Genomic DNA, 72,089 nt, shown 5'->3' with positions numbered 1-72,089 from the left:
TGCACCAATCTTCAACACGCCGAAGACATTGCTGAAGTCGAAGGCAGTCCTCACTAGAGCGAACAGTTCTAAAAATCTTCAAGTCGTCTGCGAACAGGAGACAGTTGCAGTCAAGTACATCCACAACATCATTGACGAACAGGGAGAATAGAAGCGGTCCAAGATGAGAGCCCTGTGGCACTCCAGAGAGAGCAACAAAAGGATCGGACAATGCATACTTGAATTTAACTTTGAGGGATCTACCACTCAAATAGGAGCTGAACCAACTGAGTAGACTGCCGCAGATCCCATACCCCTCCAACTTTGCAATAAGATGTTCATGACTGACAATATCAAATGCCTTTGAGAAGTCTAAGTATATACAATCAACCTGGCTACCTGAGGCTAAGGCAGAGGTGACTAAATGTTGGAGAAGAGCTAGATTGGTGAGAGACGATCTTCCCGCTATAAATCCATGCTGTTCAGGGATAATCAGAGCTTGTAAGTGGAACATAAGTTTGTCGATGAGAAGGCACTCAAATACTTTGCCCAGAGCAGGTTGAATAACAATTGGCCGATAATTTGTGACTTCTCCCTTGGATGAAGATTTATGAATTGGCACGACGTAGCCTTCTTTGAGTGCATCAGGAAAGATCCCGGCTTGAAGACTCTTGTTGAAAAGTACAGTAAGTTGAGGGGCAAGTAAGTTTGAGCAGTGTTTCAAGACAGATGCAGGTATGTCGTCAGGGCCAGTTCCCTTGAATTGGTTGAGTTCAGAAAGCTTCTTCTCAACATCTGATGATTCAAGCACGATTGAGGACAGGTTCATTTGATTTCCGAAGTTATAACGAGAAGTCGAAGAGGAAGGAAGCTTGTAGACTGATGAGAAGAATTCAGCAAACAAGTTACATATTTCGGAAGGTGACTGTGATGAATAACCATTGTATGTAAGTGATGGTTCATTGGCGGAGGATGACGTCATGCTCTTAATAAAACCCCAGAAAGATTTTGGGTTTGAGGTGATGGCTGAGTTCACATGATTGATATAGTTATCATAACATTGTTTTGTAAGAATCTTACACTGGGAACGAGCCATAGAGAACTTGACATAATCCGAGGTGCGAAGAGTGGACTTGTATTGGGAATGGAGTATTTTCTTCCTGATGACCAGTCGCCTCAACTCAGGGGTAAACCAGGGTGGAAAGTGAGTTGAATTGATTTTCTTGAGGGGAGTATTCTCCAGAACAACGTGACGCACCAAATGCAGGAACTGGTCGAAGTGTTCATTGACGTCCTCGGGTATATAGTACACCGTACCAAGTAATTGACTGAGATGCGTAAAAACCATCGAGCAGTCGATTCTATTAAAGTCTCTAACAAAGAGTGGTTCTTCATGAGTGGTGTTATGGGGCACACAAACCTCCAGGGCAAGAGCGGGATGATGATCCTCAGCAGGCAGAAGGAGATCCAGGGCATTCCTCACGGAATAATATGAAGAAGAAATTATTAAATCAAGTGTAACACCTCGGACATTGGTAACAGTGTTAATTTGTTGAAGTTGATACAAGTTCATCATATCAATGACCAGACCAGATGACTTGCACTTGGGAGTAGGCTGGTCACAGGACCAATTCGTACTCGGCAGATTAAAGTCACCCAGAAGCAGTATGGAAGAGGACCCCGAGTCTTGGGAGAGAAGCTCATCAACACCGCTGCACAAGTCAGCATATACATGAAACGGCTGCTGAGGGGGTATATAACAGGCACCAAGTATTAAAGGTTTATGTGCACCATATTGAAGAGAGAGAACAATATTTTCAGAGTTGGGTGACAGAGTAGGTAAAACTTTTCTAGGGATCAGTGAGCCAAGCGCAACAAGAACACCACCTCCACAGGATTTGCTACTGGTAGCGGGACAACGGTCGAATCTGTGGACATTATAATTGGACAGACCAAGCTCAGAGTCTGTGATGTCCGGTGTAAGATTTGTTTCTACCAGAACGATAACGTCATAGACGCATGTTGAGACAGCTTTTTTCAAGTCATCCAGTTTGGTTCGTAGGCCATTGACATTCTGGTAGTAAACGTGTAACTTGCTGCGACTAGGCCTATCTAGTTTTTTGCTGATACAATTTTAGGGATTCCGTTCCGGTATTTGATTGTCAGCCCAGCCTCTCCAGCCTTAGTCCGAGCCTCCAGATTCTCCCGCAAGTGGCTGAGCTGTTTCCTTTCACGCTTAGTTCGGTCTCTTGTGATAGACACATTGGCGAGGGATTGGTCAAGATTCTTTAAAATTTCGACGTCTAGATTTTTCATGAAGTCCATGACGATAGCTTGATCTTTGAAGATAACTTTTAAAGGTCTAGGACCTTTGTTAGAGGCTTTCCCAATCCTATAAGTCTTGAAGCCCAAGTCTTGATTTGGCTGACAGAATTTATTTACCAGTAGGGTTACGGTGGTGTTATCATGATTGACTCTCGACTCAACAACGGAGCTATCAGATTCAACGATCCCATATACTATGATATTGCGTGAGCAAATGTTACGCTCGGCAATTTCTTCGAGGATGGTATCACAATTTACAGTTTCTGGAGTCGCTATTTTCAGGTCACTGAGCTCTTTCTCAAGGGAGTCAAGCCGCTTTTCTGCCCCTATAATCCTGGGTTCCAAAGAAGCAAGTGTTTGGTTTACCCCTACAAGTTCACTTTTCATAGCAGCAATGTCTTCAGGTACTCCAGCTAACTTATTCATCATATCCAACATTTTATCAATCTTGCCAGAAAAAACATCAAAACGGGCCTTCAATGTGTTTGAGGGGTGAGTTTCAGGATCAACACAGTCGACACGGTGGCAATACCATTTTTTCTTGTTGTTTGAGGATAAAGCTGCGTACTCAGTGTCAGAGATATTGACGCACGAGGAATGGAACCATCGACAACACTTTTTCTCACATTTAATACCTTTTTCGGAGTCGAGAACCTTGTGCATACACACCACGCAAACCTCCTGACCAGGAACCAAATCCATGATTTGTGTTGAAAATGATAATCGATCAAATGCCGAAATAAACAAGGGTCTATTATGATGAAAAGTTACTAAGCAAGAGAAGTCTATTGCGATGGAGACTGACTGTACTGTACATATTGATTGTACTCTTTTTAATCTATATTTTACTTGCCTTACATTTTATAACTCGCTTAAAGAACACAAGTACTCAATACAAAAAGGTTTTACAAAAGAGGTAAACTAAGACTATAAAACTATAACTTAAAACAAACTCGTTGTATTATGTTGTTATATTAACACGTTTTAGCTAATTGTAGTTTTATCTTAGTAAGAGCCAACCATTTTAAGCGATAAACTAAGGTAAAAACACACTTCCTGGTCTAAATTCAAAACCGTATGCATGAGAATAACCTCTTTATACTAAAAAGTGGTAACCCTCGATAAAAGAGCCTATTACTTAAAGAAAATGAGATCCTTTGACATTCAGAAAGCGTGAGAAAACGCTACCACACCACAACGCCACAAGCAAAGATTAAAAGTCAATGATTTTGGAGGGATGATTTAGTTTTATATTTAGTGTTTTTAAATATATTTATATCGATTAAAAAAAAACAGTTAACAATCTTTGTATGTTTTTTTCCAGTAGAGTATTGTATATTTATTCTGGAATTAGAATATTACTAGCCTAGTACAATTATTTGAGAACTAATTCCTTAAACACATCTTTTACTTAAAAATACTTTTTTTTAGGATAATACATTATTGCTAAGTCAACAACTTTGTTAGTTATGCAATTCCCAAAACTTAGTACATTTAATCGTTTTCACTGTCAACAAAAAATGCGCATTTTGCTCCAGCCTAAACATCAGCAGAGATGAAGCTGCTGCTACAGGCTCAGACTCTGAAGTCCTATTCTCCTATTATATATCGGGTCACGAGTACTTTTGAATATACTTTCATCGGATGCTTAAATATAAAATAGGCATTATAACTGAAAACGTGTAATAAAATTGGGGAAAAATGCAGCAGCTACCATTATAGGGAGACACATCGAAACTAGAGCCACTATAGCTAAACGTCTATTGAACGCTCCTTCGTACCTTTTACGAATATCCCTACTTAACAAAATACATTTACATATTTAAAGGTTTAAAACAGCTTAATCTTTGATGACGACTTTATTTCGTACGTGATTCTGACGGCCTTTTCACCGCCGTGTCACCCGATTGCATCTACTACCAGGGCGCTCCCGCCCCGACTACGCGGGACATCTTTCGCTGTCAGCATTGGGAAAGGCCCCGCCTGGAGACTTAACAGTGTGTATGACTGTTGAAGGTAGACATGGTAATTCCGCTAATAACAGAGGGTGAGTATAATTGGTCATGTGTGTCGCATTTCATTCAGGGCATTTTCTCCGCGCCAAGAAGCTCGACCTTGACAGGGGTGAGTTGTAGGTCATAAACAATGTGAATGCCAGAAACGGTACTAGTCCTAAACATCGCTGATAGCTTAAGTCATATGTGGACTTGCCCTTAGAAATGTGACCGATAGTGCAGAGGGTGAATGTTAGTGATTAGTTTTGATGAGTTTCAAACTACAGACTGGCCACACGTGTGCGTAAAAGCATATTTTCTCATCTCCCTAAAACTTTAACTTTTCAAATTGTAAGGAATTGCCTATTGTTGAGTTATCACTGAAAGATCACACCTATTCGAAGTTCATTAGAATGTCGAACGTCTTGGCAAATAAAATGTAATACTTAAAAAGGCCTGATCAAATTTCGGTCAAACGTAAATTCTAACTAAAGGTACAATCAAAGCTGCTAGCCCAATGCCTAATAAAAATAAGGTATATATATATATATATTTTTTTTATTTATTATATCAAGAGTTGTGTTTAACAAGTAAATTTTAGATAAATTTGTTTTAACATTGCCTCGTGATTCGCAACTGCTCGCTCACGAGCCCTCATACACATCAGGCAATCAGTTAAATGAGAAGTGTACATATGATACTCCTTTAATTGGCTTTAATTTGCACAAAAATAGGCGAAAATTAGGCTTAGGCTTTTATCCCATTATTGAATAACACTAGTTTTTAAAGAACCAAAAACCAGCACTCTTGGCTTTGATAACATAAACTGTGGCACAAAGTAAGTTCTTGAATACAATCTTAAATTGTACACCTTATTATGTCAAAAACATCCTTATTCGTGTAGATTTTATCAATTCGACAATCTAAAATACATTTTAATAATTAACCATGGATTTTCTATAACGTTCACAACGTTAAAATTATATATAACATATTAAATTAATGTAATAAATTTTACCGTATCATGCTGTTTTAAATAATATTCTCGTATATTTATATTTTAAGTGATTTTGTTACGTATATCACCGTATTTTGGCTTTCCTAGATTCAGTGTGAATAAGCGGTAACATAACTGGAACATAATAACCGTCAGCATATTTGTTATAATCTAGTGAAACAAGTTGGAAAGTTTGAAGACTTATTGTTATACTGGCGCCTAGCAGCTATTACCCCTGTTATGGGGTTGCTTGAGACTGTGTAGGTTCAGAACTTGTGATTTTATTTTGGTGTTTCAATTTTTTCTTATATTTTCCTTGGCATTGAAACCAGTAAAGTACCAGTAAAGTTGTTTTAGCTTCATTATATTAAACTGATGCTCGATGTATAGTTTACCACTGTAAATCCAATGGTAACTGCACACAGAAATAAGAACATTATTATCTATTAACCCTTTTAATAAATACATTTCCAAATAATTTATTGCAATTTTCAAATATAAACGCTAATGCTAGAAAATTCTATTATATTCTATTCTAAAAGTTTTGTGGTTATTTCTTACTAAAGCCAAGCTTTCACAAATGAAACAAATGGTAAAATGTATTTTATTGATTTACTATTTTAAAAAGAATTGCCAATGATGTATAAAACCATATTTTATTCCCTTTTTTCCATTGATCTATAAGGTACAGAATGCTACTAAATCAAGCTCCAAAATGTTATATTACGACAATAAATTATACCATTAATAACACTATCATTTTTGAAATAACGAGTTTACCTTTTAATTATGAAATAATTTACTTACAATAATTTTTAAACGTATCGAATTACGTGCGTATGTTCCTAAACGTTATTATTTGTGTAAATATACTATACAGGTTATGGTATACAAGGATAAAAAGAAACATTATAATACGTTCATAGATTTCCCAAGGTAAAGATTGTATGAGGAAAACCGTGTCTCCCAGAGGACTATAGACTCTTATGTTATAGAGCTTAGAGATATTGTTGATATTGCGAGATGGTTTTTTGATAATAAATGTTTCATACATTTTACATTGTGTTGTTTTAATATTTATCAACAACTATAGTGAAATGTATTAGCAATTATTCTGTTATAGATATTGGTTTTAATTTCTTCAAATCAAACTCAGTTTACTGTACAAATAGCATTCAGTCAGTTATTACCATAAACTACAAGAAATGCGGAATAATTTTTAACCTGCTTTGTAATAAAACAATTAATTTAATAAAAGTCAAAATGTTAAACTGTTGATCACGAAAGCCTGCTGGGTTTAGATTGATTTCAAATTATATATTTTAGAAAAACTACATTTAACAGCCCTTTAAATATTGATAACACCTAATGGGGTTTTTTTACACCAATGCGTTGTATTATATAGAGATCTATGATTCTATGTTATAGTATGTATTTGATCTAAGCATGGGTTTTTGCTTATTTCACCGATATTATTCAAGATTGTAGAAGACTTAAATAAACTAGATATCAAGAGAGCGAGGATGTGTTGTTTCGTATGATCAATAATTATTTGTGATTATAACTACGGTTGCCATTGTGAAAGTAATAAACACAACCAACACTTAAGATCATGTTATTTTTGTATTATTTTACAGGTGAAAGTTACTTATATTGAATACTCCTGGCTAAAATAGAAAATTGTTCATGACTGGGGAGTAGGTTTTTATAGAACATTATGATAGCACTGCCACGTAACGAATTTCATGGTAGTACCGTACCTTCCCATGTGAGTTGCGTTCGATGCTGTTCACCAAACTACCACGAGAAAATGTACATGATAGGTAAACTACTACCTATATGTATGGTTATAACATTGTTTGGTAAAAATTTAACAAAATAACTCCTTAATCAGCATAATACGTGTTATTAATTTCACGGAGCCAATAAGTAGGGACGCCATTTAAGATTCTTGTAATTCGCCTATTGGGTCTGATGATCATTGGAGTGTCCAATCGAAATCGATCACCATTGTCATCTTTTATATATATTCACCGTCCTGTTTGAAACCGTATAAGTGTAAATATATGGTTCAAGTGTGTTATTAGACGTATTTTTACTTTCCCACCATACACTTAAAACAACATGTTCATTTAATTTTCAACTCTTTTATAATGACATTTGTAAGAAATCATGATGTATTCCAATATTTCCAATCACATTGTAGGGTACAATTCGACTTTTAAAATATTAAATTTAAACATAGTTTTGTTTAAGCTTGATGTGAACTGGAGATACTCGCATTATGCCTTCTTGAAAAAGTGTAGATCGTTTACAAGCTGTTTGATTTTGAGAGGCTAGCTGATTACACCCTTCCCATTGTATAGATACACTAGATATCTCTTTGTGTAAAATGAGTATATACAATATTTTCTTAATTAGCTATTAAAAAAATACCTTTGTGTGAAATAAGATTTTAAATAGTTTAATTCGAATTTGTATTGTTTACTAGTAGTATATGATAAATGAACTCAAAATAAGGAAAGTAGCATATTTAATCATACTAGTCACTTAGAGTTGTTTATACAGTTAGTCTCTTCATAAATAGTGTAATTCACTGACGCAATGATTACGAACAATGAATGCTCAGTAATGTCCAACAATACCACCGAAGGCAGTTCAACGTCACCAAAGTTTTCACATTAGTCCAAATGTGGTGATTTTGGAACTTTGATAATAGAAGTAATTACTTGAAACTATCCTTTAAGGCATACGATTCTGTCGTCATATGACCCGTAGCCAACATGTGGAGTGGCATGAGTACATGTTTATGGCACGTGTAAAATGCCATTGGCAATTGTATATTTTACTTGTTAAAAAATTATAACATACCAAATCAGTGCTATATTTAGTAAATAAATGAATGACTTTAATGTGCTATAGTTAAAATATTTTACGATACATTTATAACATATTTTTTCCTACATTTGTCATACAAAATGGCACTTTGGTCACTCGATGAAAAAATATAATTGCATCAACCTCTGAAGCAGTGAAAGTTGAGGCAATGTTGTACAAAGTTGCCCATCTGGCCCCAAGGTAACTTTTCTAATGAATATTTTGTCAACTTTACTTTTTGTAGGGTACAGGTACAGTGCTGTACCCTGTTATATGCACAAGTTGTAATTATGTATTACTACAAAACAAATCTTGATTTTTTCTACTACCTTCTTCTTGCTTGTTAAGAAAATCGAGGTTTCAGAAGAAACATATTTCAAATTAGAAGAAAATTTCGGTAAGCATTTAAATTTCCACTGCCTACTTTCACAAAAAAATCTATTTAAACATACTAGAAACCAATTTTGGACCACCAATACTTGAACCACTTTCATCCTTGATGTTGTTGAGAATATCAGAACATGGTTTCCTCAAATTTTTTATTTTCATTTATAATGCTTGGTTTACCATACACTGTGCTTTGTTGAAATTGAAAATGTTAACATAATAAAACTATTAATACAGCTTTAAACAAAGAGATAAATCATTTAAAATTTTTTTTTTTATTGGTTGGTCATAACATTTTAAGACAAGAAAACATTATTTTCCGTTGTATTGTTGACACAATCAGGGAGCATTTTCGTCTCAGACAGGATAAAGTTCGTTAACATATCATGTAGGGTTCAGCTATCGTCTCATGTAGGGTTCATCTATCGTCTCTGGTAGGGTTCTGCTATCGTCTCATGTAGGGTTCAGCTGTCATCTCATGTAGGGTTCTGCTATCGTCTCATGTAGGGTTCTGCAATCATCTCATGTAGGGTTCAGCTATCGTCTCTGGTAGGGTTTTGCTATCATCTCATGTAGGGTTCAGCTATCGTCTCTAGTAGGGGTCTGCTATCGTCTCATGTAGGGTTCAGCTATTGTCTCATGTAGGGTTCAGCAATCGTCTCATGTAGGGTTCAACTATCGTCTCTGGTAGGGTTTAGCTATCGTCTCGGGTAGGGTTCAGCTATCGTCTCTAGTAGGGTTCAAATATCGTTTTTGGTAGGGTTCAGCTATCGTCTCTGGTAGTGTTCAGCTATCGTCTCTGGTAGGGTTTAACTATCGTCTCTGGTAGGGTTTATCTATCGTCTCTGGTAGGGTTCAGCCATCGTCTCTGGTAGGGTTCAGCTATCATCTTTAGTAGGGTTCAGCTATCGTCTCTGGTAGGGTTCAGCTATTGTCTCTGGTAGGGTTTAACTATCGTCTCTGGTAGAGTTCAACTATCGTCTCTGGTAGGGTTTAACTATCGTCTCTGGTAGGGTTCAGCTATCGTCTCTTGTAGGGATTAACTATCGTCTCTGGTAGGGTTCAGCTATCGTCTCTGGTAGGGTTTAACTATCGTCTCTGGTAGAGTTCAGCTATCGTCTCTGGTAGGGTTTAACTATCGTCTCTGGTAGGGTTCAGCTATCGTCTCTTGTAGGGTTTAACTATCGTCTCTGGTAGGGTTCAGCTATCGTCTCTGGTAGGGTTTAACTATCGTCTCTGGTAGAGTTCAGCTATCATCTTTTGTAGGGTTCAGCTATCGTCTCCGGTAGGGTTCAGCTATCGTCTCTGGTGGGGTTTAACTATCGTCTCTGGTTGGGTTTAACTATCGTCTCTAGTAGGGTTCAGCTATCATCTTCAGTTGGGTTCAGCTATCGTCTTAGTAGGGTTAGGGTAGGTTCAAAACTGAACTTAAAATTACTCTTCAGTCGTGTCCTCTGCCAATGAAATGGACATTAGTAAGGAAAATCAAACATATTAAATATTAAATATATGAAAATGGAAAATAGTTAATGATAAGCCTGCTGACTAAGCGAATTTCAACTTGTCAGATTACATTCAAGCGATTATTAGAGAATAAGCTATTACCGTAGGTCTCATGGTAAGATCTGGACCTGGGGCCGATTTACTTTTTCGGTTTGAGGTCCCCAGAGGCCAAAAACACAGTCCGTTCAAATTCACATATATATATAAATATCTCCTAGACCAATGAAGGATAAATCCATGTATTTTACAGACGTTCAACCTGACCGTTGACTAATAGTGGCTTACCGCTTGGAAATGGATCCAATTTCCTACAGATATTGGGTCACATTGTACGTAAACGAGATAATTTAGCAAGTGTTAGAATCCAAACATTGTTTTGCATCCGATGCAATCAAAAGTATCATACAGTAATCCATTAGTAAGAACTGATTGATATTACATTGTTATTTACTAATATGGGTTTTGACGGAAAACAATTTTAGATTTCGATATATTTAGCATATTGCATGTAATGCTACGATGAGGAATTAACAAAGATTTTCACGTCTAATTCGATAGGCGAATGTGCAGTAGGATTATATTTACTTAGAAATAAAATAATTTACTGTATAATGATTAACAATATACTTTTCTCACGATATAAGGTATACAAACAATTCCAACCTTTACACTTTATAAACCCCAAATTATGAATATTCTTGTTTTTACACACACAAGAAATACTCATGCCACGTAAATGTTATTCCGAGTAGTTTTTGCAGGGTAAGAGTAGCCGTGGAGACATGTCTAGACCACCTGACCACGTGCATGACAAATGGGACAATTTTTCAAACACCTGCGCTTATGGTTTATTTATTTCCACTCTCATTTTTCTACCTACATGAGCTCAATATTATTAAAATATTTCATTAAGATAACGTAATTGAGGTTTTAATGTTATGAATGGTTTTATATTACATGTAGCGTTATTCAAGCGTATAAGAATCAACTCTAAGGTATTATCATACAATCACACTTTGTTAGTGTATTTAATATTGTTTTTAATTTGTATTTTCCGCACTACTTGTATCCAAATAACAGTAAGATTTACAAAGAATACCGCTGCTTGATATACTACTGTGTCACACAAAACAAATTGGATATAGTAGGGTATGAAGTGAATAAAATAAATGTCCCTGGGCGGTGATATAAAAAGCAGTGCGGATATCCGTAGTGGGTCTGAGAAGCAATAATAAGTGTACTGTATCATTAATACTGCTTGCTTCGGGCGAGGTAAACAACGTAGTGATCGATACAGGTTTATTGAACCTCATGGGATCCAATCAAAATATATATTCTTTTTTAGGGTAAAGTTAGTAAAATATACTAACATTGTACGCAAATACATGAATTTTCATCACAAAGTATTTGAAAATAGCTCATTTCCAGACATCTGAGATCTTTCAAAATCGTCAATTTCCATACACCAAAAACAAATAGTGATCACCTGACTTTTCTTGACATAAACATTACTTTCGCTACACAAACAATAATTTTCCTGACATCAACAAAGTTACAACTGAATGAAATTGAATGGATTACGAAATAATCAGATAATTTTGTTTAGTTTGATGAAGTAGTTTTTTCATTGTGATAAAAAAATCGATCAATACTCGTCACGAGAGTCCCATTTCGGAGCGAGAGAGTGTTTTAAGGATTTTTGTCTATTTATAGGAATCACTATCGAGCCCCGAAATGGGTCACTTTCGTGACTAGTAGGCTAGTAGTAAAATATACTATTTCGGTACTGACAATACCCTAGTGTTAAATTTGAAAGAAAGTTTAGTTGTTTGACAGCTATTAACGATATCAAATGTTTTTAGAGTGCAATATTACAACAACATATATACAAACGACTAAAACGACTAATACAAAATAAAAAGGAGTAAACAGCAAACGTGCTTGAAAAACTAAAGAAAATACTATAGTTATACAGCATATCAGTGCAATACGTTCTTTCAGGTGTTTAAAATAAATATTTATTCCGTTTTCATGTTAATCAAATTTTTCATTGTATTTGTAACTTTAGTATATTATAAATGGAAATGGGTCGCAATCTACGGGGTACACCAACAACAGTTTCACTAGGTATTGGTCTTAAGGCTCCCAAGTGGAAAACTAAAATATGTGTATCGTAGTCAGTAGACACCGCAGTGTAGATGAGTGTACTGTACAGGGCTGCGAATTAGATTCCACTAATGAGGTTGTTGACTCTGCAAGGTCAACATTGCAAACGCGCTGGAATAAGATGTTGCTGAAAAAAATAAAGTCATGCAAAAGTTTGTGAACAGTCAAATATTTAAAGTCTCTGTGAACAAACTACAGCAGCTAGGGTATACATACATTAAATTACAAATTTGTAATGTTTTAGATTCACCAACACAGTATTTAAATCGTTAAAGTAAACTCTGTATTAGTGATATTAAAATTTACAAAAGTATGTAAGTTCATTACATAAAAAATCCTCATATTTTACAAATATTTTAGAAAACTTATTCCACCACGTCCAAACGTGAGCTCAAAAATTACTGTAGAGTTTTACTTATGAGGGCATTTGGTCTGTTCGATTCATTAACTATAGTAATTTTATAATAACCTTTTGACTACCTTCAGTAGTTATCAGAAAACGTTCAAATTTTCTTACATATATTCTTGCATAAAAAATGCATAAATATTTACGTTGGGATTTTCATTAATGAAATAACGTTTTATACAGCATAAACAGAGTGCCTGCCTAAATAATGCCAAACGTATGTTGGACTATACGTCCCACTTATTTACACTCTATTGGATTACTACTTGGTCACGTGATACAAATGTTGACCATCCAGGGGGCCGTTACGTCATCAGCTTAACTTGGTTACATTCTGGTTCTGGACAATCCAATAGACGTAAATGTTTGGAACTACTACAGAAATATACTGTGGTTAACTTTCTCGTCTTCCGCAAACAACTTCACTGTACTAAATACTAATATGCTTACATAATACGTAATAGTAGGTGAACTCATTTTGGTCTACAGAACCTTTTAAAAGAACAAGTGAGATATAGTTCATGGAAATGTAGAGGAACTTCTTGTAATGGAATTGTAAGTTAAATATTGTCACTAAAGTTTAATTTGTTAATAAACACTGTTCTCAAGACGTTTTAAAAGTAATAGTAGGTTGGTAAACGTTTGATCGTGCAATTTGGGGACGATTAAAGAAGAAGAGCCAAAAGGAGGTAGATCATATAACAATTTTGATAGTGTCATAATAAGGTATATCATAAAAAAATTTTGTTAACGATGATTAGAGATATATCCAAGTATATTAAATAGTCAAATAAATACTATATACATTTTTATAAACATGTATATAAACGTAACACTGATGTCAGCTATTAAGCTCATTTTGTATACATTTCGCTCAAACATGTCATGTAGGTATACTGTCAAAAAAGAAACTTTTCCTATACGTACAGTATTTACAGTTTTGTTAGGTATTATTTACCGTCTGTTAGAACACACTATATCTTACAATAGGAGTTAAGATGTCCTAGAAACAGAAGATTATAAATATAACGCTTTGTATCAGTATTGTTTGTTTAGCTGGAAACCACAAAACAGTTATGTAACCGACTTAAATCAATAACTACTTTCAAATTTAGTGCTCAGCAAAAATGTACAGAATAGCTTTTAAATTATTGTAATCAATTTATCATTTATATTAACGAGTAATTATTATTTTTACAAAGCTTAGATACGGTCATATACAAATTAAAGGCACGGCCGTGGCTATCGTAAAGTTGGCCAGATATCACGTTGTGATGACCACAAAGGCTTTTGTCACGCTCTTGACCAGTTGTGGCTCACAGGATACGTGTCTTTTGCAAACCCCGCCACTGATATAGTACCTGACATTATGACCACAGTTGTTCGATACCACTTGTCTAGCCTAATATCGGATATCTTGCTGAGTAACATTCGAAGTGTGCATTAGTCTAGTTACTAACTATTAACTAGTATAGTATCTTGGAATGATGAGATAATCACAATTTCGAACGATGTGTGCATTTAATTATGTCACGTGACTTGTCATGATGAAAAATACAGACAAAAAGAATTAAATATAGACCGTCAGCTGTGCTGCGGTTACCATAGGTTCTGGTGCACACCACTGGGAGTGCCATATTAATACAGCGTACGGGCTACGTAACTACACGGCACTCCCAGCGGTGTGCGCCAGAACCTATGGTAACCATAGTAACCACAGCACGGCTGACAGTCTATATTTAATTATCTTCGTCTATGTTGAAAAACAACTAATCCAGAATAATACAACCTATAAAATTATGTACGCGACATGGGATTTTAACTACTCATTTTCTAGGTTAATTGTTATACATTTATTACTTCTATCATTAAAGTTTATGATTTTTGCAAGCCCTATTCGTACACAACCAATCATTTGTAATAGTTCCGACGTGTAAAAGCCTGTATATGATTCATATAGTGTTGCATAACCACTTAATAAGCATACCGTAAACCTATATTCAGATATTTCTTTTAGTTTATTTCTCTAGCATTTTAAAAAGAGTTTTACCTACGACCGTTTTTTAAGTAGCCATTCAGTCCAGCATTGTTCTCTTACATATCGGCATAGTTTTACTTATCACCCGGGTAATAGACCAATGAGGTTCATGGATTAAGAGCGAAGTAAAACTGTTACGCTTCGAACTTCAACTAATCAGCTGTTTACCAATTTAATTGTTGACGATTGTCGAAATAAGTAATTAGTAAATGAGCGGTTACATCAGTCAATGTCAATGAGAGGTTATACACGTAAAAATAACCTCTCTTAGAAGTTTTGAGTAGTTATTATTAAGAATTAAAAACCAGTCGTAGTTAAAGTAGTGTACGCAACTCTCTCGTAAATGGTGTTAACGACACTCGTTGAAGTTTCTAAGAAACCTGCCAAGGCTCGTACCTTGAATTTTCCACTCGTGTCGTTAACACTATCTTTACCCAATCATTGTGTAAACTACTATTAAAATTTAGTGCGCTAAGTTGGAAAGGATATCAAGTGGTTTACGTGATTCCATAGCTTTTTTACGTTAATTCTATTTCCACAGAAATTATATAATTTGGAAAGAAACGAATATTTGAAAAAAAAGAAACAACAGGAGAAGAAGGTTTAAATAAGTTCCTTAAAAAAATAAATCTATAGTGGCAAATTTTTAGCACCGACAAATTACATCTGAGTTTCTTTTTTTATATGACCAAAAGAATCAAAATATATGTATTGCGTTTTAATTAATTAATAGCTAGACCAATCTGTATTAACTTTTACTTACATGGTAATACTGTATTATATGGCAATAAAAATACCTTTGAATTACACGTACAACTGTTTTCGTAATAATTTGCCATGTAAAAGAGAGTAGTTTTATACATTTAACTACTAAATGTTAGCAAAACCTATTACACAACCAATGGCTTTGTGCAAATCTACATAGTTATAACTTATAAAATACAAAAAAATATCGGCAAGGAAATCTAGTCTACATTACAGCTCATTTTCACTATCCAGTATCATTCTCTATTATAAGCACATTAGCTTTTTGATAACTTAGCCAAAGATAAGTTCTGGGGGCAAGAGCTCCAGTCAATCATGAGACTGGTTGTGGGACTCGCGATTTTCTTCGCATCAACCTTAGCTTATCCTGCTGGTAAATAGATTTACTTTACTTTTATAATTCAGCATTTTATTTAATTTATTTAATAACATCACAAAGATGCAGTGAGAGTTATATTTTGATAAGCTAACCATTATAGGTCTTAATGCTTTTAATTGCAAAATGTATATCAGTGTTGTATTATTTATTTCTATGTAGGATACACAATCATAAAACGTCGTAGAAATCTTTCATATTCATTATCACGATTCGGTTTTCTAAAGGGAATCAGATTAGAAAAAGAGTCTTTGTTCAACTTAAATAAATACGCATAAATTAGTTATTTAGTAAAAATAAACTTTGTTCTATTAGGTTGATATTAGGTTGAACTGTAGTTCGAAATCGATAGTTTGCAGGTTGGAATGTTTTCATTTTCTTTTGTGTTCTTCATAAGTCATACTATGATAAGAATAACAAGTTTATTTGCAATGTCTACAATAAATAATAGATATTTTGGAATCATTAAATATTGAGTGTTACAAATAAAGAACTCGTCATCCATCATTAATAAGTCATTAAAAAAATTGAACTTTGTTATTCGTAAAACCTCGTATAATTGGTACTGATATGATTATGTATAGTTTTTTTGCTATTTAAGAGTCATTACAATATTTAAATAACCGTGTTAATTTGTTTTTTAAAGTATTTTTCTAGGCTTCTTCCGAAAGTATAACGTGTCAAGTTGGGTCAATGAAATTGAAATATTTACGGTATATTGCTTTTTGATAAAACAGCATACAAAAAATAAGACAAAGCAATATACATTGCAATTAAGTTAATTTTGTAATATTTAAAATATTGATTTGTAGGTTTAGCTGTTTTATTGTTACTATTTACGAGAAAAACATGCTCTCATCGATAATACAAACTACAACTAAAATTGTCTCATACAATTCAATCAAGGGTTCTCATAGGCCTGGTACATTATTAAGGCAGCACAGTTTAGTATAATTGATTACTGTTAATAATGTTCTATGAAATACTTTTCTATGAAATGGCAACCATACAAAGTAGGTATTTTAAGCCAAGTATGAATGTAGGATGAGTGGCGCGATCTTGTAGTCTTGTTAGTGACTAAGGCCGACATTCCTTAGACACAGCTGTTAATTAATAGCCCATACAGCTAATGGCAACTAAAGGACCTACAGTTTATAGTGGAATCCGAACCACATTTTTACTTTGGTAACTACGAATTGGTCTAATTATCAGGATAGTTCTGCGGATAGTCGTAGTACTCACCCGTGCGGACGTTAATCCACACTGGGGAGTATAGCATCCGCAGTGCATGCCTATAAATATCCACAATAGGTGACCTTCTAGTAGCTGGATTACAGGATGACGCCCCTCGTCCCAGTCTTATTACGTTGTGATACATTATTTCTTGTGTTCTGTTTCAGAAAATTACAGCCAGGATGAACCTCCCAGTTCAATCTACTACCTCAAGAGCCCAGCCAATGTCCTGGTAGAGTACGGTTCCGGCCAGACAGCCACGGCGACCCAACGGCAACTCTTCCTGCGTCAAGTAGACTCCGCAGATCCTACAAGCAGCTTGGTCTGCAAACAACTGCAAAATGACTACCACGTGTTTTTCGTACCTCGAAGCAGTCTGTCCACCTTTACACAAACCCAAGTTTCAACTACAGTAAACCTTGAGGAAAAGTTGGACACAGAAAGCTGGGAAATACCATGGATAATATTTTTGAAGAAGGAACATACAGTTGAAAGACTACCTAGCAATTACAAAAAGATAGTCTTGAAGTCAATCAACCCCGATGACCCGTGGGAGCTGGGAGCGTATACTATCGCTTCTCCTTCCGATCTCACCGAGTATTCTGATGAGACCTTAGCGGCTCCTCCGCCGTTTTTTCCTTCTCTATGTGTCAGCCCGGAGAAACCTAAGCCGTTTCCTGTTTTGTTTGCTCCGTCAAATCAACAACAATCCTCGGCGATTCCTAGTCTTGCTTCGTTTACCATTGCAGACCTTACTCCTGCCGTTGCTACTCATGCAGTTCCAATGGTAGCTTCAGCACCTTCTGCAGCACCTCCATCATCAGTTTTTGTCTCAGCACCTTCACCATCAGCTGTTTTCTTAACACCATTAGCAGCACCTCCACCTTCAGGTGCTGTTTTGGCTCCTCCTCCAACACACATTGTCACAGTACCTGTAGCAGCACCCCCACCATCATCGGTGGCGTCAGCACGTGATACACCTGTTGAGGTTGCGAGACCAGCACAACATGCCGCAAGGGGAATTGTTTTTCTTCAGGAGTTGCCAAGTCTTTACCAAAGACCATTGGTGATTAGTCCCTCTTACACTTATATTGAATACTAGAATGATGAATAACTGTTCATGTCAATTAAAATTAATGAATTGACTAATGGTGTTTGGTAATTTCCTACATTTATTCTTTAAATATATTCAAGCAGTTTGAACATATTTATTTACACCTTACTGTTCTAGTACAATCTTTGAAAACTGCTCTTATTAGGGTATAAAATCATTAAAACCTGTTAAATAATCATGGCAGAAACATCCCTTATTATATAAAGTTTTTTTTATTTATATCAATATAGATAGTAATTTTTCCACAGTCTGAAATATATATATATATCCAAAACGTATTTCATCATTTGAAAGCTATTTTATATCTTCACCCAGGACCCTTTTTTGTTTGCTAGAAAAATTATATTATGAGTGGCTCAGGACCCCTAGAAAATGTTGGAGTTGGCAAACGGGCCTACCTCGACATCTTATAGACATTTTCTTATAGACATCAACGCTAGTATTAACGATGTATAGCGTTATTTATAGCGAATCAAGGCAAAATTTCAATTAAAATTTCTGCTTATCTTTTTTAAATATTGTTAAATGTTTCAAAACTACATAAAATAATATATGTTACAAATTATTACCTAATATATGCATGTATAGATTTCATTTAGGACATGAATTGCACTTATACGTTCAAAATATACGAAACCTTCCTATTTCATAAAACGATTTTATTTGTACCATAACATAAGGAAGACACACTTAGAAAACTATTTATAAAGCAGTACCATTGAGTCTTTCCACTGTTGAGCTTTGATTCATGTTCTTATAGTTTACAGAGGACTAAACAGAATGTTGCCCCAAGATATTAAGAAACATGCTAATTAAATGGCAACAATGGTACGCCATGTCTCCCTGCGGATATTGTGTTTAGTGTCTGATATTTTAACTGTTGATTTGTATCTTTATAGAGTTCAGTTCAAAGAGTAATCGTATTAAATTATACTAGTGTACAATATTTAGTTAACAAAACATATCTTTTTAAATGTATATATTGAATCATCTTGAAGTATAGGCCGCTTTCACATAAAATCATCGTTTAAACAAATATTGATAAATAAAATTAACCATAAACCATTAATATTTTTAAATGGAAAATATAATTTTTTCATTCCTCGTTGACAGCAAACAGACCCATTATAATAATAATAATAAAACGTCTTTTATTTCAAGTGGTTTTCAGAAACAATACTGTTTTCAAAAATACTCAAGTCAATACAAAATAAATATTACAATAGCAATAATTGACTTATTAACTAACAACACCTTAACTTATATTTACAAAAGACATGTTTTTGAGTTCAATCGAAAAGCGTTATAACTAAGTTTTTTTACATTTTCTGGCAGTCGGTTGTATTTCTGAGGAGCAAAAAAAGAAAAGCCCTCTTTACCATATTCTAACTGGACGCGAGGCAAATGCAGCAGGCTATCCCGTCTTGTACTCCTCTCCCTCACATCTCTCGTAGATTTTAACTTATCTTTCAGATATGTGGGTCTGCTAGTGTTGGTGAACAATAGCCACAGTCTCTAACAAACATTCTGTCTGCACAGGCAACATCCCACTTTGCTTTCTGAAGGAAGATATGTGGTCAAATTTTCTCAAATCATACACATATCTTAAAACATCGTTTTGCAGACGATTGATTAAATTATCTTATCTACTATCGTTACTACTATCTACGTTGTGATCAAAAGTAGGAAAATATATTTCTTACGATCTAAATCTGTCATGTTTACAAATATTTAAGCCAGGTTTAAGATTTCCAAAGGAGTAATTCATTTCATCAGTCCTTCACCGAGATGTTCTTTTACACTTGGCTCGACAAACACGAAACCAATTTGGATTGTCCCGCTATAAATGTTTATGACCAGCCGTTAAGCGGCCCAGACAACATCAGGGTGTTGGTCTTAATAAATGACGTCATCACAGTGTGTTCCGTTACATCAATGTGTAAGCCTAAATCGATGACGTCAGAACACCAGAGCGGTAGGTTGTCAGAGTAACCCATTCTGTTACATCAAGGGGTTGACCACAATGGATGACGTCATCACAATGTGTTCCATTTCATCAGACTGGGAATCTAATGGTTATCTTACCCTAAGTGATATTAAGTCTGGTCTATTATGTGTAATTGGCATATTCCTTAACTTAGTAGACGCTGCAGAGTAAAAAGTCGTATATTTAATTTGGAATTCATCCATGCTAAAACAATCTTGTACTCATAATTTTATATAAAGTTGTTACAAAAATTAACTTTTGTTACATTTCTTGCTTTTTTATTTTAACAAAGTTATTGTATTAGTAGTTTTGCCTGTACGTACTTAAAAGTAAAAAAAAAAAAAAAAAAAAAAAAAACTGTACATATATAAAATAAAAAGATTTACAAGTTTAGTGTTTGTAATTTTGTTGAATCAAAAATCTGAAAACATAAAATTTACCCAATAAAAAAAAAATAAAAAATCATTTGCTATAGTATTTTAGGGTTAAAATGCCCAGGGGTAAAATTTTACTATGATAACACCTGTTATAACTATATATATATTATAAATAAATTACCTAAATATAACCTAGGTTATATCACCTACTATAACTATATTATACGTACTTATAATGGCCGAGACACCGTGGTTTTACTACTTACCCCAAATGTAAATTGACTGAAATAATTCTAAGTGAAACAGTTGCTGTTTCTAAGACTTGTCAAGTTCAACCCCTAATAGCACTGATAGTAAGGTACTAATAATGCTAATTAGTATATTTTATAGTTTAACATTATTAAACAATATATGAGTCAAATATTTTTCATTGTTTCCATACAACCCAACAATCCACACAAACCACCAGTTCTAACCACAAGCCCTATGCTAACGGGCAGCTCAAACAGTAAGTCTATTGTGCACTGACAAATGATCATTATGGCCTAACCGAAGCTAGGCCTGCTATACACATTGGGTTTGCTTTGATGAATGGTCTGCTAGCTCTACAGCAAGTTTATCGATATAAAATGTTTTCCGTGCTATAATTTTATAGTACAGTATAATAGTATGGTTTATATCACAATAGCTGTAATATAATACATGTTGGGCTGAGTTTACTAAACCCATGAAAGTGACTAAAACATAAAGTCTCGATTGTAAATAGTTTATTCGTGACTTAATGTTTAGTGATTGTGTTTTCTTTTACCATCATGTGACATCACGTGTCAAAAAACTTCAAGTTTTGTAAACAAGGATCTGATGATGGTATAACATATACCGAAACGCGTAATCCTGTTAGATGATCAAGGACCACTACAGGCAGTCTACAGGTATTGTAACATTCTTAGATTTGGGTAAAGATGGTTGTCGATTCAAAGGTCTTTATAGGCTTGTGTTATATTTGACAATTTAAGGTTTACGCTTGATAAGATAAGTCACATAAAACACATTTGTCAATGTTGTGAGAACAGTTTATTTCATAACACCTGTTAATTTCTATTAATTATTATCATATGTTTATTTGTTATTCTATGTTTGTAAAAAGGTAAATAAAGTTAGTTGAGTTTGAGTTATGACATAAAACAGTGCATTCACTTAATTCTTAGTAAAATAATACATGGTGGCAGCGGTTTAGAGCTATGCCTCAGAAGAGAAATCCAAGAAGGAAACAATCTGACTATGAAGATAATGAAAATGAACAAGAACAAAATGAAAGAAGCAGAGAAAATGAATACAACAATTCAACTACGAAGTCAATCATTGTATCAAACACTCATTCAGTTATTCAACCTCCAGCTAGTTTCTCCTTTGTACCAGCAGATTGGCCAAGATGGAAAACACGATTTCAAAGATATCGGTCAGCATCTGGGCTATCTGAAGAGTCTGAGAACAAACAAATCAACACTCTTATATACACATTAGGTGAGAAAGCTGATGAGATTTTTGCATCTTTTAATTTAGCAACCGAATCAACGCTAACATTTGAAGAAGTCTTAGATTTATTTGACAAACATTTTATTCCACGGAGGAACTTAATTTTTGAAAGAGCAAAGTTTTTGAAGAGACAACAAAAAATTAATGAAACCGTTGAAGAGTTTATAGTTAGTCTCCATTCCTTGGCTAGAACCTGTGACTGGGGTTCACTTAATGATGAAATGGTGTTGATGGTACTAATACTGGGTTTAAATGATGAGAAACTTAGTGATCGCTTGTTGCTAGATCCCGAGATGAATTTAGACAAAGCCATTACAGTAATAAGACATGCAGATAACGTAAAGAAAGAGAAGGCAGATTTATGTGATGAGAAAAGAGTTCAAATTGAAGCAACTACGTCATCGAGTTCAAACCAAAATCAAGGATATAGGTTTCGTCAAAAGAAACAAGAATACCCAGCGCAATGTATCTGGTGTGGTTATAAACCGTCCCATCCAAGAAGCACGTGTCCAGCAAAAAGCGCAACATGTAACTTATGCAAAAAGATTGGTCACTTTTCGAAGGTCTGCAGATCTAAAGAAGCACAGGAAGTAACTGACGAAAATGAAGTAAGTGAACTACCTTCAAATAATAAAGTATTCATAGGTACACTTGGGGATGGGTCGAAATGTAAGCCCTGGAAACTAGAATTAGTGTTTGAGGGAAAACCACAAACATTTAAAATTGATTCAGGGGCAGATGTAACAGTAATTCCCCCTGGCATAGTTGATCCAAGTAGGATCCAGCCGACTCTAGTTGAGTTGTTTGGGGCTGGTAGAACAAAATTAGAAACTGTAGGTTGTGTTAGAGCTAATATCCAATACAGAGATGTTAAAATAAATCACATGGTATACGTAGTGAAGGGACTCATAACACCCTTGCTTGGTCGTCCAGCAATACAGGACTTGAAGATTTTAACTTTTGTTAATTCAGTTGCAGAGGTAGACAGTGACTTTTTTACCGAATACCATGAAATGTTTAGTGGTCTGGGCGTCATTCCTGATCCCTACACAATAGCACTTAAGGATGGCGCAAAGCCATACGCAATAACTACTCCTAGGCCAGTACCTTTACCCCTAATGTGTCGAGTGAAAAAAGAACTAGAAAGTATGGTACAAAATAATGTAATCACCCCAGTTGAGCATGCTACTGAATGGTGCTCAGCAATGGTAGTAGTGCCTAAATCTAATGGAGATGTCCGCATATGTGTTGACTTAACAAAGTTGAATGAATCCATCCAGCGGTCTTATCATCCGATTCCCAAAATTGAAACGTCTCTCAGCTCAATCTCAGGAGCAAAATGGTTTTCAAAACTTGATGCAAACAGTGGTTTTTGGCAAGTCCCCTTAAATGTAAATTCCCAGGATCTAACTACTTTCCTTACCCCTTTTGGACGTTTTAAATTTCTCAAACTTCCATTTGGAATCACATCAGCACCTGAACATTTTCAGAAATGCATGAACAAAATCTTAGACAACCAGTCAAATGTCGCAGTCCATATGGACGATATTCTGATTTGGGGCAAAACGAAAGAAGAACATGATACAGTTGTTCGGCAAGTACTTGAAAAGCTTAAAAATGTAGGAATGACACTTAACAAAGACAAAACTGAGTTTGGGAAGTCAAGTATTAAATTCCTCGGGCATTTCCTCTCATCCGATGGAATTTCTGTTGATAAGGAAAAGGTTTCCGCCATTCTCAAAATGGACTGCCCAAAAAACGTAAAAGAACTTCAAAGGTTCAATGGGATGGTAAACTTTCTTGGTAAGTTTATTCCTGACAAAGCTAAGATTTTGGCCCCAATGAATTCACTACTTCAAGCTAACGTTCCATGGATATGGGGTCCAGAGCAGGCGAAGGCATTTGATGAAATAAAACTCATTTTGACTAACTCTCCTTGCCTAGCCATTTACGATGTAAATCGGGAAACAATTATCTCCTGTGATGCCTCGCTTCAAGGACTAGGATCAACTCTTTCTCAAGTTCAAGATGATGGTTCTATACGACCAGTATCATTTGCATCCCGAAGCCTTCTTCCTTCTGAAAAAAACTATGCAAACATCGAGAGGGAGGCTACAGCTGTCGCTTGGGCATGTGAAAAGTTTCAAGAATTTATTATTGGCAAGAGAATAACAATACAAACAGATCACAAACCACTACTTCAAATTTTGAAATCCAAACATCTTGATGAATTGTCTCCAAGAATTCAAAGAATTCGATTGCGTCTCATGAGATATGATTTTTCAATTACTTATATTCCTGGAAAGCAGCTTCTAGTTCCTGATGCTCTTTCAAGAGCACCTCTCCCATTTTCAGGTACTGATGACCGTGAGTTAGAAGAAGAAACTCAAGCGTTTGTTCAAATGGTTTTGTCGTCCATCGATAAAAAACGACTGCATAGTTGCTAAAGTATTGGAGGAACAAAATAAAGATCCGACTTTACGTGAACTGAAAAAAATAATCATCCAAGGTTGGCCTTCTAAGACATCATTACGAGATGACCTAAAACCGTATAATTCAGTTAAGGATGAGCTAAGTGTTGATAATGAGATGATACTACGAGGTTCAAGACTTGTAATTCCGCCAGCTCTGCAGTCTTGGGCACTTCAAAGAGTACATGAAGGTCATTTTGGAATCACCAAGTGTCGTTTACGTGCAAAAGAGTCAGTCTGGTGGCCAGGAATTTCTTCAGCCATTGAATGTATGGTGAAATCATGCCCTACTTGTATTAAACATTCAAGGAACAGTCATGAACCATTGCTTCCCACACAATTCCCTGACAGGCCATGGAAAACACTTGCGATGGATTTGTTCAAACTTGAAGGCGTTTGGTTTTTGACTGTGACAGATTAATACTCCAGATATTTTGGGATAGCTGAATTAGAGTCATTAACATCACGAGAAGTAATAATGAGATGCAAAGCCTTTTTCTGTCGACATGGCATTCCAGAAGAAATTAGGTCTGACTGTGGGTCTCAATTTCAAGTCCTTGAACATTCAGATTTCAAGACATTTTCCAAAGTTTATGGCTTCAAGCATGTAACAAGTAGCCCAAAATTTTCCCAAAGCAATGGAGAGGCTGAAGCGGCAGTGAAAATCGCCAAAAAGATTCTAAAGAAAAATGTGGAAGACCCTTATTTAGCGCTTCTAGCCTATCGAACGACACCCCTCTGGAATGGGTTCAGTCCCTCTCAGCTTCTTATGAACAGGCGATTACGGAGCACATTGCCTCAGACAGGACATTTGCTTTGTGGAAAACCAGATCTAAAGGATCTTAAAGGGAGAGAAGAAACATATCGTGAGAAGTACAAACACAACTATGATAGAAGGCACAAAGTGCAAACTCTCAATCCTCTTCATATAGGAGACCCAGTTTGGATTGTGGACCTTAGAAGACATGGCAAAATTTTGAAAATCCTGGACAGCCCTCGTTCATATATTGTTGAAACTGATAAGAGGAATGTGAGAAGAAATCGATTCCACCTCAAACTTGCCCCTTATTTAAGAGAGGAAAACAGTGAACAAAATTTGTCAGCAAATACACATCAAACAGAACCATACAACCGTCCAAAGAGAAATATACAAAAACCAAGCTGGTTGAAGAACTTTCAAACTTAAAAGGGAGGATGTTGTGAGAACAGTTTATTTCATAACACCTGTTAATTTCTATTAATATTATTATCATATGTTTATTTGTTATTCTATGTTTGTAAAAAGGTAAATAAAGTTAGTTGAGTTTGAGTTATGACATAAAACAGTGCATTCACTTAATTCTTAGTAAAATAATACAGTCAATTTGTTAATACTTAATATTTTATAACCTTACTTAACAAATCAAGACTTGTTGATGAACAAGTTCTTGCTTCCTGTCATTTTTTATATTTAACTTATTGTTCTCATATTCTTATGAACAGGTTGTAAAATTAATTCTAAAAGTAAAAAGAAAACTTAACAAAATAAACATTCATTATTGCGCGAAACATGTTGCGGAATTTGGTTTCTCAATAATAATATTTACTATTGTATGTAATGATATCGTTCACAACAACCTTCAGCATGATATTGGAAGAAACAATGTATTTAATTTTATTTCCTATCCTCTTAATGTTTTTATTTAACTATGTGCATTGGCTAAAGTATATTATAGTACATTAAAAGTTGTACTGATGATGTTCAACACATTCTATATATACATTCATACTTATCTTTTTTTGTTACCAAGGATATGTTTAATAAGCCGTAGACGATTTGTTTTAAACGTACTACAAGTAGATGGTTGTGATGTAAAAATATTAACTAAATAAAATTAATAAAAATTAAAACAATTCGCTGGTTTAGTGTTGGCTTTGACTTTGGAACAGGATAGTCGGGGTCTATCCTTGCCATGCGCAAAAACATCAGTGTTTATATATATATCATTCATACAAAATACCAGTACGCCAGTGCTAACAGCTAGCTTTGGTGGCGCATAATTTTGTAGTACTGACAATAAATACTGTATAGTTACCTAATTACCTGATCACTTAATACCTGTAATTAGGTATACTAGTTGTATAACAATTCCTATTTTAGTATCTTACTTCTCCCTCCAGCTGTACAAGATGTTTGGTCTATAATACCCTTCCAGCTAAGGGTAAACAACACAGCACAACTAGGTCATCAGCAACTGGACCCTAACGAGCTCTCTTGTACATCTGGCAATTAGTTCATTGATTCTGCTACATGACGTGAACACTGTGAGTTTATTGAAATATAAAATATATACATATAAAGAATATGAATTAATAATTTTAAGATACTACTACTATAAATAGTGACATTATTAACGTAGGTTTTTTCCAAAAACCTCACAGATGTAAGATGATGATAAGATTGTTCAAAGTGGAATAAAAAATACATTTTTTATGTTTAGTACAAAAACGATAATGATAATATTATACAACATTTTAGAAAACGTTTCCTCGTAATTTCATATGAAATATTGATACTAACAAGTGTAAAAAGAATTGGCTTCCGTTAAAAATTCATCGTGAGTTTTATGTGATGGTTTTGTCATGTTAGTGGGTTATTTAGTCATAAACACTCCAAAACATAGTTTAAAACATTTTAAAACTAGATATAAACGTTCAAATTTCTTGAAAAACTCAACCTTAATCGTAAAAAAACACGTATGTGAGGGCATATTGTAATAGATGGATGTCCCTTATTTTTATCTTGCTAGGCAACAACAGAAAAGGGGATAACTTGAAAATGCAATTATTTTTAAATACCACATCCATTACACGACGTTTATAGATGCTTAATTCAAACGGAATTAAGCTGTAAGTAAGAATTAATTACTATGTTATCGTTAGCATAATGATTCTTTGTTGTTGTTGTTGTTGAATTGTGGAAATGGCATGTCGATGGAAGGCACAGTTATTCGTTTTTAAAATGTAGTATAGCATTAAATCGACCCATATATTAATATATTTTGCTACATAAAATGTTATTTTTCTAAATCACTATCAAATAAAATGTAGAAAATCTATTTTAAGAGCTGGCCTCAGTCAGTTGCAAGGTTACAAAGAACAATCCAGACTGACCTGAGGCGTGTGAGATATAAAAACATAAAAGCTGTATATATATGTAATATAAAGAAAAAAGGATACCGTTGAAAATAATGAAATCCAAATGGTATGTGCAAAATATGATCAAAACAATATTTTTCCAAATTTATTTAAAAAGAGTCAATGGTTATATCTAGTTAAGTAACTTAGTTCAAACAGATCACTAGTTACTGGACAGTAAAGTTATCGGAGTAGACTAGCGCTGACCACTAACAAGACTTCAGCCCAGGCCTGGAGGGTTTGTAGACTACCTTTGACTTATTACAGAGGGTTTCATTGACTTGTGTAACTGGATACCTTACAAACTAACGTTGTTTGCGAAGTTAGGCATTATGTATTGTAGAACATCAAAATTAAACAAGTAGAATGTTAATTATCTGTTTTATTTCAAAGATTGAATCATGTGTTAGGAAAAGTGGTTTTAGTGTGAGAACTTATTTAGATAATATACAGGATGTGTATTTGTTATTTATTTTAATCATAAGATACTAAATACCTTTATTAACTTGTATTAAGTAGTGACGTATAATAAAAAATAAGTCCACTTCATACTTCAACATAATTAGTTACGTATTAATGGTATTATTGGTTTTCTCCAATGTCGTATTTTGGTCTTTAAAAGAAAACTTACATGACTTCAGTCCAAACCTACAAAAAATATTGAAATATACATACTCATCTACGAACCACCAATAATGAAATGAAATAAAATTCTTCTTTATTGAGGCGAACTAAGGACCTCACGGTCCTTTCTTACAGTTAGCCTAAAAAACTAACAATAATCATAAAACATTAACAAAATAAAAAGCAAAGTTTACAATAAACAAAGAGGTGTCAAAAAACATTTTATAAATTTATTTCCCTAACACACAATCACACACACAATATACACCCTCTGCTGCACCCAGGCCTATTAATTGATACATCCGAAAACTACGGTCTCAGTGATATATCAATGGTTTTATATTTTCTGATTATTTAAATGTATATATATATATATATATAAATAATTGAAAACATTATAAATATATATATATATATATATATAAATAATTGAAAACATTATAAATATATATATCAGCTATGTTTTACCACTTTAGGGTCGTTAAAGAACAAATAACGAGACAGTTGCAGTATTGTACTATTATTTTATTAATTCACTGTTAAATATCAAACAACTGGGAGCAATGCCAAGCTGATTTTTCTTTTTATTTTACACTGCCACAATGTTTGGCTAGGGCAGAAACGTTTCGGTCATTTTTTCTTATAAAATGGACAGTTAATCATAACTACTTAAATTGAACTAGTCAATAGATTCTGTGATGCATTACGAATGCTTATAATGCGAATGCCATTCAGAGTATGATGGAAAATTTCATATGTGGTTTAAGAATTAGGCTTTTATGTATAGTCTTCAGTTGCTAGGCTTGTTGCATTATTTTCAATGATTCCAAAAATAACCTGCATATGATTATTTCATGTTTTTAGAGAATGCTTTGTGAATAACTTGTCACCTTACAAAGAAAGTTATTCAACGAGTTCTCTGGCAAATCCGCTGCCGACCCTGAGGAAGGAAGTAATCAAATTTAAGACAACTTGAGTGAGAATAAAGTATTTTTGTGGGCGAAATGGGAAAAATAATAAAAAAAGAGTTCAATGGCCCTCTGAATAGTAATGTTGAAGGAACAAGATCCAATTAAAAGTCCTATTTCTTTTAAGGAACACATCAAGTTAAAATACGTTTTTCACCTACACTTCCCTCTGGTCATTTTCTGGGAGGCACATAAAAATGCTTGAAAAATTAAGCTTTTAATATATTATTATAAAGTACCAATAATAGTGGCCAAATTACTTAAACGAAATTAGGCCTACGGTGTATGAATAAAAATCTATGTTAGCTTACTCTACAACTAAACCTCCCTTTACATATTTTACAGATAAGGAAGGATATATTACAAACCTTTTGATAGTAATATAAAGTTCTTCAAACACAAAATATTTCATACATTGACTTACCAAGAATGCAGCTATAAAGAAATAAGTTGGAACGAAATTTTATTTTTTCTAGGGTAAATATAGAGATGCCATTTGTAATACGATTGCAATGACATATATGTATAATTGAACATTACATAATAATTACCTATATTTATTATTTACTTTGAAAACAAAAAATGTTTTATCAGCCCTCATAATTGTCCCCAATGTTATATTTATATTTATTAATTTGATGACGCCAGGGACTATTTAAACTCTCTTTAGGGAAGAGTAAACCAATTCTATAAACTGTGGGTAAATTACTCTTTACTCACCAAACTCATCAACTTCCGTGTTTACTTTTTATTTCTATAGATTACAGTTCATCTTCTATGATAATTTAAAATTAAGTTTTTGGTTAAATTTCACTTTGGTTTATGTAAATGACATTTTAAGGATATTTACTAGGGAAAATGTTTGATACTTATTTTTAATTTTTTTTTACTTATTCATTGTTTAGGGGTTTTCCCTGAAATAGTAAAACAAATATAAATAATGTTTATATGCCTTTATTTTCGTGTTTGTTCAATATTGTTAAACTGTATCTACCACTATGGTTTTGACAATAGTTGCCAAGTAAGGTAGGTGACCATCACGCAACCAGCGACCAAGCACCGGTTATAGAGTAAAACAATTTTTAATCTGACACAAAAATAAAGGTAAATAAGCCACTATATATATTTACTTACTATTATTACAAATAAAATAATTTCATTTGACATCTATTCAATTAAATATATTGCATAAACCTTGTGACAGTGTAGATATATACCTAATTTCCTATTTATTTTAAATAACACAATTTAAATTAAACTCATTCCTACTAAATAACGAATTATTAATTTATAGCTATAAAAAATTACCTTGTTTGAATACCATCCGGTACTTTTTTTTATGGAGAGGAGGGAAAATGCTTTTACGCACACAGGTAGCTAGCCTGTAGTGTGAGACTCCTGAATCTATCACAGACTACTTACTAAAAACACCCCCTCTACTCTGTTGGACACAGACCTGGAATTGTTTGTCACATTACTTCAAGTTAGGCCAACATGTGACCTAAGCCCGCAGGGCTCTCACCGTTTTTGGCATTTAGATACTTCATGACCTACACCGCATCCCGGTCAAGGTCGAGCTTCTTGGCGCGGAGAATGCCCTGGATGTAGTGACACACAGGTCCAATTCCAATTGTCATCATCGGTATGACCGTGTCCACTGACAGCAGTCCTACTAACTGTTGAGCCTCCAGGCGGGGCCTTTCCCAACGCTGGCAGTGGAAAAATGTATGTTCCACGTCATCCGTTACCATCCGGTACTAGTTTGATATGAAACAAGAATTTAAAAAAATGCCCACATTATATTAACTTTACAGTTGTATTTTTAAACTATTGCATCTGTGTTTACAAAAATAAAATGAATTTATTTATTTTCTTCCTCCATTGGTTTAAGACAGGCTTTAAAAACAGTTTCTAAAATCCTTTGACCGACTCTTTTGTAAATTTCGTTAAGGGTTTGGGACGATTCACTGAATTCTATATTAATAGCTTCTCCAACTGAATTCACTACTTCAGTTAATCGTTCTTCATTAAGAGATCGTAAACAAGCGGTGAACATGTCGTTGGCCATCCATGATTTCATCTGATCCATCTCTAACATCCTTCCAATAGGCTTGTTATCGTATTCCGTAGCTGACTGGCTATGGTAGACGGTTTGTCCATCTTCTATATCAGTTCCCACTGCAACTGATATAGGGACAGATATAGTAATCGTGCCCGGGTGAGTTGTTTGTGGAAATGTATTTGCTTGTGGTCTTGCTGTTGGCGGTGTTGTCCATCCATCAGATTCCGACCTTTCGTCGTCAAAATCTCGGTATTGTGGTATGACTGATGCCGTACACACAACACACAACGTCTGAAATTAAACATAATAATTAGGGAATTTAAAACAACATAACTAACATAAATAATAATAAATAAACATAAATAATACTTTATGCAAATAATTTAATTGAAATTAAAAAGTGTTACTAGTCTTATGTTACAATTGTTCAGTCAAGTTGCCTTTGTTTTTATATCAATTTTATATGTCTTTGTTTTTAACAGTCCGTCTGTAATTCCCATCACATTACCATATGTCAATTTTCATTGTTGCATTCATTCTTTTCGAATCACCGCTCATAACATCACGCATTCATTTTTCTCGTAATAAATTATCCTCTTTATACTAAAACCCTAGACTTTTTCCTCTCTAATATCAATACACCGCACATTTTTGGTCCTATCGAGCCGCGGATTATATCTACGAACATTAGTGCGACTTTTACTCAGTTTATTTTCAATGTCTCGGTTGAACGTATTTCATTCAACGTGAAGCCGCCAAGGACAATACTGCATCGCCATTTTGAGCTTTTCGTCTACGTCACGATACAGTCCACACTCCTCTCATTCCAAGTGTTCAACATCGTCATCGTTCTACTAGTTCCGCTCCGCATTCATCACTTCGACATCGACTTCATTTCGTCTACGTCGCTGCGCAACGTCAAACGTCAAGAAACTCAAAAGTAAGGTTATGTTTGTACTTCGAAGACAAAGCACCGCATCTCATCGTAAGTTATCAAAATAAATCAATATCAACATGGAAATAATAAAGAAAACCTGATTTTATTCCTCACTCGTCCTTATCCTCAAATTACTCCGTACATTTACAATATCTCGACTACTTACTTAACTAATTGAACGATCTAGGCCTAGCTTTCAAAATGAGATTTTCCACATTTTCTAATAGATGCAAATTGCAATTAAATAAATTAAATACGATCAGTGAGTATATTCAATCATGTCCATCAGAAATAACAAAGCTCAAACCGCTAAACTTAACCTTTTTTTGCACGAAGCTAAAACCATTTCTGCCAATTTTGAATCTAACCTGCTAGATAAGCTTCTTGACGTTGATGGCGATACTAACGTTTTTTCTGACAATGAAGAAGCTTTTTTAAAGCTCCAGAACGACATATCACAACTCTCAATTAACATTCAAACCAAAATTTCTCTTCAAATTCAGAACTTTAATGATGAACACTTGTCAAATAACTCTGTAACATCAAACCCAACCTTTAGGCCTACTACTAGCATTGTAAAATTGCCTAAGCTAGAACTGAAGTCCTTCAATGGTGACACTAAAACATGGATATCCTACATTAACCTCTTTGATACTACTATCCACAACAATAGTAGCCTATCCCTTGTTGAAAAACTTGATAAGTTCACTTAATGGCGAAGCCTTACACTTAATCAAATCCCTACCCATCTCATCTGGCAACTATACAGTAGCCTGTAATGCTTTACGGGAAAGATACCACTCGAAGCGTAGGCTAATCTCTGTCCACCTCAGTAAAATTGTCGATTTGCCCAATATAACTGACAAATATATCAAAAACCTTAGATCATTTATAAATGAGTTCAACGAAAATGAACAAGCACTTAGTGTTCTTGACTATAATGTCATGGAAGACAACTACCTACTAAGTATGTTGATCTTACAAAAAATGAATTCCAACCTCTGTCAAGTTTTTTAATCAAAACGCATAAATTCTTCTGATTTTCCTCAAGCAAGTGAAATAATTAAATTTCTTAAAGACTTTTGTAACAGCAGTGAAGATGCCTCTTTCTGTCACGCTCCACAAGTAGCTCCTCTCCAAATATCCAACCCTCACCAAGTTCCACGTCAAATTGATGAATCAATTCAGTTTCAACGTCCTCCTATGGCTTTGATATGTACTTCAAATGATTTGAAATGTTTTTTCTGCCATAAAAATCACAAAATATACAGTTGACCTGTCTTTAATAGTAAAACCCCTCAAAAAAGGCTTAAAGTTGTACGCGACTTAAAACGCTGCACAAATTGCCTTGGTAATCACTTTGTTAAACGCTGCAAGTCGACTAATACTTGTAAGACCTGTTTGAAACTTCATCACACACTCCTTCATTTTTTGAAGCCTACTAATCCTATGGCTGATAACAGAAATCACTCCAACCAAGAACAAAAAGAAGCAATAGCAAACTCAAAACCTTCGAAACTGACAGCTGTAACTCCTGGCCATTTTCTTATCAACTCTTCTCTGACAACTATTCCTGACCCAACAAAGATCTCACCTCTTATTGATAATTTACCTCAAGACATCACCCAAAGCCTATGCTGACATTGGAGTCAAGAATATTTTAAGACCCCTCATCAGCGTTGTTTCAAGTGGAACCTCAAGAAAGAAGACCTCAATGTGTATACCCTGTTTGCTAAAACACACCAGCTCCTCCTAGCTACAGACCAGCTGATCCTCATTCAAGACCATCATTCAAAATGTCTTCATAAGCTGCATTCTTAATATTATTCTTCAACCCACTCTGGTCAATTCTCATAAACATTTTATATTTTTTCAATTTCTCTTTTGTTGAACCTTGTTGGTTCAAAGGGGGTGGTATGTTCAGTCAAGTTGCCTTTGTTTTTTGTATTAATTTTATATGTCTTTGTTTTTAAAAGTCCGTCTGTAATTCCCATCACATAACCATATGTCAATTTTCATTGTTGCATTCATTCGTCTCGAACCACCGCTCATAACATCACGCATTCATTTTTCTCGTAATAAATTATCCTCTTTATACCAAAACCCTCAACTTTTTCCTCTCTAATATAAATACACCGCACAAAAATCATGATAGGTTTAGCAAAGGAATAATAGATATGTGTCACCTTAAGTTAATGTTATGTTTATAACTGATTTTGTATTTGAAATATCTTCAATTATATTTGATTTAATATATTGAAATGCATAACTTTGATCAACGTCTTTATAAAATAGAATCGTCTGAAACCCTTTGCCACTGACTTCTATGTGTCTGAATGGCTTGAGGATTAGCGTTAGTTATGACCAATGAACCAATCCCTGAGTAAGTCAAACGCGTTTTATCCCAGTATTCGACGGTTATTTAATTATCAAATCTTGTATATTTAAAGAATAAATCGTAGATTATCACTGATTGTAAATGCTTATTCACGGGGTTTGATATTTCAATTTACAAGGGTGAATTGCTTTTAGCGAATTTTCCTAAGTAGCTATTACCGTATTTCTCATGGTAAGACCTAGGCCCGGGACCGATTTACTATTTCATTTTGATGCCTCCAGAGGCCAAAAACACCATTAGTTCAAGTTTTGATACATTTAGATGTATACTGTATCTATATATGTGTGTCCATCCGGACGATAACTTGAGTAAATTTTGTTCGATTTTGATAACATTTGGTTTGAAGGTGTAAAGCGGGACACACTTGAATGAGTTCGCGAACTAGCATGATCGGACCATGGGATCAGGGTTTAATGTGGGGTTTTATAGGGTAAAAAATGGGGTTTTCTAATTTTATACCCTTAAAACAAATTATTTATCAATTTTTCTCCAGACCTTTTTAAAGAGCTTAAAAACCAAATTATTTAGTATATGAAAGTGTTTTTGTACGGTGATTGGTTAGGGAGATAATTCCAAAAAAGTGCGATTCTTATGGAGAATTGTATAAAATGTTGTATTTGGATTGTTCATGGATATATTTTGATCAAACTTGGCGGATTCATTAATTCCACACTAAGATATTGATATTTTAATAAAAAACACACTTAATTGGTTTTTTTGTAGCAGCTAACCTAGGTACTTGTCAAACCTTAATGTTAATTTAATAGATTAATTGAAAATCAATCCAAGTAAATGGAAATTCACTGCAGGTTTGCTGCATCAGGGACATTTAATTGTCAATTGGGTTTTGTGTTGTAAAGATATGGGAGAAATATTTAACTCTCTTTTTTATTACAAGGAGTTTGGCTTATACCTTTATATTACAAACTAAACCTAAATACGTCATATACATACATAGTCGGTAGTGTAATACCAAGGAAAAAAAATCTTCTATTTTTAATAGTTTCATTATCAGCGAGATGAAAAGTAAATCGTTTACTTATAGTTGAAAAGGTCCTAAGCTAGTTCATCCAATACAAGTTAACATCTATAGAAAGAGAAGTGTAGAAATAAAATTGTATTTCTTTTATTGTTTTTTTTTTTAATTTTTACCTTTGACCGTTTTTTTAATGTAGCTGTTTTAGTTCATTTCTTAGAATTGAAAATTTTCACATAACAGCACCGTTTACTTTCATAACAGCATAGTTTTACTCATAACAACACGGGTAACGGACCATTGAGGTTCAAGGATTGAGAAAGAAAAAGTAAAACTGTAATGGTTTGAACACTAAACAACTATTCAGGCCAATTTAATTGTTAAGAGGTGCAATTAGTGTTTGGTACAATGTTTCGTTCGTCAGTGACAATGAAAGGTTATGAACGAAAACATAACCTCTAGAAGCTATGAGTAGTGATTTTTAGTAGTTAACACTCTGTCGTAAGTAAAGTAGTGTTCGCAGCTTGCGTAAATAGTGTTAACGACACTTTTAGAAGTTTTTGAACTTAAATTTTCTACTCCTGTCGTTAACACAATCGTCGCGTAAACTACCATCACAGCAGCATTTAGTAATAAATAATAAAGAATATATAATATTTCAAAATAAAGTATTTTTTAGTTAAAATATTTTTTTTACTTTAATACTATTCAATTGAAGTGTTGTGCAATAAACTTTAAATTCAGTGTGCACAGACTTTACTCCTAACTTAGCTATGTTTCTAAATATAAATATTTTATAACTATTTTACGGTGTTTGGTGAAGATATTTTTTGAATTATTCATACTGTCAGTTCAGAAGTTTTATATTAATTAAAAATGGAGAGCTTAAAAATTTAGAAAAAAATAGTTAAATTTGTTTTATTTACATTTGATATTTACTCCCAACGTAGGTTAAAAGTCAACAATAATAATATACAGCAATAAGTTCACTACTTACAAACAGAATGTACCCAGTTGAAGACATATTGAGGTTTGAAAGTAAAACAGCAACAATCTGCTTGTTTAAATAGGCGCGGTAGTTTTTACGCGCTTTGTAAATAGCATTTCAAGAAAATACATTAGGTTATTTACCATACTTAGCTATGCCTATTTTAGTACCTATCCTAAACCGTTCTAGTTAAATATAAAATGCCGTTTTAAAGCTTGTAAAATAGTTATAATATTTCTAAGTAACAAAACCACCTAAAATAATTGCATGTATTAATATCTAGGCCTACCACCCTTAATTTTTGGGATTTTGGTTTTTGCAAGGAATAATAGTATCACCGTTTTTAGCAAAGGTGTGTTAGCAAAGCAAAAAATTTCAGAATTGCCTTAAACAATAGGCTGAAATCATTATGAACACGAAAATTTGATGGTATGCGTTCGAAATCTACTTTCTCGGCACAATAAATAAATCAAAGAAAAAAACTTGTATTAATCCTTTAAAAAAGAAGTCTAAAAGTATTTTAATCCAATCAGTTTTAACCGTTTGTTAACTGAAGGAAAATTTACAACTTGTTTTTTATTATCAAGTCCCAACGGAAGATTTGTGAGATCCTGATGGTTGAAATATTTATGAAACAATATTACTTATTTAATTGTTCAATCAATTTATATTTAATGCCTGAAGATGGAATGGTAAATTAATGGATTTATAGTTGTTTAAAAGTTGCTACCTAAATAAACAAAGCTATTGCTACTGAATTTTCGCTGGAAGTGCGATATAAGAAATTTATGCAAATTCCTTGGAGCATCGTGGCCATCTTGGTTTAATTTCAAACAGCTGCTGAAGAGTTATTTATAATCCCATTTTTTTATGCTAAAGCTATTGTAATTCAAATATCGAGGGCACTATGAGATCATAAATTCGCTTTGTGGTTTTATAATTGATTTCCAAGGGAGTTCTTAGAAGCTGACGGCCATCTTGGATTTGCTCGCCATTAAAAGCAAGGTTAATTGCGTCGCTGAAGGGTTATTTACCAACTTAAAATATTTGTTCATATACCAAAGGGATTGTATTTTAAATATCTAGGGAGGTGCGAGATAAGAAATTATCTTTGTAGATTTGTAATTGTTTTATGATTACAGCTATGTAAGAAGGTTAAATTATTTGTTAATGTTGTACAAAAGTGTCTACAACTAACTTAAACGAACTGTAAACAATACAGAGAACAACTAGGTCATCAGCAACTGGACACTGAACCTTGTACATCAGGGAATTAGTTTAAAGAACGATTCTTTTGGATTAGCAATGAAATTATTTTAAATGTTTTGGAATGTAATATGGACATAAAGTTGTGCCCCACCCACTATGTATTAAAATATTCAATTTAAACTAAAAATGTGATAACAAATAAACAAATGAACTTACAACCAAAATATATTAGTTTTGCAGTTTCACAGAAGTCGGACAATTTGATTTCTTTAAATTAATTAAAGAAATGAATTAATTAGTGTCCATCTACACTAATTGTAAATTTCGAGGTGTTTGAACTGCACTGATGATCATTTCGATTTTGTCATAGTACCACGTTAAAGATTACCGTCTTTACTAAACTAGATTGAAATAATGGTCTTCTAGTTGCTTATTATATTGAATGTTCTAAGAAACACGCCCGGAAAGTTCCGTATCAGTCTCTGTCAGCTTAGAAAGGTTTTTAATTACCGATAATACGTATATTATAATTGATTAATTTAATGACAATAAGTAGTTAGACTGAAACATTTTTCAAAGTGTTAAGGGCAGTATTCTTAGTTTATTATTTATTTGTTATAGAGAATGTTTACGCATAATTTTCATTAACCAGCAGTGGATCACTGTGAACTAGGCAGTTATGTGTGGTCAAAGTGGACCGTAACTGACCACAAACTAGGCTCCAGTTTTAGGCTTTGTAGACTACCTTTGACTAACTACGGAGGATTTTTTCGACTTAGGAATATAGTCTGAAGTTTCAAATTATAGTTTGGTAAAACTGTAATACCAAAAAGGTGATTTGATATATTCTTTGGCTTTTGGAGTTTGTGACTTTTCGTCTTAGAACCAAATAGATCTAAAAAGGTCTACGTTACTTGCCCAGTGATTGTTTCATTCGACGTTGATTCATTACATATCATCGCTTCTTTCTTGAATGACCTAAGATATTTGAAAATAACACCCTGACAGGATTTCACAGTTCATACAAACTTTAAAACAATATTATTTTTAAATTTTGCCGAAGTTAACTATACATATTGAATACAATTTCTTGCATTTACTATTTTTTTCATTACGTTAATCAAGTGTTAAATAACTTGTATGTGTAAATGTCTATTCTATAATTTGTAAAACGAATTCCCTGAGAAAGTCTCCAGTAGCGCTGAGAGTGAGAAGTAATTAAATTTACAACGTGATGCAAGAAGTTGCAATGAAGTATCCTTGTGGGTAAAACAGACAGAACACACGACAAAGGAACTTTCAACGACTCTCTGGAGGATTAATGTTTTGTCGGTCGTTAAATTAATCTACTAAGTTAAACTAAATGTTATTTTATAGCTTCAGTGAAAACCAAGCTTAAATATTCGCTTTTATATAGGGATACAACCTGTACCATTTTTGTGTGATTGTTCCATGCATAGAGACAAACAGATCTATAATATAACGAATGGTCTATCTTGACTAGTTTTCCGTCTATTAGACTATTAGACTTTTCCAAAACATTCATAGTTTTGGGTAAGAATCAATTTCATAGTAAATTAAAATGGCTTTTAATGGACCAATTAATTAGTGGACCACTATATATGTGGTCTTAGACCTACGCATTTCCTGTGGCGTCGAGTGGATCGACTGTTGTTTGGGAAGTGGATAGTTTAATGGACTTTGGTAAGGGAAGAGAGTGGTTGGGAAACCAAGCTTTTCGTGGTTTTCTTAAAATAGTCCACCTATGAGTTTAAGTTTTTAAATATCAAATTAACGGCACAATCACCATTACCATAAATTATTTACCGAATCAATTTACTAACAAAGATAAAACCTACGTACTTTGAATACTAATTACTGAAACCTTACAAGTTAGTTAGAGAGGTACTTTGTTTATCCAAGAAAACTATTAAATTCTACCAGCCCATGTAAATTACCATACAATAGTTTAATTTTGGATGTGTGGTAAGTAATTTTGCCATAATATTTAAAGTGATTTACTCAATTCTTAAACAACGTTGCTGGAAATAGTTTTATTTTCATGCATTTATTTAATTGGCCGTATGAAGTAAAAAGAAAACCCCCTGATAAAAGTACTCCCAATTAAAAAAGCAAAACAACTTGTTTTAACACTACAGTTGCATCTAAATGAACATTATGCCTAATAACAAGTTATTTATTGTACTTGCAGTTATACAGATACCACAAATTGAAGTTGATTTGGAGTTCAGCAAACCAATTGTATAAAATGCCAGAAAATAACTCTTTACTCTGCAAACTCATCATCTTCCGTGTTTACTTTTATTCTCTCTGATTACTTTCTTCGTTTAATGGATGCTATAAACTCAGCTCAGTGTAACATTTTAATACGTTTTAAGGAGTTAAAGCTATTCCAAGTGAGACAGTTCACTCAACTTTGTTTTGTTTTTAAATGGTTTTAACAACTTCTAGCTTAATGCTGTATAAACAATTTTTCTTTAGATAACAAAGTCAGCTTTTCGCTTTTGAGTTCCGAAAAAGCAATATTATTTTTTTTTTACTGCCTTATGGTGGTTAACATCTCAGCTAGGTTTAGCTGACTCCAGCATCTTGAAGTCCAACGAGGGCACATGCTACCTAAAACGAAATTAGCTAAGTTTTCTTTAGTACGTACCAATACTTAGCTATTAGCTAAACATTAATACTTCATACAAATAATAATACATGAACTCTGGAGTAGATTAATCAAATGCACTTTACACGCTACTTAGATATCTTAGTTTTTTGTCATAATTATCTTGGACAAAAGATTATGACTAACTTGCAGCATATCACTACTAACTAGGCAGTTAAATGTGGTCAAAGAGGACCAGAACCGACCACAATCAAGGCTCTAGTTCATGCTTTAGGGTCTGTAGACTACCTTTGACTAATTACTGAAGGTTTCATCGACTTAGGTAACTGAATGTCATGCTAAGTAACATTGTTTGTAAATCTTTGACATTTGTAATAATAATTTGAAAGACGCTTGATAAGAAAAAATACCGATGATTTTGAAATTGACAAAAAAAGTTAAATTACTTGTTATAACTTGTTATTAGTTTATTATTATTCATGTAGATGCGTTCTTCAGATTATTAGTGTTTATGGCTTTTCGTTTAAGAAGGCAAGAAGTTTAAACAGGCAATTTTCAAATTTTGCTAAATATAATATTTCATTCATTATCCGTCAACACACTTTTGTCAGATGGTCTGAAAACCACAAAAGGTATGTGAGGAATGCATAAAGTATAAATTTCGGTACAGATCAAAATTGAAATTCTAACCATCATATGTTTAGAAAAATAATAATAGTGACGTTAATCATATAATTACGATGATAACAGTTTGAATACTTTTAGATACTATCAATTGTAAGCTGCGTATTTGTAAATGAATTCCCTGAGAAAGTCTCCAGTAGCGCTGAGAGTGAGAAGTAATTAAATTTACAACGTGATGCAAGAAGTTACAATGAAGTATCCTTGTGGGTAAAACAGACAGAACACACGACAAAGGAACTTTCAATGACTCTCTGGAGAAGTAATGTTCCGTCGGTCGTTAAATAATTCTACTATGTTACAACTGAATCTTAATTTCACAGTTATAAACGTTTAATAACTACATATAAATAATCTAAATTTTCATATATTCCAATACAATAATAGCTTGTTAGTTTTTTAATTTATCAGCTATTTTACACATATTAACCACATTTGAATAATAATATTATACCATAAATTTGTAACAACAACAAAACTTAGACTGATATCTCTAAAACTATTAAAACATAAAAATCTCATATATTTTATTTTTCAAACAGTTGACTTACCATAAAAACCAACCAAGCACTTGAATCTGTATCTCGTGAATAATGTTTAGAGAAAGAACACTGCACCGTTTCAAGAGGGCATAAATAAGGTTTTCAACGGGTTAAAATTACTTCTATTGGTGACTCAGCATATACGTGGTCTTACGCCTCTTTCACACGACGCGGCGCGCGCCGTGCGGCGCCCGCCGGATCCGGCGTAGGGCTATGGGAGTATATGAGTCCCTTCACACTACGTCCGGCGCGCGCCGCGCGGCGGCCGGATGCACCTTGAGCCGGACGACAGCGCCGCGCGGCGTCCACGCCGGACCACTTGGTGAAGGTGCATTGGTTCTTATGGGAGCTTTCACACGGTGCGGCGCGCGCCGCACGGCCCAACCCCTACGCTGTCTCAATTTAGGCAAACAACCTGACCAAGAGGGTGCAACAGTTAATTAAGAAATTATATAACGTTGTATCGGAAAATAATATATTTAAAGCTATTACAAAACATATATTTTTATGTTCATCCCATGCAAATCGGTCAACTTAAAGTATTAAAACAATTTTTTTTCTTTAATAACTAGAGGAGAATATTTAGTATTAAGTTAATAATTTAATAATTTATACGTAATGTAACATTTTTTTAACTTCTAGAATACAATATTTTCAGATATGACGAATACTTATATATAATACGTGAAGGCGATTTCTATAAAATACTACTCCTCTGTTAATAATGGACGGATTTTTACAAACGATGTGTCAAAATTAAGTATTTGTTGTGTACCCTTTCACCAATTCCTGTAGTAAAAGTCCTCGGGCTTTGCCCTCCGGCCATGAAAATCCCAATGTATATCTTATGAAGACAAGATTTTGTTTAGTTAAACCATAGACTAACCAACACAGGTAGACTTCTCATCCCATTGTTAATTTTGAAGCTCGTTTTTCATGTCTAGTTCATGTACGCCACACTGGGCGCTAGTGTCGACGAAATTTTGTTTCTATTATTTTAGGGGGAGTATTTTTTATCTATGGTTAAACAGACGAATAATTAGTATTAATTACAACTGTTCATAGTACACACATGATACACAGAGAGTTTTCGTTTTCAGTTTCGATAGATGGAGTGGAGTGAGCGTTCGTTTTCAGAGTGAGTTCGTTTCCAGTTTCGATAACTGGAGTGGAGTGATTGGTTACATTATTTATGAGTTGACTCTTTTAAGTCGACGGAAATTGTGACAATTATTCGTAAAAAAAACTACTTTAATATTTTGCAATTGCTCCAATTCGAGCAACAGGTGCACTAGTTTTTATATTTTAAATTAGCCTACAGTATTAATTTTATTTTAAATTTTAAGTGGAGTATTCATTTAAAAGCCACAACTGAACGGAAAATAATAAATATTTAGGAGGGCCGTACGGCGCGCGCCGCACGAAACCATACTAGTGTGAAGACACACGCTTGTCCGGCGCAGCGCCGCACGGCGGACGCCGCACGGCGCGCGCCGCTTCGTGTGAAAGAGGCGTTAGACTTACGCATTTCCTGCATTGTAGAGTTTGTCGACTGTTGTTTGGGAAGTGGGTGGTTTAATGGACTTTCGTAAGGAAAGAGAAAAGAGGTATGGACTTGTGTTGGGATGTTACGACACTACACCCGGTTTTCTTAATAATTGTAAAAAGAGGTAATGTTTTGGAGTTTCAAATAAATTAATCTATCACTATGTATAGATATTTATTATTGAAAAAATAAAAGGATTACCTTATCCAACCACAGTTGCTGGTATGTCAACTAGTTTCGTTCCCAAGAACTTCGTCAGGTCCATTGTATGTACCCACATCATCAATGTATTAATACATTGTGGTATGTCAAAAGAGTCTTTAAAATACTGTTAAAATTACATTTGCCAAACTAGTCATGTTGAATAAGTGATTAAAATGGAATAAACAATTATAAAACTGGTTAAAACTGTTCAGACTGGCCAGCACTGCCATATCACTGTCACTGACTAAATAAAACTGACTGAATCATGAGGTGTCTTCTTCTCTCCAGTGCCACCTGTAATTTCAGTTTGTTTTGTTCCTCTTATTTTATACTTCTTTGATTTGTAGCTTGTCAATATATTTATCAAATATAATATTTGACTGGAACGAATTCTGATAATTTAACATGTTAAATGGGTCGAGTTTTTTAGCCTTGAAGAAGATGAATTCTTCTTTAACATCAAGCTTAAAACTGTTAGCAATACTTCAACTATTTCCATGTTTTTATCAGTAGATGTGTAGTTGTACGATTCCGTTATTAAACGTTCAGTATAACTGGATTGCTGAAACAGCTATTTATTATTTACATGTAGAGGCAAAGATTCAGCACATATACTTTGTAATAGTAACTGACATTTTATGAAACGTTAAAGACACACGCACACACATTATATAGATAGAAAACTCAGACACTTCCACCAAAAACGATCAAAATTAAACTATCGAAATTATACGATGACGTAGAGGGGCCATGGAGTAACATTTTTTTTTGTAAAATTTTGACTTTTAATATCAAAATTTTGACTTTTATTCTTAAAGTTTTGACCTAAAATGTCAAAATATTGACTTCTATCTCAAAATGTCTTAAATTCTACAACGTCATATTTATTGCAAGTGTTTTTACAACTGGGGCTCAATTACTGTTTAAATCATCTGGTTTTGAGTGTTAAATTACCACCAAACTCCGTAAGTAGGCCTACTATAACCATAGAGATGAATAGATAGACTGGAGTCACTACTCTCTGGTTGAACGTAAGAAAAAAGCGTGCCATTCAAGATTGCCGCTTGTGCCGTTATGTTGGTCATACTGTCTCGGTTGGTTGTACTTGTAAAAAATAACTACATCTTTGAGATTAAAAGTCAAAATTTTGAGATTAAAAATCAAAATTTGAGATTTAAGTTAGAGTTAAAAAACAATGTTACTCCATGACCCTTCTACGCAGTCGTAAAATTATATAAATCTTAAACCAGTTTTTAACTAGAGACAAACGTATTTTTTTTTCAAAAAAACTTTCTGATACTAATAGCCTTAATATAATCTCGTGCAAGGACTTTATATCTCAATGTCATGGTAGGGTAATGTTAAGTGGCATCTTCAAAGTGTTTACATATAACAAGGTTACATCCGGTTACATATACGCATATATACTAATAATACGGTTACATCCACCGTAAGGTAAATAGAAAAACGTGGTGATACGAATGATGAGAAAGGGCTTTTCACCTGAAATATAGAAATAATGGTACCTTCTTATGATCGACCAAACATATGACGTAACAAATAAACCATACTCTGATAAAAAGTAGTCTCAGTAATTATAAAAGCCAAGATTTTACCTAAGGTTTTTAATTGGTAACATTAATTCTTATTACTTATAATATTTTTTTTAACACTAACATTTTTAAAAGATCCACAAGTATAGTCAATTTAAGGTGTCGAAAAACCAATTGTAATAATTGTCATAAATATATATTTACTGTGCATACTTATCAACTACCGGGTTTAATTTCATTCTTTCTTTTTTTTATTGGTTTTAAGTTTAACTCACAGGAATGTTTGAATATATTTTAAAAACGAAATAAAAGAGTTTGTGATGTTTATTTGAACTGATGATATTCTTGTATACATGTTTTAGCAACATTTATTAGTCAAATTTTAATAGGGTTTGTTTCTTTTGCCAATCTTACCTTAAATAAGTTAACTTCCCGCAGTTCATGTAGTCTAGCTGTTTTTACTATAATGTAATGATTGTTTGGATATAAATAGGTTTTGTAAAATAAAAATAAAACATTTTAATAATGTTGAGTTTTACAAAACAAATTGTGTAGTTATTAAAAAAACTATTTTTGCATTAAACCAGAACTGGTGTACACTTTTTCCTGCACAACCACCTAAAAAAAAAGTTTTTGTCATAGGTAAATCTAATTTAGGTATGTGAACGAGCTGTGGTAATTTGTTCATAATACAGTCCTAATATTTTATAAATTTCTAGATGTATTCCACTTTAAATTGTATGGAAATATTTGAGAGCAAAATGACCTCATCAAAAACTCATATACAAGAAGTCAGCAAACACCTGAATATCGTGTAGGATTCAATATGTGTGTAGGTCAGGAGGTGGTGGGACGATGACTTCATTTTATGAAACATTTACCATGTGTACACAACCAATATGGCCAATGGCTATAATATGATATTATTGTTGCGTCGTTAAAGAGTGGGACGAAGTTTGCGTAAAAAAAATTTGTTATACTACTGAAGTATTATTGACAAAATTACACCAATCTAGGTTTCCATACCCTCACAACCGGGGAATAAAAAACGAACGATAATAATAAAAACGGGAATCATAAATTTACGATTCTTTAAAAATATTTATCCTTGCCTACACAAACAGGCTAACAGAGCACTTAAATATTTTTTTGCTATACTTTTTTGTATTTTTTCATATTCCTTATCAGATTTCCAATAATAATAGTACAGAGTGGTTGAGGTAAAACACCGATATAAGCTGCAATAAATGTGTAAATTTGTATATAAAAAAATACCCTTTAGTAAGTTTTAGCGAATTTCCCTATAGGGAAGTAGCTATTACCGTAGGTCTCATGGTAAGACTTAGGCCCGGGACCGATTTACTTTTTCATTTTGATGTCCCCAGAGGCCAACAACACCATTCGTTCAAATTTTTATATATGTATATATATATATATAGATATATATATATATATATATATATAGATTAGTAGATATATTCATGTCACTTCTGGGCCAAAAAAGGAGCCACTCAAAAATTAAATGAATTTTCCTATTTTTTTATACAATATGCTATATTTTTTACCCTTTTAGGTCAATTTCTAACATATTCATATTTTTCTAGAAAAAGTATATAATTTTGATGAAATTTTCATGAATATGTCTATATTTTACATAAAATTGACTACAAAACAAAAACTAGTGAACAATGTTTTATAAGAGTAAATAAAATGTGAGTATCTGCTGTTATCATATCTGCTTTTAGATAATGGTGCACTGAAAATAATATTTCCGCTGTTCAATTATTGAAAACTTTTAACAAGTACTATTTTCTTATTAATAATCTAATCATAATTCTGAAAACTTATTTGAATTTAGAAAAAAATCTATTTAATCTAATACTTTACAATAAATGGTTTGAGCTTATATTTACTTATATCATGACTTAAAATAAAAATAAAAATGAACTCTAAATATTTAATAATACATAACCCATTTTATTTTGATGCACTAAGGTGGACTAAAGGTGTAAATAAAAAATCTAATATAATAAATATATGTTTATTTATTATTATATTTATAAATGTATATTGTAAGTAATATTTTCTTTTGTTTCTTGATGAATTTCTTTAAATATAATAACTATATTTGTAATTTTCTTTTTGTACTTTGAATTAAGATGATCATTGTTTGATATATATGAATCAATTTTACTTGAATAAGTTATTAGATCATAAGTAGAAATTTTACATTTTAATAATAATGGGTACTTTACAATGATATTATATAACTGTATATATCGTTCAATGGTTTTTCTATTAAGAAAAAACTTTTCTGAAATTTGCACATTTGTTAAAGAAAATTTTTTCTTCAATGTATTATAATAACAACCTCTATAATATGAAGAAAGTAATGATAATGCATGAAAGTTTGTTTCAAAATAGTTTAGATATTGAAGATTTTTTTTAGTTTCATTTATATCTAGTGTTATGTTTCCATTTTTTATTTTATGAGTAAACATTTCAAAGTCTCTAAAATTCAGAATTACATTGTCAAGTTTTTCATATATAATTCCACATTCAGCCATTGCTTCACACCAATTTATTGTTTTATCAATTTCAATCATAATATTAATAAACTTAGAATCTTTTATATATTTTTGTTTTTCTATGTCAACTTTTTTTATTTCATTAATATATAGTTTTTTTAAGTTTAATATTATTGGTGCTAAGTCACATAAATTGTTATAACTTAACTTATGTAATGAATCTTGAATAGCTCCAATATTTTTCATAAAAGCAATATCTTTAGCTAAGTTTGCATAGCTAAAGTCTTTTGATATTTCTTCACTAGTATAGTTATTTATATCACTTAACAACACATCACTGTTTAATTCAATATCCTCATCACAATTCACTTCACTATTCATGTTTTAATATTAATATAATAATAGTTTAATAACAACACTACTAGTGAATAACAACTCACTGAACAGTCTAAAATGACACAACAGTTTGTGTTTGATCTTGATAAATGGTACTATGATCGTCGCATTACGCAAGGTCATCCCGCTAGGTTCGCTAGTGTCAAATGCAAGCAAGTTAGCCAACACCATGAAATGAGATTTCTCTATTATTTCTTTGAATTAAAATGTTGCTATGGTAAAAATATGGTATTAAAACTTATAAGTGTTATATTTAATGTGTTTTTCAACCAATTTTGGTATACAGATATATTGAATATTAAATAATTTTTTGACTTATGTTAAGGGTAGTTTTATCCCTTATTTTTTATTTTATTTTAAAAAAATTGAAAAAATTATCAAAAGATTCTGAAACTTAAAAATTATGAATAATTATGTTAAAAATTAATGTTTTTACTAAAATTTTCCAATTTAGGGTGAACTACCCTTAAACTAAAAACCTTAATAACTTCTTTGTTTTTAAAGATATTTTCATGAAATTTGGTATGATATATCTATAAGGTAAGTACAAATTTATTAAATAATAAATTTAAAATATTTATTTCCTGTGACCTTGAAAATCAAAAATTTTTATTTATTAATATTTTTTTATGAAACAAATTTTAAATTAACAATAGTAGTCTCATTATTCATAAAATATAATAATATTTTGAAAAATATGTCAAAAAGTAGTAAATAAATGGTGGTTTTATAACAATTTTATTTGATTTCAGTTATATCATTTTTAATTACATTATACTCTAATAATCTTTCAGACACAACAACTACATAGCAATTAGTTTTACTAGCAACAGTTATATCATAATCAAAATCCATATTTATTATTATATCATTTTTCGATCCTGAAATATTTACAGTAGTTTTTGTAGTATCAATCACATACAATGGTCTATTTTCAATGAATTCTGTTGGATCATAATACATTTCACTATTGTTATAATAAACCTTTTTATAATCTTGATACATTTGATATACAATTCTAAATTTTCCATTATTTATATCTAGATTTATTAATTCATCAGGATAATAGTGACCATTTAATTTTACTCTAATATTTTGAATGTACATACTATCAAATTTTGAAGTGTCATATAATTGATCATTAGTTCTACCTTTTTGAAAACCAATTATTATAAATTTTGGATTATAGATGTTTCGATAAATATTTGTTATATCAAAACTAACTGTTTTTCCAGTTATTGTCTTTTGTTCAATACATTGCCAATGATTAAAGTGAAATAGTATTTTTTCTTTTTTAGTTATTTCATTAATATATTGAATTTTACTTGTAGTTTTATACTCAATTATTGGAACTCTAATGAAAAAGTCATCAATAATTACTTTTCCAACACCTGGTAATGTAGTATCATCAAAAGTTCCATCAACTTTTTTAGTTTTCCATCTAAAAATAGCATCATTATCTTCAGATCTAACAAAACATATATTGAACCCTCCTTTGTATATTGGAACATTAACATTTTCAAAGAAACCTAATCCAAAATGTGATAGATTACCCACAGCTTCAAATGTTTTTTTGAAATCTGATTGAAATCCATTACAAATGTTGGATACTGCTTCTGTTTTTGAATAAGTAACAGTACCTTTTATTGTACTCAATTGTCCAGGATATTCAATTTCCTCAATTAATTTATTATGTTTTCTAATTTCAATTTTTGAAAATAAGAATGGTATAAAATTATTAATCAACTTTACATTATCTGTAGCACTATAGTCTTTATCATCAGATTTTTTTAATGATCCTGAAATATAAAATTGAAACTTAGATGAACAAAATCCATCACCAAAATCAATATTAAATTCAGTTTTTTTGTTTGGTTCATTCAAATGTAGTTTAGATAAAGGATAAAAATTTTTATATTCAGCTCTTTCAATTTCATAAGTATTAGCCATTTATTAAGGAAAAATTTATGAAAAAATATGGAAAGAAAAAGGTTTTTTAAAACAAGTAAAATTTTATTAATTTTGAATTTTAATCAACTGAAATCTATTTAATCAACTGAAAAATGTTTAATCAACAGTATCATAATCATTTTTATCTTTAAAATATTGAATTTCTTTAACATTATCAACAATAAATTTAGCAGATAAGTTTTGGTTTTCAATAAGTAATTCCCAATCCAACATATATTTGTATTCTTCAATAAAGTTTTGAGATAATGTTTGGTATTTACAAATCAAATCAATATGATCTTTTAACTGATAATTTATGTATTCAGTAATAATCTTTTCATTCAAAATTTGATATTTAGCAATTTTTTCCCAATTCAATTTATTTTGAAACAATCTAATCATCTCTTCATTCAATTCATATTTTTCTGAAATAATATCCCAATCTTCATTGGTTAATAGAAATTGGTTTCTGATAATGAAATAATCAAATGAATTATATAGAGCCATTTATTAGGAGGAAATTTTTGTAAAACTACTTTTCTTTGAATTACATATACAACATTTTGCTTTAACCATATTTTTATTTTTTAATTTTATTGTTTGAATGTCTTTAGAATTGGTTTTTTGTTTACATTTAAGACAGTAAATAAACTCCATTTATATAGTAAAAATTATTGATCTTCTTGGTTTTCTGTATTAAGTTTATCTTCTAATATTTGTGCTAATCCAGCAGTTACTAATCTTATTTTTTCAGCAAGTTTATCTTCAAGTTGTTTTTCTAAATCTTCAACATACATTTTTAGATTAAATAATGAATTAACTAATTCATTTAAATCCTGTTTAGTTTTTGAATGATCATTACCAACCTTAATAATAGAATTTAAAACTTCATTTAACTCAGATTTTATGACAACATCATAGTCGTTAATGCTTGGTTTTACATTAACAATCCTTCTAGAATTAATACTTAAATAATTTTTGGATAGACTAATAGCATTAACCAAATTATTAGTTTTCTTAATATGGTTTTTTAAATCCTTATTAATATCATTAAAAATGGAATTTAATTTTGAATTAATATAATCATTTTTTACTTCAATTAAATCTTTTTTCTGTCTACCAAATAGATCAAATATATTTAATGAATCCATATTTATTAAGAATTAATTTATTGATTATGTTATCAAATCTTATATTTTTATTCAACTCATTTAATACAAAATACACAAATGACCACATATAGGTGGATCATTATAATTTTGAATTTGTGAATCATTAAAAAATATATTGTCTTTTCCTAAATATTTAACAATTTCCTTAAAAGGTTTATTAACAATTTTTCCATAAGAATCAAAGTAATATTTAATTTTATCTTTTTTATAATAACATATCCAATGAGTTCCATTACCAGAAAAAGAATCTAAATTGACTACACCACATTCAAATTTATTAACAGTTTTTGGAAGCATATCTCTCATAAAAACACCTCTAAAATTCTTAATATTTTGACATAATTTTTCTAAATCAGCTAAAGTCAATGGGTTGAAATTTTTTTCTTAACATATTTTAATGTTTTTTCATCTAATCCAGATCCTTTTACATTAGCTAATTCTTGATCTAACCAATTTATAAATTCTATAAATTTTGGAATAACATTGTCTTTTACTACTTTAGCTCCTCTTCTAACTTTTGGTGTTAAACTATTTATGCCAGGAATATAATCAGCAACATTTAATATTTCATTTAATAAACCACCATCTTTTATTTGTTTAAGTTGATTGTAAGAAAATTCAAGTCTTAATCCAGTATTTAATTTTTTATGTTTTTCTAATTTATTCAATTGTCTTTTAGTTAATAATAATACACCATTACCATTTTTAAATTGATCTATTTCAAATTGTATAGTCAAATTTTTATTTTTCTTAAAAGCAGATTTAATTTTAGATTTTTGATAATCAGTTAAATTTACCTTAACTTTCTCCATTTATATAGGTTAAAATTTTAATCCTATTTCTAATCCCATTCCAAATTTTCTTTTTAACCACATAGCACCTGATGTTGGTAAAGCAACTAATCTTTCACCTATATCATAATCACTAGATGTTGCTATATCCCATGCTTTATCTTGTAATATTTTATCAGCAATATCATTTCTAGATTCTGTATCTTTATGATCTCTATAAAATATATCATGTTCTTTAGCAGCTTTATCTAAATCATTTATTCCAGGATCACCTCTTTTTAATCTTTTTTGTAGCTTAGTTCCAGGTCCTAGATATTGAAAACCAGGTACATGCAATTCAAATGGTAAATTATTTATAAAATCATTTAATAATCCTGAACCTATAATTGGTGATGTTATAGTTGGTAATATTCTTTTTAAATATTTTATACCATCAGGTTTTTCAATTAATTCATCTAATTTGTTTGAAATAAAATCTTTAATAGCCCTTTTTTCATTGATAAAGTTATTATTTCCAGCTTTTTCTTGAGCATATATATAATTGATTATACTTTCTAATTTGTTTAAATCATCAATATATCTGTATTCAATTTTATTTTCTGAATATTTTCTTATACCAGATCCTTCAATATTTCCTTTAGAATCCCAAATAAATTTAATCAAATTCATATATTTATTACCTTTACTTGATTTTGGTTTTCTAGTACTTGGATCATTATTTTTATAAATTGAATCTGTTTCCCATAAAATTTTTGAGTAATTATTTAAATCATCTTGACTATATAAATTATCATCTGGTTTGTCTTTATATGTCAATAATCTCCATAAACCTTGAGTGCCAGTATATGTTTTACCATTAACAAGTAAATCATCATTATCAATTACTGTTATTTTATCACCAATCATAAATGATTTTTTATGTTTATCCCAATACAAACCAAATTTATCATCTTTTGCTCTAGGTAAATATTTTTGTGCAATTGGACCAATGATTTTATTTAATATTTGAGGTGAAACAATATTTGGATCTATAAATGTTGATTCTTCTTCAATAATTTGTTCTCTTATTGGTCTAAATGGAGTACTTGAAGGTAACATAAATTCTTCTTCAGATTGTGGTATTGATATGTTTGCAAATTGATTAACAATAGGTACTAAATCCATTAAATTTTTATTTTCATTTAAAACATCACCAATTTTATTTTCTACTTTACCAATTGCAGATGTTATTGGTTCATATGCTTTTTGTTTAATTTGTTCATAATTTTCATCAATTTTAATTTGATTTTTAAATTCTTTTATTAATTTTTTTTCAATTTCATCTAACTTCTTAGCCTTGTCGACAGTTATGTTATCTATTTATTAAAAGAAAAAATATGTTAACATAAACATAAATGATGTTAACATAAACATAAACCATGTTAACATAAACATAAACTATGTCGATTAAGCACAATCAACACTACACTAATGATTAATATAAATAAAACAAAAATAATAAGTAAATCTAAAAATAAACACAAACACATCATTTTTTATTTTCTGTAAATTTAATAAAAAAAATAAACACTAAAGATAAGGCAAATATTATTATAACAAATATTTTATCAACAATTAAATCAAGCATACACCACATTTATTTAGAAGAAAATTTTATATTAGAAAACTTATTCATATATTTTCCTTCATTTGTTTTTAATATCAAATTTATAGTTAAAAATCCATAATTTTCTTTCCAACAATCATTACAAATATCCTTAAATTCATTAAATGACATATCAGAACCTACAAAATGATCAAAAATGTGTTTTACATAATGATTATTTTGCTTAAAAATACATAACATATTTAAATTATTCCTTATTAATTTAATGTCAACTTTTGAATAACATTGTGAAAGATAAATACATGATATGTTTTTATGTCTACCCATTACAAAATACTCTTTTATTTTATCTTGATTTTCTAAAATACAATCATCAAAAACAATTAATGAATTTGGTTTACAATCATTTAATGAAATTATATCTTCACATGAACCAAAGAAATTTGCAACTTTTTTGTTAATGTTCATTTCAATATTTTTAAATCTATGTTGTAGTTTTATATATGCAGGCTGCTCTAATGATTTACTAAAAACATATAAATTTGTGTATGGTATCAATCTTTTATAGATAAAATTTAATAGTAATGTTGTTTTACCAGAACCACTTGATCCTATTATTAACAATCTAATTGGTTGATTATTCTTGATTTTTTCATCATATGTATCAAATTTTATCTTATTTTTTTCCTTTAAAAAATTTTCCATTTAAATAAGATGAAATTATTTAAAATTACAGGCAATTCTTCAAAGATTGAACTAAGATTAGAACATCCTATTTATTTGAATGGCAATTATAGTATTGGTTTAAATGGATTTTATTCAGATAATTTTGTATTAAATGTACCAAATGATTATAAAAACATATATGGTTTTAGTATTATTGATGAAAACAAAACAATTGATCAATATTTTAATATAAAGAAAGGATATTACACCTTAGAAGACATAAAAAAATTATTTACAAAAAGTTTAACAGAATTTAAAAATAAATATGATAAATTTAATGAAAATGAATTTTTATTAGAAAACAATGGTCCTTTTATTATAATAAAATCACCTGTTAAAATTATAGTCACAGCTTTTATAATTGATCTATTAGGGTTAAAAGATGAAATGATTGAACCAAATGTATTAATAAAAGGAATAAAATTACCAAAATTAAGACCTTTTGATGTTATTGAAATCCATTGTAATTTAGTTGAACCTAGCATTGAAAATCATAAAGATCATTTACATTTACATAGAGAATCTGAAATTTTATATTCTTTCTTTCCAAATATTGAATATGGTTCAAAAATAAGTGAAAAACCAAATCAAATAGACTATGTTCCTTTAAAAAAATTAAATAAAATTCAAAATATTAAAATTACTATTCAAGATAATGAAGGAAATTTATTGAATAATGAAAATGTAAGATCGATTGTGTATTTAAAATTTAAAAAAGAATCTTTTATATAAAATTAGATTTAATTGATTAAAAAAACAAGTTTATAAAGGTTTATTTAAGGTTTAATTATCAAATAAACTATTGAATTTATGAAATTTATTAAGATGTAAGTCACTAAAATTGCAACCAGTTTATTTGATTAAAAAAACAAGTTTATAAAGGTTTATTTAAGGTTTAATTATCAAATAAATGATTAAATTTATGGAATTTATTAAATATTTGACGCGTCGCAAAAATCGCGACGCGTGAATAAATGATAAAAAATGAGTTTATAAAGGTTTAATTATCAAATAAACTATTAAAAAACATGAAATTTATTAAAATTATTAAAGTTTTTTATATCATAAAAATCTTGAAGTAGATTAATTGATTAAAAAAACAAGTTTGTAAAGGTTTATTTAAGGTTTAATTATCAAATAAATGATTAAATTTATGGAATTTATTAAATATTTGACGCGTCGCAAAAATCGCGACGCGTGAATAAATGATAAAAAATGAGTTTATAAAGGTTTAATTATCAAATAAACTATTAAAAAACATGAAATTTATCAAAATTATTAAAGTTTTTTATATCATAAAAATCTTGAAGTAGATTAATTGATTAAAAAAACAAGTTTGTAAAGGTTTATTTAAGGTTTAATTATCAAATAAATGATTAAATTTATGGAATTTATTAAATATTTGACGCGTCGCAAAAATCGCGACGCGTGAATAAATGATAAAAAATGAGTTTATAAAGGTTTAATTATCAAATAAACTATTAAAAAACATGAAATTTATTAAAATTATTAAAGTTTTTTATATCATAAAAATCTTGAAGTAGATTAATTGATTAAAAAAACAAGTTTGTAAAGGTTTATTTAAGGTTTAATTATCAAATAAATGATTAAATTTATGGAATTTATTAAATATTTGACGCGTCGCAAAAATCGCGACGCGTGAATAAATGATAAAAAATGAGTTTATAAAGGTTTAATTATCAAATAAACTATTAAAAAACATGAAATTTATTAAAATTATTAAAGTTTTTTATATCATAAAAATCTTGAAGTAGATTAATTGATTAAAAAAACAAGTTTGTAAAGGTTTATTTAAGGTTTAATTATCAAATAAATGATTAAATTTATGGAATTTATTAAATATTTGACGCGTCGCAAAAATCGCGACGCGTGAATAAATGATAAAAAATGAGTTTATAAAGGTTTAATTATCAAATAAACTATTAAAAAACATGAAATTTATTAAAATTATTAAAGTTTTTTATATCATAAAAATCTTGAAGTAGATTAATTGATTAAAAAAACAAGTTTGTAAAGGTTTATTTAAGGTTTAATTATCAAATAAATGATTAAATTTATGGAATTTATTAAATATTTGACGCGTCGCAAAAATCGCGACGCGTGAATAAATGATAAAAAATGAGTTTATAAAGGTTTAATTATCAAATAAACTATTAAAAAACATGAAATTTATTAAAATTATTAAAGTTTTTTATATCATAAAAATCTTGAAGTAGATTAATTGATTAAAAAAACAAGTTTGTAAAGGTTTATTTAAGGTTTAATTATCAAATAAATGATTAAATTTATGGAATTTATTAAGAAGTAATCAAGTCACTAATATTGTGACTCGTTTAAATAATTAAAAATATAAGTTTATAAAAGTTTTAAAACTAAATAATATAGAGTTTGAAGAAATAAATTATAAAAATGATAAATGTAAATTATATAGTTCTATTAAAAATGATATAAAACAACTTAATAAAAGAGAAAGAATTTAATAAATTGGAAAAAAGTTATATACCTATAAATTGTAATAATTCAACTATAAATATTACATATTAGTTATATTTTGATCATTTTCTTTAAAACTATCTTTAACATATTTTAAAACTATATGTAAAAATGGCATAATACAAAAATTAAATGTTAAGTGATAAACATAATATTGGTTGTACTTAAAAAGATAAACTAAATGTTTATTTGATATTTTTGTTTTATATAAATATAATTTTTGATCATTTTTACTATTTATTAATTCTTTTGGTATAATTATTATTTCCATTTATTAAAAATATTTTTTAATAAATTCTTTAATTTTAGTTCTATATGGTTTTAAATTTATATCTTCTTTATTCTGATATATATTATAATTTTTATATCTAAATAAAAATATTTTACCATAAGTCATATTTGGATATAAATATATTATTTGGTTATCATTTATATTTAAAACTTCTTTTGGTATAATTAATGCATGTGGTTGATCGCTCATTTAGTAATATTTTTATGTCCCCAAGGTAATGTATCTACTCTATTTTCACATACAAATCTTTTATTATCTTTATTACTTAAAGCTAATTTGTTAATTCTCACTGTGTATAATTCATGTTTAAAACTTCTAATACATGTCATCTCTCTATATTGTTCCACATCATCAAACAAACATTTCTTAAAATCATTCATATTAATTGACTTATTTACAACACTTTTCTTGATTCCTTTACATTTAACTGGATTTTTCTTATCAAACTCATAACTGTATAGCTTTGATCTTAATCCACAATATTCTTCTAAAATTTCACCATTTAATTCATCTTTAAATTTTCCAATTACTTTTTTATTCTTTTCATTAAAACATTCATGATCTTTCTTATAATCACTTGTATCAAAATCATTTATATTTTCTTTAATAATTTTATAAGGATCTTTCTTTAATTCCACAAAGTAACTATCAGTGTCCATATATAATAGTTTTATATTTGGATCAAATTTCTTCAATTTTTCATAATAAAATTCATACATCAATAGCTTTGATAATTCTAAAACTGAAAATCCTATATAAATTGGTTTATCAAATTTTACTTTTTCTTTAATCATGTGAGAAGCAATACAATCGGTATCAAATATCTTAAATGTTTTAAAGTTTGGTTTTTTAGCTAGTTTTAATGAATATTCTTCATTACCTAATTTTATATCACATCTATTTCTAACATTTTCCATTGTCTTACCAAATACGGAATTATTCATTAATTTGAAGAAGTCTTTTTCAAAATCTGATTTTGATTGAGCTCTTAATTTTGTATTTAATTGAATATATTTTTTCATATAATTGTCTTGATCAAATGCAATCACTCTATTGACTCTTTTTAATTTTAATCCTTTTTTAAAGTAATATTTTAAGTTTCTTGAATGAACCACATAGTCTTTTTTATTAAATAATGTAGTACAAAGCTTATTATTATAATGTTCAGGAGCTAATGGTAAATCCTTGTGATTATCATGTAATTCCTTTGGATATTCTAAATCAACATCTAAAATATAACCATAATCAGCATTTTCATCTAATTCTAATATAGTTTCTTTCCATTCATCAGTTGTATATACATTTGGATTCATCCATTTAATATCTTTATATGGTAGTTTTTGACTTAAGGCCCATCCATATAAATTGTTTGCATCTACATATAACATGTAATTTTCAGGTTTATTAGGATCATAATTTTTGGTGTATTTGTTATTTGCTTTACAATACCTTGTAACACATTGAGAAATTCCACCTCTTATACCTTTTTCAATCATCAAATACATATCATAATCGCTTATCAATTCTAATTCTATTTTTATTAATTTTAACATAGAGTCCCATGCTAATGATGGTGATGTTAAATAATGTGCAGGATCTAATTGATAGTTCTTTAAACAAACTGATCTAAAATTTTCAAATATATCAGCTAATAGCATCACATCTTGAATATTGTATAAATCAGAATAATTTCCTAATGTTTTAACTTTTAATTTGTTCCAAACTTTTAGATAATGTTTATAGTCTTCATCACTTATATTTTCATCAGTTAAAGAACTATAAAACTGTGCTTTATCTAATATTTTATCATAATTTAATTTTTCAATATCATCTATAAATTCATAGGGAAATATACCTTTAGAAGATAATATTTCAAATGTTTCATCATCTTTTTCAATTATATCAATGTTTTTTATACATTTAGTCAAGTGTTTAAATTCTTTCAGATTTTTAGCTAACTTATCAATTGATGAGGCCATAAATCTAAACGTATCTACAAATGAGAATTTTACAAATTTTCTAGGTTTATCATCTTCAAATTCATAACCATATCCTGAATTAACTAAATAATTTATATATTTTTCATCAGTATTTGCTATTAAATCAATTTTACCATATTTTTTAGCTAATTCTTTAATAAACAAATGTGTATCATAGTTTGAACTATTATGACAAAACACAGGTATATTTTGTGGAAATTTTAGATTTAAATTACAACTTAAATGTGCTGCACCTCTAAATTTTCCTGTTAAATGACAGTGATCTCTTACCTTTCGTCTTGTGTCATTATCAAAACCACTAGTTTCACAAATATGACAAACACTTGCTTTATGATATTCAATTTCTTCATTTTTAGTTAAGCTCATAGGCTTTTTGTTTTTCGAATTATATTTTTTAGCTATATACTTTGAAATCTCATCTAAGTATTCAAATAATTTATTTGGTACATTTTTCAACTCTTCATCTGTTTTTGCTCTATAACAAATTGGTTTATATATTTTATTAGTCACTCTAGAAACTAAATAAATTGTGAATCCATAAGGTATATGTTTCTGAATTTTATTTGTATATGAGTTGTTTGGATTATTTTCACAAGTATTAATCTTTTTCAGAATGCTTTCAAAATCCATATAAATTACAAAAGGATGTTCAAGTTTTTTATAATAATTTTCAAATTTAACAGTTTCACCAGGAAATGGCAAAATTGGTCGACAAGGTTCAAGAGATTTACAAATTATTAAATGTTCACTTAAATCTTTGTTTTTGTAAAAATGTGTTAAACATCTTCTACAAATGAATTTCTTATGTCTGTTACTTTTAGCGAATTTCCCTATAGGGAAGTAGCTATTACCGTAGGTCTCATGGTAAGACTTAGGCCCGGGACCGATTTACTTTTTCATTTTGATGTCCCCAGAGGCCAAAAACACCATTCGTTCAAATTTTTATATATGTATATATATATATATATATAGATATATATATATATAGATTTATATATATATGTGTCCGTGAACACGATAACTTGAGTAATTTTTATCCGATTTTGATGAAATTTGGTTTGAAGGTGTAAGGCGGGATAAACTTGAATGAGTTCGCGATCCAGCATGATCGGACCATGGGAACAGGGTTTTATGGGGGGTTTTATGGGGTAAAAATTGGGTTTTCTCACTTTTGACCCTCAAAACACAAAATTTCCCGATTTTTCTCTAAACCTTCTTAAAGAGCTTAAAAAAACAAACAATTCAGTATATCAAAGTGTTTTTGTACGGTTATTGGTTACGGAGAAAACTAAAAAAATTGTAAATTTAAAATTCCCATGTTATTCTTATGGAGAATATTTTAAAATGTTGTAGTTTGCTTGTTTATGGATATCTTTTGATCAAACTTGGTAAATGTATTCATTTTCTACTAAGCAATAATTATTTTACTTAAAATACACACTTTATTAGTTTCCTTGTAGCAGCAAACCTAGGTACTCGTTAAACCTAATGTTATTTAAATAGATCGATTGAAAATCAATTCAGCCAAATGGAAATTCGCTTAGACGGCAGGTTTGCTGCGGCGGGGGTATTTGTTAATTGAGTAGAAACAAATTTACTTAAATCTGTTATCAAAACATAATGTGAATTATTATCATTTTTTATATACAATAGATCAATATCTAATCTCGCATTGTAATTTTCAGATATTTGTAATGGAACAATCTTTTTATCTTCATCAAATCTGTATACATTAATTGACATGGATGGATAATTATATTTAGAATCAAATGATCTTTTTTCAAATAATTTTATATCTTTTAAACTCATTGGATAATCAAATTCTTTAAAAATTTCATCATTCAAGTAATTTTTATATTGTTTTACTCTATGTGGATGATCAAACTTTTTATCTTCATATTTATCAATAGCACATCTAATTGCATAAATAAAACAATATTCATCTTTATTTTTGAAATTTATACAACACTTTTTATTTTTTATTTCAATTGGTAATTCAACATATGAACCACCATTTAATGAATTATGTTTACTTATTTTTAAATTTAAATCTAAACATCTTTTTAATGACCAACCAGATCCTTTTGATGGTTGATTTAAATTTTCTCTTAATATTAATTTTTTAAATTGATCATCAATAAATTCATCAGTGTTTAATATATCTGAACTTCTTATTGGATAATACATTTGGGTTTTTTGATTATCACCATTTACTAATTGTCTTTCATATTCACAAGATAATGATAACTGACCTCTTTTATTTTTAAATTCTTGTTTTTCAATCAATTTTTTAATTTCATTTCTTTGTGATTCTAAATATTCAGATATATGTAAATCATCATTTGAATTTGTTAAATAATACTCTTGAAAATAACCTTTTAATGATGACACTTCCTGAATATTTATTACATTTTCCTTTGGAATTGGTTTATTTTTTAAATGATCAGTTAATAATCCAATCAATTCTTTTCTAGTTTTATCTTTTATTTTAATACCATTTTTAATTGATAGATTTTGAATAAATTGTAATGATCTATATTTTAGATTATTAGGATTTTGTTTGATATTATTTAATCTTTTAATTAGTTCATCTCTATTTAAATTGACAACATTTCTAACAGATAATTTGTTAGCAATTTCTTTTAATTTTTCACTGTTAAATAGTGAATAATTTGTTGGATCATATGACTTCTTTAATTCTTTTAATTGATCTAAATTTTCGTTTTGATAATCAACTATGTTATTTTGTTTACACCAAAGTTTTAAGTTATTAACTTCAGTTTCATATTTAGTTTTATTTTCAAAATGTTTCTTTGAATTATAATGTCTATTATAATTTTTAGATAATATATTCTTATTACAATAAGGGCATAATATATTTTTATTTGTACGCTCCATTTATTAGGAGAAAAATGTGCACGATTTATTAAGAATAATTTTATTTGAAAAAAATTATTGTTGTAAAATATAAATATTAAGATAAATATTTATGTGTTAATTTAAAAATTATAAAGTATTTTAAATAAAACTTAAACTTTTTTAAAACCAGTAATTTTTTAAAATAATACTTTCAAAAATTAATATTATTTTTATGAATTTTCTAATTTATTTATGTTTTTATTATGAATTTTAGTTTGTAAATGTTTTTGAAGATAACTAAGCCATTTTAAATCTCTACCACATTCACAATGGGTTGTGACTCTCATCATTTTTCTAACACATTCAATACAAATTGCAAATTTTTTATCTTTACTATAATAATGTTTATGAAAATTTTCCATATCTTTTGTTTCCTTACAATTCAAACATACTTTTTCACTTTTTTCTTCTACTATAATATTATCATATAACTTTTTTCTATAAATTAAATCACATTCTTTACAATATGAAAGTAATCCATCTTTATATTTTTTATTTTTATAAAAATTATTAATATTTTTTAATTGTTTACACTTTGAACATTCCTTCTCCATTTATATAGTATAAAATTTTACAAATTAGTTTTCTTCAATTCGTAATCATAAAAACTACCAAGTATATCTTCATCATTCAAGTCTTTAATACTATATGTAACAGGATTTGTGTTATTAATTCTGGAAACAACAAATATTTCTCTTGACCAATTGTTTTTATATTTATTTGAAAAAGTTGATTTTTTGTTTCCTATTCTAACTCTATCATTTATTTTAAATTTAGATTTTGTAATTATTTTTGGTGGGATATATTTAAACACTGTATTTAATAAATCATTTTCATTTTCTTTATTTACCTCAATTGGTTTCATTTTAATTGTTGAATGATATGAATTATTATATTCTTTAACTATTTCTTTAAGAATATCAATCCATCTAAAATTTTTATTAATTTCAAATAAAACTTTCATTTTTTCATTTTGAGTCCTATTATATCTTTCAATAATACTTGATTTTTCTTCATTTTCTGTATGATACATTTTAATATTATATTTCTTTAAAATTCCATTAAATTCTTTATTTATAAATTCTAATCCTTTGTCTGTATGTAATAAGTTTGGTGGTTTATGGCCAATTTTTATTGAATCTTTAATTATTTGTTCAAATGCTATAGATACATGTTTTCCATCTTTTTTCTTCAATGGTTTTGACCAAACATATTTAGAAAATGTATCAATAACATTCAACATATATTTATAACCATCATTTTCTTTTTCATAATTTTTCATAATGATTAAATCAGCTGCCCATAAATCATCAATACCTAATGTAACTATCTTTCTTTTTGGAAATTTTTTTCTTATTAGAGCATGAATTTCTTTAGCTTCAATTATTTGATCTTTTTTATTTAATTCCTTTTTTATTATTGGTTTAATTTCCTTTTTAATTATTTTACTTTTATTTGTTTTACAAATTGAACATTTAGTAGCAATTCTAAACAAACCATTCTTCATTTCAACAATTTCTGGATTAATATTTTTAGTTTTCTTCTTACATTTATGACACTGAATAAGTTCTTCCATTTAGATATAAACATTTTATATATAAATGGATATATGTTATAAATGTCGTAATTTTAATAACTTTACAATTACTAAAAATTATATAGGATGTAATATATGTAAAAAAATTATTTTTGAAAAAAAGATTAATAAACGAAAAAATAAAAACAAACATCTTATAAATATTTTAAGAGAATTTAATCATTTTCAACCATATCGCACACAACAATTAATCAATGAAATCTATACGTTATGTATTTTAGACAATAGTTTTGAAATAACACCTAAAAATATAAAATTATTCTTAAAACAAAGAAATTATACAAACTGGATATTTTACTATCAATTCTTAAACAAAATATTCAATATTGATTTTGAATTAAATTTTGAAGATAAAAAAAATATTACAGTAATTTTTAATGCATATTTTAGTTTTACAAAAAGAAATATATCATTTAAAAAACTATTACCAATGATTTTTAAACTTTTAGAATTGAATTTTTATATAAAACCAGAATTTGATGATATGTTTTTAAAATTCTTAAAACATCTATCAACTTTAAATGATCCATGCATAATAAATTAACATAATGGTTTTTCTGATAACATAAGTGATACATCAGATATTATTTAAAAAAATAGAATTTTAAATATCACACAACAGTTCTAACAAACTGTTGTGTGATATTTAAAATTCTTTTCATATATTTCAATTATTAACTGTTTAAAATTTCTATAATTATTTTTTGTAATAAATGGATCTATTAGAAGAGATTAATAATATTGGAGAATGTAAATTCAAAGAATATAAACCAATAAAAAGTTTAGAATTGAATACAAAATATAAAATAGAAAAATTTGAAAAAGTTAAAGATAAATATGGACCAACAATTATTGTTGAATTAGAAAAATGTAAAGTTCATTTACCTCATAGATTTATTAATATATTTGATGAAAAAACAATTAAAGAATTAAATAAAAAAGATTTAAACTTAATTATTACTGAAATTAAAACATTCAAAGATAAAGAAACTGTTTTAGTTAAATTTGTATAAAAACTACTCATTAAATTTAAAAATTTTACTTGTTTTTAAAAACATTTCAGTTTGTAGTCAATTTTATGTAAAATATAGACATATTCATGAAAATTTCATCAAAATTATATACTTTTTCTAGAAAAATATGAATATGTTAGAAATTGACCTAAAAGGGTAAAAAATATAGCATATTGTATAAAAAAATAGGAAAATTCATTTAATTTTTGAGTGGCTCCTTTTTTGGCCCAGAAGTGACATGAATATATCTACTTAGATTTATATATATATGTGTCCGTGAACACGATAACTTGAGTAATTTTTATCCGATTTTGATGAAATTTGGTTTGAAGGTGTAAGGCGGGATAAACTTGAATGAGTTCGCGATCCAGCATGATCGGACCATGGGAACAGGGTTTTATGGGGGGTTTTATGAGGTAAAAATTGGTTTTTTCACTTTTGACCCTCAAAACACAAAATTTCCCAATTTTTCTCTAAACCTTCTTAAAGAGCTTAAAAAAACAAACAATTCAGTATATCAAAGTGTTTTTGTACGGTTATTGGTTACGGAGAAAACTAAAAAATTGTAAATTTAAAATTCCCATGTTATTCTTATGGAGAATATTGTAAAATGTTGTAGTTTGCTTGTTTATGGATATCTTTTGTTCAAACTTGGCAAATATATTCATTTTCTACTAAGCAATAATTATTTTACTTAAAACACAAACTTTATCAGTTTCCTTGTAGCAGCAAACCTAGGTACTTGTTAAACATAATGTTATTTAAATAGCTCGATTGAATATCAATTCAGCCAAATGGAAATTCGCTTAGACGGCAGGTTTGCTGCGGCGGGGGTATTTTTATGTTATACTGGACTGTAGAGAGGATTAAATTATACAATTAAAACCTCTATTACAGGTAATAACCTTTAATATTATGTGAAAACCCTACTATTATGGGATCTGAACCTGTCATATAAAACAACATTTTAAGTCCATAGAGTCTAAAATGTTTCAGAGCATGAAAATAATACACAAAATACAGAAATTCCAACACATGAATTTCTGAATTTCTAAATTTCTAAAATTATCACAACGATCCACAAACATAGATAGCGGAAGTGTCCCTTATAGGCTATTTCAACTGTAATTAGTGGTATTGTCCAAGTTTCAAATCACCACATTCGGCATAATGCGAAAACTTGGGTGATACTGTACTGCCTATGGCGTTGCTATAAGACATTTGTGGTAGTCAAATTGTTGTAGTAAGGAGTTTTGTAGTAAGAAAAAAGAAGTATAAATCATAATGTTTTGCGGTTATATTAATTGAGAATGGATCACAGGAATGGATTAATTATTTTTACCAATAATAATTATTTTTACCAATAATAATTAACAAGCACTAATGTTTATTTTTTACGCATAATAAGTTTTTACCAGTACTTTTTTGGCTCTATTTATAAGTAGTTTTCCTGTATGAATATCAAACGCTGGTATTCCAGTTGGCTCTTAAGACACGTCAGTTTATAATCAAGTTATATAAGTTACTTAGACAATGTACAAGAGTTTGCACTTTCTGGTAACTGGTTTCTCGGTTCGTTCTTATGATGTTAGTTATTCCGATCATACACCTGAAACAAGGTAATGTTATAAGACTTGCGTAATTGTTCTAAAACCTAATAAAGGATCTTCCCAGGAATATTCGTACCACTGGGATGGAGTAGAGTATTACTGTGTAATACCCTCGTTTTTAGTTGATTATAGATAGTTTAAACATCTTTACGTATTTTTAAAATTGTAAATTGTAACTAATTAACGTGGCCTTTTACAACTGATTTAGGTTATTTAACATTAAAGGTAAGCGCTTCGTATAACCTAACCCTGAATATTCCTATTATCCTTTTTCACTATAGTAAATTTGGTGCCTATTTTGTTAGAAATGCTCAAGAAACCTTAAATATTGATAGTTTTTTTCATACAAACACTGTGTATTTGTGTATTATTTCAAACAAACTCCAAATAAATATTTACAATATCTAAGTAAACCTGAACAATATATCTCAATACTCATAACTAGGGCTATATACCGTTGGTATATTGTTTCTTACAAAATACCTTACATAATAAATTAGCTAAAATACCTGATAGATACTAATACCAAAGAAGAAAGATCCATATCTTCCATTGACAGCGTCCAGCACTGAGCTCGGAGTCATAGTGTTCTGTATATTTTTATTTTTGTTTTTATTTTCAGGAGGCAACTTTGATAAATCCTTAATCAGCAAATATGCTGTTACTTTTGTATTATTTCATTTATGCAAGGTTTCATTGTGATTTTCTATAGTTCTAATGGTCCTAGATGGCTAAAGTAAAAAAATAAAGGAACCGATTTATGCCTTACCTTGCTTTATGCTTTACCTTGGCCGTATTTTTAGTTTTGAGTTCGACATGCGAATATATTTTGTTATGACTGTTCACTTTCAGTCCTATCATTTAGGCTCTTTCCCTTTGTTTCGTGAATTAATCCTTTAACTTTTTTTCTGGCCTGGCTACAATCACCAGTTCAACTGCACAAAATGGCAATATTTAATTTAATTACTCAAAAGTTTCCGATTATTTTCTGACTGAGATAACTGATAACGTATTTAATTATTTTTATTTTCAAACTAGATATTTTTTGCAATATAAACTATTTACCATCAGAGGTCCTCGCCACTGTCCAAGGAAAGGGGAGTCGTTATGTTTGAAGTCTCTTCTTCAAGTTTCTTCCTCCTTGTCTGAGTGATTTTTGTTTTGTTTGTTGTAGGTTTTGTGTAGTTGTGTGTAAGGCTATGTAAGTTCTTCCATTTTGTAAGGTGTGTTATATGAATTAAGGGATGGTATAATATGGTTGGTCAAGTAGCTACTGCTTTAATTTACTGTTGTTGTTTAAGGATACGAGAGAAGTAGGTTGGAAGTAGGTAAAAAAAAATGCGACCCTGTACGTAGTGGAGTGTTACTGGACTTTTGTAGACGGTGTTGCGGTAAGTCTATGTCGGATCGATGCCAGGTAAAATGAGTATGTTGATTTTGGCGGAGAAGTGGTGAGGAGTTTTTTACTAGAATAACTGTTTCGAGGATACAGGTTGAGACTATGGTGAGAATATGGTGTTTTGAAAATATGACTTGCAGTGTTCCAATGGGTCATCCAGTCTCAGTCTTTGATCTCAATGCCTCCTTCTGTAAGCGAGAATTTTGTTGACGTTCGTTTAGGCTACTGTTAAATGGGTGTGGAACAACGAAAAAAATTCCCCTTTTTTGGAAAAAAAATTTATTTTTATTTTAAATAGCTCATTGATAGGAGAATAATCAAGTTACTTGCACTTTAACTGATATGTTTCAAAGTTGCCAACATCGGTAAAAGAATTGTAAAAATGTAAATTAAATTTCCCAACAAATAAGAAATTAAAGTATTATAGCCAAGAACAAACATTTTCGTTGTTCAGTGATTACTACAGCTTACTTTTTAAGAATCAGGTAAATTGTTTCGCCTTTTTTTATAATTAAAGTTAAAATAAAAAATGTTGCGTGTGAAAATAAAAATGTGAAATGTAATAAAATTCACTAGGATCACGTGGTAACCAATACTGTGGCAAACTGTATTGAGTGTGACGTAACTTGCATTCCACATTTGCAGATGTTTAGACTAATTACAGTAAATTATACCTATAGGTTTTTAGTTGAGTTGTGAACTTGATATGGATTACTGTGAAACATGAAACTACTATTACAGCTTGCATTGGTTACAGGTAAACTACATACTTTATTCATATTTTTTACGATACTCAATTAAAAATTGTATTTAGACGACACTTCAAGCACTAAATATGCAGTAGGTAAAGTTGTTAGTAGTATTGCCCTCCTAAGGGTTACCACATTTTTCTATGTTTAATTAGATTTTAAAGATTTATTAGATGTTTTAGATGGATAAGAATAACCAAATGTTTGAATGATGTTTTTTATATGAAAAGTGTTTAAAGTAAATTTATAGCATACATTTACTAAAATTACAGGTCATGATTTATTCAGTATATTTCAATAACCATCTTTTCGTGCTAGGACAAAACACATATTTTACCTTGTTAAGAAAGCATTATGATTCAACCGCACGTAAAAAATTCATTATAAATCCCATTTTGAAACATAAAGCTTTATCTTACACAAACAAATCTCATCGTTTAAATAATTTTAATCTTTTTTAGGAACTGTTATTCTGGTTGAGGGTGATAATGATTGGGAAATTCCTGACCATCAAGTGAACAAGCTAACTGCTGCAATAAGAAATCCTGTTGATAAACTTATGAATTTTGATTGGAAAAATAGAGCGCAAGAAATAAACAAGGTCACGTCAGCAATAAGGGAGCAAGTAACGAATCTTAAGGATGTGGATTGGGCGTCCCCTAGACAACAGATAACAAAGATGGCCACTGCGATAAGACAGCCTTTGAAGACATTCAATGAACTCATCTTTGAAGAAGTACGAACAGCTGATATCAGACTGCTACGGTGAGTTAAAGCGGCCCACACACTAGCGCGCATGTGCCTTGCGTGGCTCGTGGTGAGGTGACTGCGAGCGGTTCGAGGCACATGTGCGATTCAATTGGTAACCACACACTAAAGACACATGCGCGCGCACCACCGTCTTTGACGATGCAAATAGTGGGCTATAACAGCAAATTCAACAGTTATATTTAAATCATTCTAATAAACTCCTTTGTATCGTCACTACGTATTATGGTTTTTGGGTTTTTGGGAAATAAGGTAGGCTATTAAGAAAATGAGGGTTGTATTATTTAATATAAGTGTATAAGGGTCGTATTTAGGGTATAAGGGTTATAGACTTAGATTTAATCAGTTTATTTGGTTCACATCGATATTAAGCTCTCAAAGAGTTAATTTCAGTCTTCACAAACTTATCGTCACTGCCAGGAAACACCCCCTTGCATTTTGCTATCAATAGCTCCTTAATTTATTTTCTCATTTATTTGTTTAAAAAGTTTACACTTTTCACGTCCCAAGAACACGTTTGTGATCAATAAAGCCCAATAAACTCAGACCAAAACTTTCTTATGTCATTAAAGGACATCTTAACCGCACAACAAAGAAGTCAATACTGTAATAACCAAACAACAAAGACAAATAAAATACAACAAATCAGATCAAATCAAAAATGCCTTTATTTAGTAAGTGTTCCTCAGTATATACTGCTTTACAGGATAACTCTTGTCAATTTACTTATTCTATATAAAACTAATAACAGAAAGTATTAAGTTAACACGTGGGACAGTGAATGTTTTACACACTACACTGTGCCACGCAGGCGCAGACCTTGTATTTCCCTATTTACAGTACTGTATATGCAGCTATGGTTAGTACTGCTAGCTTGCGAACATGTGCCTCGGTTTCCCACAGACTGGCGCGCATCAAAGCTCGCGCACTTATGACGATGCTCGAAGGTCCGGCGGCAGGCACCAGGCACCTCGCATGCGCGTCGCGAGCATGGGCACATTTACCCACACATTGAGGCACATGTGCGTAGAGCTGTTCGCGCGTCACATGTGCGCGCACAAGCGCCCCAGTGTGTGGGCCGCTTAAGTATGGTTGTTGACACTTAAAACTTGGTTAAAATGGTTACTAAACTTTACAAGTTAATTTGATCCACAACAAATTTTGTTTCAAAATATATCATTACTATTTTAGTTGAATAATAACATGCATTTCAAGTCCGTTGTTTTTGTTACATACAACAAATCAGGTCAATCTTACAAAACGTAATCTTCATTGGTTTGTAGGATTTGCAGATTTCCAAAAACATGTAGTTCACAAGTATCAAGCAAGGGTCAAGTATTGCATTTTCTGACAAGTGTATCAAGCTAATTATTTTAAACAGTAAAATGTTTATGTAAACTAATAAGTAAGGAAGTAATGCCGTGTCCAGTGTCCATGGTTACAAGAAGAAGTATATCAGTCATGCTCTTCATATTTTAAGTATAGAAGGATATCTTCATTGTATTATAATATTTCTTTTAAATGAATTATATATAAAAAATATTTATTTTTTCAAAAATCCTTTTTTATTTTTACATTTACATATTGCACATATTTACATATTTACATTGCACATATTTTGCTCGTTACAGTAAAATTGTCTAATATGTTTCAAGGCTCTGTTAAATTCAAAGCCTCAGGGTAACAGTTTAATAAGCCAATTTATACAACTCTCTAAAATGTGCTATACACAAAATCATAAGAAATAATATTGTTTGATTAACCGAAAGAAATAATTGGATAGAAGCAAATGTCGAAAAGTACATTTTTACGTAATAGCATTGCACAAGGTCGCAATATTTGTGTAGATTGGTGTTCGCATTGCATTATAAATATTAAACCACAGAGATGAACTTGTGTTTACAATATTTTCTTCAAAACAACAAAACAATGGGGCTTTTAAATTTTCTACTCATTAAGCATGAGTGTAAATAACAAAATAGTCATTAAACATAAAAATCAGGCAAACACACGTAGTTTTAAAAAAATAATTGTGATCTTATTGTCTTTAACTTTTTCTTTTGCAATAATAGCAGATCAATTTTCGTATGTTTTATCACATTCACTAAAAAATTATAGAAAATAGATAGACACCGTACTACCACCCTTCATAATTTACTACTCTTAAATTTAGTGCCTTTTTAGTCAACCCCTGTAGGTTGAATTATTATTTACAGCAAAGATCCAAAGAGGCCTATTGAAACTCATCCACTTTTGGAAGCAGCCAATATCGACCAGGGTCAAGCTAAATCGATATTTGAAACCGGATGGATCGACTTTTACACTTGGGTTAGTGACCTGGACACGGAGTACGAGCCTTTGTACGAAGCCGAGAAGTTATTCTTTAATGACCATTACAACAAAGGTCTGGACACTATTGTGATACTCCATGACAGGTGTGGGAATGCCAAGGATCACGAAGTTTTAAAAATAATTGAGGGTAAGTTGTACAAGTAGTGTACTGTAAAATTCATCAGTATCATGTATTAGTAACTAGAGCTATTTAACTCATTTAATAAGGTGAACCATATGTTTAGGTAAAGAAGCCTTTTTTTGTAGAATTCATTGTGAAATATTAAATTCAAAAGGAAATAAACTAATAAGACCTTATTAACGGTGAAAAATGTTGTAAATTATGTTTTGTATTTATTTAACTGTCCAAGTTGCTTGACTTACTAGTTTGAGGTAAAATAGTAAAAGACCTAGTTTGGCTAAAAGGAAACATTTAATACAAATGTTTAAACAAAGGTAAAAAAAAATAAATACAGTCTAAATGTTAAGACTTCATATTATGAGTAATGTTGTCATATTCTGTTTTCAGTCTTTCACGAACTTTTCTTTCCTTCCCCACTGAAAGGATCTATAAAATAAAAAGAAAATTATTGCCGTTAAATGTCATTCGACAAATCAATAACCAAATTAATCACTCTGTAGTCAACGAGCAAATTTATGATAGTGAAACAAGCAGAAATATTACGTGCAAGGTACA

General features: G+C 30.6%; 2 protein-coding genes across 2 annotated transcripts in view; one reads left to right on the top strand and one right to left on the bottom strand.

The window, feature by feature from the left end:
* Positions 1-31,121: 31,121 nt before the first annotated feature.
* Positions 31,122-36,752, bottom strand: LOC128993560 (uncharacterized). Its single transcript, XM_054417533.1, has 2 exons — positions 36,671-36,752; positions 31,122-31,653 (listed from the first exon to the last, which is right to left on the bottom strand). Exons 1-2 carry the CDS (start codon positions 36,695-36,697, stop codon positions 31,162-31,164), a joined length of 519 nt encoding a protein of 172 aa, XP_054273508.1. The 5' UTR covers positions 36,698-36,752; the 3' UTR covers positions 31,122-31,161.
* Positions 36,753-68,220: 31,468 nt separating this feature from the next.
* The window catches only part of LOC128992046 (uncharacterized), a 9,782-nt gene continuing 5,913 nt past the window's right edge, over positions 68,221-72,089 (top strand). Inside the window, exons 1-3 of the mRNA XM_054415423.1 lie at positions 68,221-68,301; positions 68,755-69,058; positions 71,278-71,540. Coding sequence (XP_054271398.1) covers positions 68,268-68,301; positions 68,755-69,058; positions 71,278-71,540 — 601 coding nt within the window. The 5' untranslated portion in view covers positions 68,221-68,267. The remainder of the gene's footprint in view (positions 68,302-68,754; positions 69,059-71,277; positions 71,541-72,089) is intronic.

The sequence above is a fragment of the Macrosteles quadrilineatus genome, unplaced genomic scaffold (genome assembly GCF_028750875.1).
Source record: "Macrosteles quadrilineatus isolate MER2022 unplaced genomic scaffold, UCM_ALF_1.0 Scaffold_4__1_contigs__length_99947679, whole genome shotgun sequence".
Taxonomy (NCBI): Eukaryota; Metazoa; Arthropoda; class Insecta; order Hemiptera; family Cicadellidae; genus Macrosteles; species Macrosteles quadrilineatus.
Note: the sequence above shows the minus strand (reverse complement) of the source record. Positions and strands in the feature narration are given on the sequence as shown.

Coding starts and splice junctions, on each gene's coding strand:
- LOC128993560 (XM_054417533.1), bottom strand. CDS start 36,697: ATGTCTTCAACTGGGTACATTCTGTTT. Junction 31,654..36,670: donor CAACTGGGTACATTCTGTTT/GTAAGTAGTGAA, acceptor GTTTAATTTCAG/ACGTTGTGTGTTGTGTGTAC.